We start from the raw sequence: 72,089 nt of genomic DNA on the forward strand, positions 1-72,089 counted from the left end.
GAGTGTACAAAACCCAAACACAAGTTATATGGCTTTGTCATCCAGTTTTTAGCTGATATGTAATATTTTCCACTTGCCCATCTCACTGTCCAGTCAATGCCATTGGACGGTCCAAACTAAGTGTATAAAAAGAAGTGCTATATAGTCTCTCCTATTCACATGCAGCCCACTGAAAAGACTGGGATGTCTCTGAAATGTTAAGCTCCCAGACTACACGAGAACAAAACCTATGAGGAGCATCTGAGGAAACTAGGGTTGTTTAGCATGGAGAAAAGGAGGCTCAGGGGAGACTTTATCAGGCTCTACAGCTGTATGGAAGAAGGCTGTAGTGAGGTGTGTGTCAGTCTCTACTTCCAAGTAACAAGTGATAGGACAAGAGGCAATGGCCTCTTATTGTGCCAGGGGAGGTTTAGATCAGATATTAGGAAAAAAATCCCTTCACTGAAATGCTTGTCAAGCATTGGAACAGGCTGCCCAGGGAAATGGTTGAGTCACCATCCCTGGAGGTATTTAAAAAATGTGTAGATGTGGCACTTAGGGACATGGTTTAGTGGTGGAGTCAGCAGCATTAGGTTTATGGTTGGACTTGATGACCTTAAAGGTCTTTTCAACCTAATGATTCTGTGATTCTGTGTTTCTATGAATGTGCCATCCCAGCAGACTGTCAGGTAGGCTTGGGAAATGGGAGTGAGGCCCTGGTGCAGGCTGAAGAGGGTGACCGCTGTGTTGCCTTGGAAGCTGCACTGCAGCCAAAAGGCAGATGGGCAGTGAAATCCTTCTGCTCGTTCCTCTGTGATCTGGCTATGCAAGAATGAAACTGGCTGAGGAGGACAGTGGTGTTTGTGCTGGCACTGTCTCTATACCACAATGTATACCAAGATACAGCCAAATGTACAAAAACATTGCTAATCAACAAACATGACCCATTTTGTAAGGGAAGCCATGACCTATTTCTGTGAAGAACGGCTGTTCTGTTTCTGGTAGGGAAAGCAGCTTATTCTATATTTAACTGCAATATGTAAGGAAACTAGCTGTAGTGAAGCCCTTTAGGGAGGGAGAGAGAGAGGAAGGACAGTTAGGTGGATGTTTGGGATGGAAAATCATTATATCTGGTAGATCTGTTCAGAGAGCAGGTGGGATTCAAGCTTTCTAACCTACTGTTAAAGACTTGTCTTCATAGATGAGTTCCCTTTGTATTACCCAGTGCAGTTACTGCCTGAATGTATACACATAATAAAACCAGGCTATGCTTCAGATAACATAGTCTCTACTTGGCATAAGGAACAATTGTAAGGTGATAGCTAGGAGTGGTTTGTGGATGATCTGAGAGGAGGATTGGGAAAGGCCCTCAAAAATGGGCAATTGGTTGTGACTGATTAATGACCTGGGAAGGCAGAACATTGGGCATACTTCTGTGTTTGCCTCCAGGTGATGAGGCATCCAAAACTAGGAGTCGTGCCAACATGAAGCCCTGTTGGCTTTCTATGTAGCTTGTCTTTGCCTAAAATAACAATTCGAGAGATGAAACTGGATGGTCTGAATTAAGGATATTTAGACATACAGTCTCTGGATGGTAGAATTTGGTTTCCTTCCTTGTACTGTAGTCTGCAGTCCCTAAATGTGCTGAGGAACTGCTTGAATATTACAAGCAAAGGAGCTGAAGCAATAAATGGGGAGAAGAGGTATACCTGGGCCTACCACTTGCCATCGACAGCTCATGGCTGTGGGGAAGCACCTATAAAATATGGCTACCAAATTGTTCTTTAAGAGATAGGAGAGAAAAAAAAAATATCCTTTTCTACAGAACTGTGGAGGAGATGAGAATAATTTTTAATTATATGTGTATTTGTTGATCTGCTTGCTAATACAGTTTAATTTAACAGGGCTTCTGAGGAAAAACAAGTGATAAATCTAACTATGGTAAGGGATTAAAGACACCTGCTCAGTAAGCAACATAAGGAAAACAAAGGAAAAGTAGTTGCTAATTAAAAATTGTCAGGTCAAAGCTCAAATAAGCCATCAAAGTAAAAGGCAACCCTTGAACAAACTAATGAAGCATGTCACATCTCTCTGGAAGTACAGCATCGCTGCAAGACATTATTCCTGGTTCTCATGGTGCTCCGTGTAAGTGAGCTCTCGTGCCTCTCTGGGGAGTGCCTGACTGGGGAGTTTCACTACAGAGGTAACACAAACCTATTGATGCAGATGCACTTAGAAATATTATAAAAGATATAATGCCACTTTGTCCCATACTCATTATCAAAACCCCCAGAACTTATGGCTTGGTGTCACAGGCAACTGTGACATAAACACCAAAGTTGCACTTGAAGCAAATGCAAGTGAAATGGGAAATTCTGGGTGCAGCTTGCCCTGAGCTGTTCCTTTAGGATAAGGGAACTGCAGTAAAACCAGGCTAGATTTTTTGTGTGATTTTCACACAGACAGGCTTTGTAGCCTTTAACACCAGTTTGTGTGTTACAGCTCAGGCAAATAGCAGGTGCATGATTTTTTATTCAGTACCCATTTACCCTGACATCTGGAGAGTTAAGTGAGTTGTTTAGGTCAGCTAGGACTTTGTATGGAAATGTACATACAAGGCCATTAATACCCTTTCAGTAGCTGCACATCAGTATGCCCTGCTGCATTAATGCTTTCGATTCATTCAAAGGCTCTCAATGGCATATGTTGAAACATAAGAACTCAACAGGCAGTGAAGTAGCGAATCTGAAAAGATGAGATGCAGTGACCATTAGACAGTAAATGTGTCTTGTTTCTAGTTTCCTGGATAATCACAGCTTGGAACAGAGCTGCTGAAATATCTTAAACCTTTCTGTAGACTGAAAGCAGAGTTTGTGAAGCACGGACAATCGTATTTAAAGAGGTTTCTGGGATCTGTCATTTTTTATGGCAAAGCAGCGAAGGTATTTTAACAGACTGAACCCTGTATCCCACCTTAAAAGGAAGAAAGCCATACAATATCCACCCCCCCCCCCCACCCCCCCCCAATAGATTTCTGCATAGGAAGGTGTCTGTAAAATGATAAATTTGCTGTGGCTTTATTACTCTTTGTGAGTCTTGCAAAATAAGCTACCAAACATGGGACTATTTATATTACTCACCCTTGCAAAAAACAAGGACATGTGAGCAGTGCATTGAGACTGTGCACACAACCAGCAGAATTCATTCATCCAATACATTCATTTCAGAAGGCCATGCATTTTTATTGCTGAGTTAATGCAATAGCTTTCCATAATGCAAATTGAACACAGTGTGTCAAGGAGCACAATAATATTTTAACATACAGTTAAAAGATCTGTATTAATAACAGGCTCATATGCCAAGGTAGATTTACTCTAATTTTGTCTGTTGCTAAGAAAAGGTTAAATCTAGATACTTTATTAAGCAGATAAGGTAAGTTAATAAGCTAACTAAATACAGCACTTAGAAGGGCAACATCAGTTCCTGGGAGATTTGTCATACCACATGGACAAACTGCATGTTTATCAAGCAGCTTCTGGAGGAGCCTTATTAGCTAGAAGTGGCCTTTATTTATTTATTTATTTATGTACACATGTATTTATTAGTTATTCATTTAGTTGGTTTTAATAGTAAAGCTGAATAAGAAGACAGTTTTAAATAATTCCATAATCAATCACCTCTCCTCTCCTCTCCTCTCCTCTCCTCTCCTCTCCTCTCCTCTCCTCTCCTCTCCTCTCCTCTCCTCTCCTCTCCTCTCCTCTCCTCTCCTCTCCTCTCCTCTCCTCTCCTCTCCTCTCCTCTCCTCTCCTCTCCTCTCCTCTCCTCTCCTCTCCTCTCCTCTCTTCTTCTTCCACCAAGTATTTTCCTTTTGTATTGTCCAAGGGAGTGCGGAGACAGTATGAGGCAGGAAAAGAGATGAGAAGGGAGAGAGCAAACTCAACAACAGCCCTGTGGTTCAAGGTGTCTGCTGGAGTCAACTCTTCTGTGAAAATGAAGGGACTTGGAGCTGCTTCCTTCACCCCAGCTGCACCCAGAGCTGGGGCCAGGCACATGTGTTTCACACAGGAGAAAGACACAGCTGAATGCCTGGGCTGCAGGTAACTTCACTTACAAAGATCTTATGCCTGATTTGCAGCAGTGAAGTTGAACCAAAATTAGGTCTTTTCTGTGCTATCGCATTGAATTAATATGTCCAGATTGCTAAACCAAACTTTGTGGCAGAAAGCAGGGAGTTGCCACCAGGCCCCAAGTCCTGAAAGTTGGAAGCAGAGGCAAGATCTTCCTCACTGTATGTGCTGTGACTACCTGCCTGGGTAATGAGCTCTGCAATGCACAGGTCTGGGTACAGTCTTCTCAAGTGCACAGCACAGTATAGTAGGTAGTTGGAGCAATTTTTGGGAAGAAAGGTTTAATGCCCTTTCAATGTATTTGCTCCCCAGATAACAGCAGTTAGTTTGTTGAGCTTGATCTTTCCCATGGCAAAATTCACTTCTATCTGTTTTCTGGAGCTGAGCTGCTCTACAAGCTCTTAGAGGTCAAATTTGCTGCCTACAAGCAGGGCTATTTTGTCTGAGCACACAAAGTATTTCCCACCTTCACACTGACACTCAGGCACAGAGAATCTTAGAGAGGCAGCTTTAGTCCATCCTGTTCTCTTCTTATCTCTTTCAAGCTTATTAATTATTCCTTGGCAGACAGATGGGAGCTATCCTTATATTTCTATGTGTTTCCACAAAGCTGAAAGATGAATGTTACCAGTGGCTTCATAAAATTCACGTCAGATTGTTGTTATGTTTTATTTGTCAGAGTTGCTTAGCTTGTGACATCCACAGGGCTCAGAATATATTGCAGTCTTCCCTGGGAGTGCAAGAGAGGCATTTGCCAAAATAGAGAGCCTATTGTCTTCCCTGCCTGCACAGCCAACTTCTTTTTGATACTGAGGATGATGAAGACACATATCAAAGGGGTGAGCAGATGCCCTGCAAATTTACAAGGCCTGGGGTCAAAGATAAAAAAGCATCAGAGGGCACCAAGTTTTAAATAAACAAACACTATTGGCCTTGACTTTCAGCATACACTGGACTGTGTACTTTAGCTTGTGAGGAAGAGTAAGAAAAAACCAGACAGATTTGCACTGAAGCTACTACAACTGTTTCATAAAACATATACTGGGGTCTAAGCATATAAAGTGTGCATTGATAAACACAGCAAAACCACCTACCACTAAAACCAGGCAATTTTGAAACATATTCCACCTTTTGTGACTCCTTATAAGAGTAGTTTTTATTTTTTAACAACAAAACCACATGGTTTTGATGGTAATAACAATTCAATACTTATGCTACTGAGAGTGAAGGCCTGAAAATGAGAGCTGCAGTTGGGAGTTGTCAGGGATGAGTTCCCTAAAAACTAAGGTGACTTGTCCAGCCTTGTGGCTGATAATAAGAGGTGCTGATCTAGTGACTTTACATGCCTCTATATTTACATGGCTAGTTAGATCTTTAAAAGGATTTTTACTGGGACAGTACCCTGCACTTCTGCATATGTATGTTGTGTACTGAGAAACGTCTTCTAAAATGCCTTGCCACTTTGAAATGCACATCATTTGGCCTTCGTGCAAAAGGCATAGTTCCTTCTTGTCATGGTGTATTACAAAGTTATGACTTCATTATATTTTGTATCTCTCTTTCCATAAGCCAATTTAATCAGAATGCAAACCACAGAAGTCCTTTTGCTTCTGACTCATTTTATTACTCTGCTGTTAGCGGATAGTTTACAGTAGTGTTACTGGTCCTTATTTCTGCTCCATGTAACCTACATTATTCATGTGCTGTGTCTTATTCATTAATGTAAGGACCTTTGAAGTTTGGTTTAGCTTCTCTGTGGACTTATAATAATCCAAAAAGGAAAAAATGTTATGCAGCCTTTATGTGGACCTCTCCTCCTGAAAAATGAGGGGGATCATGGGATACACAGAAGGCCCACCAAACTCTGGTTGCTATAAAACTGAAAATTTCATTTCTACAGTCCCCAGGGACAAACTGCATGGAGTAAATCCCATGACAGTAGCCACTTAATGGTGTGTATTTCAAAAGCTGTAAGACTGAAGTGAGAGAGAGAGAGGTACTCAGTGTGTGTGAGAGGTGAATGTGGAAAAATGGGAAGGACTTGGTAGCGTTAAATTAAATGACAGAAAAGTGCAATATTAACTGCTCTGCAGTAGAGCTATTCAGAAGTTGTATTTCAAAGTCCTAAACCCAGAAATGAATGGCTTATAGGAAAAATAAGATTAGATAGCAACTTACTGCAAATATGTCAACCCTGCATAGACTAACTTTATGCAACATTTGTTTATTTTGTGTGTAGAACGATGTTTTACAGGGACAGGCAGAAGTCTGCGTAGAGATGGGCCCATAAAATGGATCTTGTAAACTTTTTAGGTGAGCAGCCTTCCATCATACACTGTCTACTCAGGGGACACTTCAGGTTTACAGACATAAGCACAACCAATTTCTGTTGACCTGAGACTGAGGAGCTGTGGATGGGTAAGAGCTGTGGGTGGAGAGCCCTGTGGTGGGCAGGGCAGTCCTTCTCCCCAGTGGCTACTGGAGCCAGCCTTGGTGGCAGGCTTTGGGGCAGCAAGAGCAGCTTCTGGCACGGGCAACGCTGTCAGCCCTGCCTGTGCCCCACACCAGCTCCCCACCCCTCAGGAGAAGCACCAGACATTTTAGCTTTCTAAGACTATGACAAGCTAAAGAAACAGGCCAGGTCCTCCTATTTTGCTGCCCTTGCAGTAGAGCACTGCAGAGAACCATCATCTTTGCTACATCCTGAGGGTTAGTTAAGCAGTTATTAAGGTAGAACGAAACAATTTGTAGGTAAGCAAAAAGAAGCAATGGGAGTATGGCTTCTTTTCTTTTCCTCTCTGCATTTGAAGAACTAGCTTGGCCGGGAGAGCCAGTCATTTTTAACATTGAAGGAATAACACTGAAAGGATTTAGAAATGGAGATGGGGGTGGGGCAGGGAGGGGGCGAGGAAAGAAATACATTACTCTAGAGATGTTAAACTATTTGCAAGAGAGATAATTTTGCAGTTATTCTAGTCAGAGAGTGTCTTTCTGCCAAATCCAGCACAAGAAATTCTGGTAATTAATCCACAGAGACACTTACGCATCTAATCAGATTTGAGATACCTGTGTTCTTGGCACAGGTAATGTGTCCTTGTTATTTAAGACTGGTATAAATTGGCATTTAGCTGAAGTTAGCACCTGCATAGACCACATGAACTTTTGCTTTTTTTTGATAAGAGAAGCAGAGAAGCAGATGTAAGAAAGCACCGGGAGATGCTGAAACCTTCAATCCCGCTAGTAAAAGCAGTTGGCATTACAGACTGTATTTTACTGTCTCTTTACCCAGAAGCTGCATCCCAAAACAATTGCCAAGCCTGAGCTTTAATCACATAGTTCTCATGCCACCTCACTGCCCAATGGAAAGAAAAGCTGATTTGAACTACAATTACTATGATCATCATCACCCTGCAGTCAGAGGTGGGCCGGCAGCACTGTGGCTATATTCATGGGAGCAGGACATTGTCCCCTGGTCACGCATTTTGCGGTGGGGAACACACTCCTGAGGGCACAAGGCAGTCTGCAGCAAACAGAGGAAGGTAATCTGTGCTCTCCAGCAGTTTCTTTAAACGTAGTTCATCCTTTTTCATCATTTTGAGGAAAGATGCAAGGACAACTGCTGGGATTCATCACACCTCGCTTAAGCAACTTACATGCCTTAAGTTAGGGATTTAGCTGTTATAGGCATCTTGTATAGTCAAGGAAAAACAGAAATTCTGTCCACCTGTCACCACTGGAGACGCATTATTTATTTTTGTTGACTAAAGGGAAGCTTAAGGCATTTATGCATCCAATCTAGGGAACTTTGTCAGGTTCCTGAGGTTAGGGCAGGTAAAAATGTGTCTACCAGAGCTGTGAAAGGTGCTATGATTGGTATGTCCTTCCTAAATCTCAAGTTAAGTTTTAGGCTATTGGTTTCATCTGTAGTGACTGTATGGGTAAGTACTGGAAGTTCAATAATCTTTAAGCAAAGGTTTCAGTGTTCAGCAGCTGGTAGGAATTAGGAGAAGGCAACCATTGGTGGCTGGCAGGACTTTGGATGTGGACCACTACATCCAGTGGCCTCTTTTTTTTAACTGTGCCAAATGATATCTACATAGTGGTCCTGATAGCCATGGAAGATTTCTTTAGGGAGTAAATGAGACTCCTGAGCATTGATTTTGTCCAGTGACCTCAAATAAATATTGAAACTAAGAATTTTTAAGGAAGTATTTCAGTGTGATGCTTTAAATAATATCTTCATATGATTCACTATCAGTAATGCATTCTGGCACAGTGGAATTGTGACATTAAAAGCACACTGGACTCAGCCAAATAATTTCAACTTATAAGAGTCTGAAAATTATTTGTACTTTGTAAGACACTAAAAATAAACCAGAAAAAAACCTGGTATCTCCCTATAAACTTAACACAGTTGAAAATAGACTATTGTTGCAAGGCATATTTAATACTGTCACTAATTCACTCTCAGAAATGGTACAAAAGGCAAAGATAATTCCCTCAAGAGCTAAAAGCTGGTCAATAGTTAAAAAAAAAAAAAAAAAAAAAGAGGAAAAAAAAATTTGATAGTCCTGTGAATAAATTCCACTTAGGTCATATTTGTTTCAATGGAATGAGGATCCTTTTATCAGCTATCCAGGATCATCTAATAAACACGTTTTTTTAAAGAAAAATATCATCACAAGTATTAGTTCAGTATTCACACCTAAATGTGTGACATTTTAACAGAACGATTTATTATTTTTGCATGCAAAAGAACTATCTCTAGTGATTAGGGGAAGCCGTAAAAAGATTCATCATAGAAGATTTATCATAAAACTTATGTTATCCAGGCTGAGTACCAAAAGATACCATGTCACCTTGAAGCCTGACTGCACGGTGTGAATTATGTGCTAAAAATCATCAGTGTGTCCCGAAACAACAACTTAGTCTCAACGAATCATAAAAGAATGTGCATTACTGATTGATTGTCAATTCTTGTCTTCACAGGAAAACATTCATCAAGCAGGAGGGCCAGATGAGGGGTTCAGCTTAGGCACTGTGTGAAAATCACTGCTTTCATGAATTAGAGAAAGTGAATCTCTGGATTTCTGTGATAGGTTTTTAAAAAAGAGGTGCCACAGTCTTATAAAGCTTCCTGTAGTCACAAAAAGAGTGCTTTTCTTTCTTGAATGCAGACAGATTTTCAAGCAGAAGCTGCAGTATTACAAAGTGATTTACATATAAATTAATACATATTAGACCATATGAATAATTCACTCCTTCAGAGGAATGATCACCATCCAGTTGGTCTGATCACCTAAGTGAATATGTAATGTTAATTGTGGCACACACTCCCTACATATTCATCATAATAATCAGTTTTAAATCATTAGGTAGACATTCCTGTTAATGGGTCTTGTGTTGCAGTTCTGCTGGAGATGGACCTAAGTAATGAAGTCCAGTGTTGCAGTTCCACTTTCCAGTTATTTGGCAAGACCAAGAGTGATACTTAAATCTGTGATGTTGCTTCTGACCATGCAAACGGTCTGATGCACAGGAACACAGGGGAGAGTCTGGACCTTGCTGGCCTCCGTTACAGACTCTGGCTCAAGGTAGGAACACTCTATGTCCTCCTTACACAACATCAGCCAACCTTCACTCCTCCAGTTTCTTCTTTAGCAATGACTACCTCTAATTTCTGCTAAAGAAACTGCTCAGTTATTGCCTTGGCACCAGGAATTTAATTTTTCTGGCATACATTTCTTTCCCTGAAGTAGACCTGCTTAGGTTAAGGAGTGAAGATATTTTGAGAAACCAGAAATTACTGGGTACTGGAGCTATAAGCCTGACAATTCCCAAACTCACCCAGCTCTGTCTGGGAGCTACATGTTGGTTTCAGTCACAGAAGACAGTATTTCAGAATTAAAACCCAAACCAACGAACTAAACCAGCCCCAATCAATCTTGACTAATTTGCTGCAGCAGACATTGTGTGAAAAATGCATAGAATTAAGGAAGGAGCTTTTCTTTCTTTTTTTCTCTGTCTCTGGAGTCAACTTAAAACAGAATACTGTCATTAATAGGTAACCTAGCCAGTAAAAGGCAGGAGGAGAAGGCTATATTCTTCTGTGAATTGTTTTATGAAGTATCTCATGGCTGACAATCAGTGAACTAAATCCTTTGACAAGGAGAGATTTACAAGGACTTGTCTACAGAGGCAAAGTGTTTCTACAGACTTCAGGCAGCCCTGGGACCAGGGATTAGCAGAACTGCACATAAATACAGTTTACAGCTACAGAATGCCACAACTGGGAGCCTTCAATAGGAAACTATGTGTAAACATGCCTATGGAAACAGGCTTCACATACTGATCATGAAACGTACAGGGGTTTAATAGCTTTAAATACTTTTGTAAAAGGTACTTCCCTACATTAACTCGCACTATGTTATTTATGCCCCTAGAATTTTTCTGTCAGACATTTTTTTGTTCATGGCTATTTCAGTCTTCCACTTGGAAAAATGCCAGCTCGTGACACTATGTTTGGACCAAGGCTGAGTGTTATTCTCCACTTAGCACTGTCTTCATAAGGGGCTGCATTTTTGGTGTTGTTTTTGTTTTTTTTTTTTCTTTAAATGAGTGATGAGCATTAGAAGATGGATCAGATAGAATTTAAATATCACAAGCTGTTAAATACTAAACACTTGAGGAATACTTAATTAAGCAGCAGTACGCAGCAGGTGGTCAGGTTCTGAGAGGCTATCGCATTCCTGGGTTGGTATCACGCTGGAAAAGCCTGTCTGATTACCTTTATTAACCACCTCAGAGGGGTAGTAATTAACTACTGCAGAAATTTACTGTCTGAAAAGCACATTGTTATCAATGAAATGAATGTGAATTTTCAAAACACTGCACTTAATGGGCATTACTGCCACACAGAAAGCAGCACTGGCAAATAATTTCGCAGCCCATTTGTGTTCAGGTAATATTAAAGCTGCTACATAATACTGTTTTTAAGCAGGAATCAGCTGGATAAGTAAGTGGAGTAGAGATTGCTGCTACCTGTCTGGTGCTGTTAATCTGTGACTAGCATTCTGTGATAAGTGAAACTGGTGAATCTTAAATCTGGTCTTCAGGGACTGTGGCTACATTCACCCTGTGAAAACATATTCTTAATGCATGACTGTACCTCCAAACCTGCAGCCGCTGTGGGTTTGATGTGGCTATGCATATCATTACAGCAAGAAATTCATTCAAGAGTCACCATGTCAGGGCAGCATAGTGATTGGGGTCTGGGGTATTGCTCAAAGTACTGAACCTCGTTTCTGAATAAGTAAAATCTTGATCGCAAGAGTTAATGGCCACTTTAGTCATCACATCCTCCATCACATGCTGGAGCTCCTAACTCTATGTGTTGAACACAAACATAGAGTGTTACTTTCCACATAACTAAATCCTTAGGAGAAGCAAGGAAAGATGCACGCCAGTGTATCACAGCTGCTGATTATACACATGCCTGCATCAAAGTCTTAAATTGCCTCTTTCTTCTTTCAGTTGAATGTAGGATCCTTCTCACTTCTTGCCCTAAGCTGCTGGTCATCATCTCTATCTGTGCACTGTAAAACACTTACTGCATGTACTTCACGGATGATTGCTGGGCAAAGTAGTCTCTCCACTTAGTTCTGCCTTTCCAGAATACATTAGTATGCCAAGGAATGAAATATTCCAGCCACCTGAGCATCTTCAAGGACCCACTGTCTCTTTTAAAATTTCTTTGACAGAAAATATGTCTTTCCTCTTCCCTCAGAGGGAAACTCTTTACCCAAGCCATCCAGACAGAGCCCAGGGCCAGAGATGGGTTTCCTAACCATAAATATGAAAATACTTTGAAGTCCATTGCTTCACTGCCTTGGTGGGCCAGAAAGCAGAATTTTTATCCTTTTTGAAAGGGGAGAATTGCAACTTGCCTGCACTTACTTCTGAACTCTGGAATGGGCAGAAACAACAAATGTAATGTGATGACACTGGTACAGTTAAAAAAGGAATTTGAGAAAGGATGTTATGACACATGCTCAGCCTTGTGCTGTTTGAGTTTAAATTATTGAAACATTGTTTTTACTCAATGGGTTTTCTCATATAATTACTGAGAATTATCTAAAGTGTCCCTGAAATAGTCTTTTGCTAACAGTTGTAGTGAAACGACAATGGAAGGAAATGGTGCACATTTGTATTACAACCATTTCAAAGCAGTGTCTATCACTTCTTCATCAATGCATAATTCTTATATATCAAGTTAGAAAAATAGTCTAGTATCTTTCAGGATTATAAGCATTACATCAGGGCAAGATATTATTTAGTAATATATTTAATACATTAGTTATCAAATAAATCAGTGTTACTATTGATACTATCTATTTCATACACGCTATGTTTCCTAAAGGTTTAACATTGACTCATTTATGCAGGTGAAAAAGGCAAAAAGGAAAGACAGTAACTTGGGAGACATTTTTTAAATGTGTCTTTAAATTATACTGCTATTTTTTAACATCTGCCTTTGGCAGCCTTTCCTCCCTTAGCACAATTACTAGTCAAGGCATTATTATTATTGAGTATGTGATAAGGATGTAGGATACTCTTTAAAAGGCTTTATTTAAAAGAAGTAAAACCTGTAAGCGCTCTCATTCCCAACAGCACAGTAGAAACATTTAACAGAAACAAAGCAACAAAAATCTAGAGACCAGACTATGAAAAAACAGGAGTCCAAATTCATACTCATTCTCATTAAACAGTTTCATCTTTGCTCTCTGTACTGTTTATTTCTCTTATTATGAAGTTTGAGGCCCTGAAGGGGGACAGCGTACATGTTCTAGCACTCAAAAGTGATTATAAAGAGACTGATAGTACAAGAAGTAGTGGATAACTTGACTGACACCCAGTTACTGCTGTAGGTACTGCAGTAGTAGCTTGCCTGATGCACAGAAAGATTTTTTCTTCATTCCCAGATTCCTGAAATTATGTTGTTGTCTTAAGCAAAAAAAATTTCAAATAATGATAGCAATTGCAATGAAAACATACGTTATGGGATGCATGCAGTGTGCTCCAGGCATAAGTACACACAGTCCTGCTTTCTTTTGATACTTTGGAAATATAATTACACTTTAAGATAGTATCTAAAGTCTCCATATATTCTTTTCCTTTTGGGCTTGAAAGAAGAGCTTTACATTGACAGAGTGAAGTTTTTGAAGTAGGTAAGGGTGAGGCTTAATGTCATTTCCAAAAATAAACTCTCAGTATTTAAGCCTCACTGCACACCTGTTAGGTGCTACCTCACCTCACCTAACTGAATGTAAGCATCCTCACACTTTGCAGTCAGACCGGTAACCAAGGCCTGGGTGTCCAAAGTGAGCTAAGGTGGCACCAATGTGCCTGAAGTCCAAGGCTGTGGTCTTTAGACTAGCTCCCTGCCCCTTGTAGAAATGAAGTTTGCAGGAACATGAGCTTTTGGCAGTAGCATTTCCTGGGGGAGCTGTCTCTGCTTCAGGGGTGATCTGCATCTTTTCCCTTCTCAACTAGAGAAAGACCAATCCTGTAAGTAGTGCATGCTTTCACTGCTTTGCCAGAGCCCTTCCCGGCTCCTTCAGACATCCTTACATGAGTGCAGCACTGGAGAGTGAAGTAAGTTGCAAAAGCCACTATCTGAACTCAAACAAACTTGTCGGAAATAAAAGGCATGACTTAAGTTAAATGATTCAGCATTTGCAGGCTCATTGATGAGGGATGGGGTGTGAGTACTGAAACACAAACGTCTCAGAGAAGTGGCAAAATCTTTGTAGTCTTGAGGTATAACATCACTAAGAGACAGAAACCCTTTAATAGAACAGAATAATGAAGATTGTTCTAATTCTATTGTATTGCTTATATGCACTGGTGTTAGTGACATGTAAAAAGTGAGAACTTCTCTGTGTATGCTATTAAAAGGATGCTAGAAAAATTGAAGGCTGATAGTTCTTGAAACAGATCTTTCATACTGGACACAAATCATCAAAGAAACTTAGAGGAAGTTACAGATTTTAGATTCTCTTTAAAATCAGCAGTTTAATAGGAAAATCCCCCTTCATGCTGCAGTAAATTTGTTTATTCGCAGCAGGTATTTGAATTTCTAACATTTGTACTACAAACATGCACTTTTATCTGCAAAGTACCCAAAACAGCTTTTTTTTTAAATTTTTCTTTTTCCTTTTTATGAAATGAGATTTTGATTTAGCTAAGACTGTGGATAAATGCCCTTGGACTCACTGTCAAGGCCACTCGGTGGCTGCAGCTCCCACTGAAGTCAGTGGGAGTTTTTTCACAGGCTCCAAGAAAGGATTAGATCTGCCCTGTCTGACTCAATTAATGGTAGTGAAAGTACTGCTATAAAAGCAGAATGTCATGACACCAATTCTGATTGCTCATAGTCAGTTTTGCTGGTCATTCTCGGGAGGGGGGAAGTCACAAACGAATTTAGGTGGTTAAACACAAAGGAAGCATTGGCTCCCTTGAAACGCATTTAAAAGGAAGGTTACAAGAAGAGACCTACTTTTTAGGAGGAAATGGAAATAAATACAATGTTTTAAAAACGCAGTAAGGGAATATCTGCCACCTAGTTTGTAAGGCAGTTTACAGGTATTTGAGCTGACTGAGGCAGGAATAGGGGAGCAGGGAGGGAGGTATGGCTAAAATAGCTGGAAGTGGGGAGGTGGCCAAAGATGTGTGAGCAGCTGAGGCTTCAGAGAGCACTGACACAGATGGTGGATGCTCATTTACAGGAACTCTCGTGGCTTGGCGCCAAGCTTTGAGCTCAGTTGACTCCCCCCTGCAAAAGCCACCACATGTTGAAGGTGTTCCCTCAGCTTGGGTCTAGAGGGCTAGGAGAACATTGCTTGTACAAGTATTTAGAGAACTTTAAGTACAAGGCACCTGTGTCAGCCTGGATCAGGTCATCACCTTCCCATTCTCTGCAGGAGCCACAGGATACTCTGTAGCCAGAAAAAGATTTTTTAATCTAGGTCTCCTTGGTGAAATAGCATTTAAACTAAGGAGGAGGTAGGGGACATTGACATGCTTAAGCTGGTTTTGTGATACCCTGAACTGAAGATATCACCCAGAAAGGTTTGTAAACCCATAACGATTGCCTATTCCTAATTATTTATTATCTTTGCTGTTACAGACTTTTCCTGTATTACATTTAGGACATTGCTCCTTTTGCAGCCATCTTGTGATAACATTAATAATCCCCTTCTTTCATTTGTATTATCTCTCTGGAAATATTTATAGACTATGTTCATATTCCCCTGAGTCCTCCTTTCTGCTGAGAGAATTAATTTTGTTTCCTCAATCACTCCGTCTCTTATGTGTTAGCCTATAATCCTTCCATAGTGTCATTTTCCTGCCCTTCTTTGCATTGTCTCCACTTCTACAATATCATTTTTAATCACGGACAAAAGAACTACATATAAATTCTTAAATTTAATTGAATACATCTCACTTGCTCTTTTAGCTCCTTGACTGAACAAAGTGGAGGGTCAGCATCTTACTTTCAACTTCCTTGCTGTGCAAGAACTCCCATTTAGAGACAAAGAATTGCACAACCCCACAAAATTATTCAATAGACATATGGGAAAATGCAAGAGAAAGATGTGGTTGTCTCTTTACAGTCCTACAGAAGGCCCACAATTCAAAATGACCAAATGTAATTAATATCCATTAGCAATCTTGGACAGGCAGGATAATAGATATGGTCCAATTTTCTTACCAACACGAAAAGCACCAATTAAAGTAACAATATACTAACTTGTGTGCATTCTTGATACATTTCTGTGACTGTACTCAGCTCTGAACTGAAGCAGACAGATTAAAGTGATAAAAAGTTTTCGTATTTCTTCAGCTTTATATAAAAAAGAAAAAGATGCCATCCCAAAAAATTCAAGAGCTCTTGTGCTGGCTCCAAGAGGATCTCTCTCACTGCTTCTGTGCCAGCTACATATGGCCATGCAGCACCAGCAGCTACACCAGCCTACATTCAGCTCTGCACAGCGAGCAGCAGGGCTTGGACCCTCCTGTATAGCACCGTTCAGAAGGTGGGGTGGTGGGGTAAGTGTCTGTGAGGAGGTCAATGCTGGCCTTTGACAGTAGAAGAACTGGGTGTCCCTCATTTGAAAGGATGAACCCTACCTGAGTAAGGCAAGGTGGGATGATTTTTTGGGGGGTATGCTGAGTGCAATGACATTTCATTTAAAATGCTGAACTGCTCTCAGGTTAGTTTACTCTCAAAATACTATGGAAAAGAGAGTGTCAATCACTCAGCATCAGCATTTCCAACAGGTGAACAAAAAGGGGCAGAAGGAATGCATTTTAATTCTTTTTTTTATAATTTCACTTGTAAAAATGAAGCCAGAATGAGCTATCATCAACACTTTTACTGAGCATTTTTCAAGGTGTAGTGGAACAACCCCTGAGGAGGATTTTGCTTGTTAATTGCCCTTTAATACTTGGTGGGTGTCCAGCTATTGTCCTATAATTTAACACCTAAGCCAGCACTTTAAGTTTCATTCAGATAGATGTTCTATACAGGAGTACTGGTTCAGTTTAGATTAGAAAAATTATTAAGACTGCAATCTTTTCTTGTGATTCATATATCTGTTCATTTGTTCCTGTAATAGTACCACATCCACCAGCCTCATTAACCATAATAGACCTTTAAGCTCCTGGTGGGTTATAGGTTTCTAAAGTGTTACAAAGTAATTCTTGTCACTATAATTTAAACATGATGTTGTTGTTATTACTGAATCTATTTTATGAACTTTTTTCCCCCTAACTAGATATATGCAGAGATGCTTGGTTGTATATTGCATTTGGCTGCAATGGTAACAAAAATCTGGGTAATTACGGATGATGAATGGTGGATACTGAACTCTTGAACATATAAAACAACCTTCTGCCCTAGCACACCTCATAGTGAAAGTGCTCCAGTAAAATACTGATGAAGAATATTACATACCTGGCTCTGAAAATGAGCCCAAATTGTGCTCATTATGCATGAAGATACTCATATTCACTGTCAGGAACTTTGCCAATGAACCTTTTTGATATGATCAAATGACAGAGCATCCTAAGGCATTATTGAATCCCACACTGAGATCTTGGAAGATTTTTGGCCATAGAAAAGAAGATTGCTGTAGTCATTAGTCAACAGTAGTCACAAGAGAGTGCATCCTCTATTCAGTGCAAGGTGATTCCAGTCAATCCCTAGATCAAGATCAAGACAATGCTTGTATTCTGCATTATAATCTACCCCTGAAGAGTAGCAAGCAAAACAATGTGTTTTGGTTTTATAATATTAATAGAATTTCTTCATCTCATATGATCATACTTTGTAATTATTCAGCATCTTTCACTCAGGGATATTAAAGGCTTTCTCAGCATCAACTAGTACAAATGAACAACCTCAGGGTTTCTTAACTATGCTTACTGTTGCTATTATATACATTAAGTGCATTCATTTTGCAGCGACCTACCATTTCAATCAACTATAGTGGTGAGATAATTGTTGAAGAGCTGGTCTCTAATATTTAGGATCAAGCCAGTCTCAGATCTTTTAGATACTCTACTTACATAGGGCAAACTCCAGTCAGCATCAGACTTGCCTTTAAAGAGCACAAAGTATGCCAAATTGCCCACTACAGGTGACTGTTTCTGTTGACTTCATGCTCTGGACTTCTCTATCCCATTAAACTACCCCTACCTGGGGAATAGTACATTTTTTTGTTGCATGAGGGCCAGAAAAATGCTTAGGAGTGCAATAAATCAGCAGAGATTGACTGGCATTCCAAGGCGGACCAGGTGAAAGTGGACAGGAGATGTAGCTAAACTGAAAGTCAAGAATTTATCATCTTCACTACTCACTAATGGATTCACATTACCTTAGATGTAACAATGCACTCTATTTGGGAAAAACCTGGGTAAAGAGCATGAGCAACAAGTTTAAATTATTCTGGAATAGTTAGAAAAACTTCTGCCTATGCGCCTGCAAATAGATGGCCAAAACCAATGGACAAATATCCTTTGTACTCAACAGGAATGGGAATACTAGGTTATTAAATGCTGGAATTAGAGATCCTTTTGACTAAAGGACACTGAAGAATGCACAACACATGGATTAGCTAAAGGACATGCTCGGAGGGAAAACAGAATTCAGGAGAACTAACTCAGTCTGCTCCTGCCCAGTAATTTTGGTCTACATTGGAGGGTATCCTACAGGGTTTTGGGTTTTCCCAGCCTGTGTTATCAGTAGTTCTGGTTAATAAGCCTATGAAGTTCTTCTTTGCCTCAGAGTTTTTTCCAATAAAATTCACTACTTTTGTTTCTGGAAGTAATTTCTCGTTTGTTCTTCTCTGACGATGGTACATAGCAGATGGATAGAAGAATATATACAATCCAATACTACTGGTGCCAACAAAAACCTTTGCCTGACAAACTTTACTTCTCCATATTGTTTTAATATTTATTTATGATATCTCACCTCTGTGGGCCTGTCAGGAATGTCATAGAGTGGCAGGTATTTACTTCTTTTTTCTTTTCTGAAGTAAAAAGAAAAAAAACAGTCAGAAAACATAATTAGTTTTCCTAGTGTATTAGCTTTTCCCTGTGCTTTTTCTCTTGTGTTTAAACATGGGAGATGGAGAAGGAAATATTTGCCAAAACTGCGCTATTGCAAATATATCAAAATGTTCAAGAGAACAAGCAGATTATTAATCATCTGAAAAGACTCAGCTGACAATCCATAAGGGGAAAAAGTTGGGTTTTTTTTTCTGTGAAAACTATCTATCGTCTCAAATTAGTTCCTCTTGGCAGACTGACAACTTTGGGTCAATAATTACTCCAGCTGTTGAAGCTGATTTTGAAACCTTAAATCAAATTCAAGCAAGACCTGCTGTATAATAACTGTGAGCTTTCCTACTGTTCCGTAATGCTAAATAGATCACACATAACAGAAAACTACACGTGAAACAGAAGTCAGTGGAAGTGTCTTGGCTAAGATACAAGTAATAGACCATAAGACTTCTTAACTGGAAGCATCTTGGCTAAGGTACAAGTGGTAGACATAAGGCAACTTAACTGGAATCTCCTCATACTTCCTATACTTTTACTGTTTCTAATAAAATTTCAGGTATTTTGGAAAATGATCAGATAGAATGTAACACTGAATAAAGCTCAGAAGATGAAGGCAGCCAGAACCATATTTTACCCTGGGGACAAAACTACAAAACTACCTTCAAGCCAACACTGGTAGAATTCATCGTTCAATGAAGATTCTCATTCATTTAGAAGTTTTATGTTGTATCAGAAAAAAACTGCAGAAGGATAAGTGACTCTTGACCAACAGTGACCTACATCTGCAATTAATGAAGCCATTTTTTAAATCCATAAAGAGCAGAAAATTTTGATTACTTTTTTGTGAAATTGTGGAGGCTCCTTTCTGCACAGATTACTTCTTTTAAAAATGCAGAGGAAGATTATAGCCTACAGGGAAGGACCAAATGTGCCAGAAGGAAAGTAAAAGCCGTACTATCCTCTGTCACTGGAAAACTATACTGCAAGTGTATGTGTTTTTCTGTGTGTATATTTTCCCACAGAGGGCTAAAAAAAGTGACAAAAATGAAAAAAAAAATCATCAGAGAGTTTCAGTGAGGTAAAATTTTAAACAACTTTCCTTCTCTGTCTTCTGAGCCCACCTGAATCAATAGGGAGAGCAATACTGCTGGGAAGGTGGTCTTGCTGCAGGGCAAAGTAGCCTGTCCCAGTTGGCATGGTTATTAAACTTTGAGATTATTGCCAGGCAATCCTCTGAGCAGGGCTGGATTGTGGCTGAACACTTAGGTGTGATGTCCCCACCACTGCCCACTTAAAGTGTACATGAAAGCAATCCTGGCACCCCTATGTCTGGCAAAACATAGCTGTTCTGTTCTAACCTGAAACAGTAAATGTTGTCTTGCAACTTAAGATGCCCAAGAGACCAGAAATGCTCCTTTATCATCAGCACTACTAAGGAGTTGAAGTGTCTACCAAACTAGCCTTCCTATTGAGTTGAATACCTTCAGTACACGCTGCATTAATGCTGATTCTTGTGTTGAGCAATCAAATTAGATGTTTTGGGGTTGTTTTGGGGGAGTGGAGAGAGGCAGTGAAGAGGAAAGTTTTTTATGTGCAAACTCGCTTAATTTTCTAGAAGTCATTAAGTTACAACACCAGATGTGAGTTGGGCTCTGAGAATTTTGAAGTGGGTTGATTTCTCCACAGGGGACAAATGAACGCTGCATAGGTTTGGGCAATTCTTTTAAGGATGTTCTATTCACAAAACCCACAGATATCTAAGAATATGTTCACCTTGTAAAGAGATTGCAAAAGCAATAAGCAGCCTACATATAATCAATCCATCATCAAAACTTCAGCTGAAAATGCACCTGTGTCCCAGCCTGTGCTGATCAGCAGCTGTTGCCTGTCTTTGTCACCTCTTTAACAGCACTGTGATCACCTTTAGGAAATGTTTTGCACTGGTTATTTTTGGGTATAAGGATATTTTTGATTTTGGATGTTGGATTAACGTGTTTGTGCAGACCACCAGTATAGATGGAATTTAACCCATGATACTGTGTTTGCTACTGCCGGATGTGTGTGTTACTATTATCACCTCTAGTACAGATCAGCTGTAAACATACAGATTTCTGTCAAGACCCAAGCTCAAGCATACTATTCAAAGCCAGTGCTCTGATTCATGTTGGTAGCAAGTATAGAAAGAGAGAGACTGACGTGTCATAAAATACACTTACCCTCCTACATAAAAAAAAAAAAAAACAAAACAAAACACAAACGCAAACCAAGACAACAACACACATTTGAATGGGTAGAATGTCTTTGTACTGGTTTATGACTTTGTGTATGGTGGCAGTGACTTTTATCCTGGACTAAAGCCTGATTAAGTGCCTGGGGAGCCACAGCCTGAGGTTGTTAGTCATCATGATGTCAGATCTGTCCTACCTACATGTAATAGCTATCAGCTGCTCACTTTCCATCGAACTTTCACTGGCATTGTGGTATTTAAGGGGTGGCCAGCTTATGACCTGCTCTGTATTCTAGTATCCTGTCTGGCAGGCTTAGTTCTATGGGACGAAAGTGGAGGTAGCAGCTGGTGGGCTGCTGCCCCAAGCTCCCCAGTCTCCTTACCCCATGTTGAGGTAAGCTATTCAGAAGGCTCCTTTCTCTCACTCCACAGTGAGAGAAACTGCTTGAAACAGACTGAACTCTCCTTCAGTTTTGGCAATGATGCATTTACTGAAGAGCCAGGGTTCTCACCCTTCATTTCTGGGAAAGATACTACTGGAAGGCAAATGATGGTATGTAGCCAAGTACTGTGGGCTCTGTCTCTCAGACTTGAATAAGTGCATCAGAATGACTGAGATAATTGATGGAAGACAGTCTTTGATGCTAGATATTTCCAATTAAAAAAGAAGATGAAATTACATCCCTTTACTTCCAACTGCTAGTAAAACATATATACAATTTTGGTGGTATTTTCTCTTAAGGCTGAAGGGAATTCTTACCAAGGATGAGTCAGGTGGGGAAGAACTAGTGAGTGCTTTTGTCACTAGAAATAATTATAGACATTCATATTGGTTTAAAGGCCTGTCTTCAGACAGAGCTGCATGTTGTCTTGAAGGCAGTGAGTCAGTAAAGCCGAGGAATTCAATAGTGCTCGGCATCTCCAGGTAAGGCAGTTTATAACTATGAGGTAGACTAGAGCCAATTTTGTATCTATATTTTGTCCTTCAAGAGATAAAGTTTAAGGGTACAATAGACCTCAAAGGCCTTAAAGATAGTACAGCCATAAAATACCATTTAGACACAAGTAGTAAGTCAGTATTGAATTATCATCTGACATGAGCTAAGTTGGGTTATAAAAATCAGCTGCTTCTTATAGAGACACACCTTTGCTTATTATAGGTGAAGTTTCAGCACAGATTCCTTCTATTTTAATTTTTTTATTCTTTTTAGAAAATGTTTTAGGTAGATTTTCAAACAATATTCAGAATTCTTCTGAAAAAGAAAAAAACCCCACATGTGACATACTCCATAGCAAGTCTGTTATATTTGAATCATAATTAATACTCTGGCCATTTTTGTGTGCATTTGGTGCTCTAGTCCTTCTCTGTTAGTATTGCAAAAGATTATGTTCCTTGGCTTTTAACTTTTTTATCCAAAGTGTGATATTAAGCTATCCCTCTTACTATAGGAATGAATAAATCTAATACTTGATGAACAATCCTCTTCCATTTCAAAAGATAAGGTTTTCCACTCTTGTAACACCAGTAATTTTTCATAATTGCAGTCCACAGAGTTCACAAACAGTGAAACTGACCGTCTCTTTTTAGCTACATTGTTTAGTAGATTCACTGAATTTACCAGAATTACTATTTGTGACTCAGAAAGCTCTTTCACAGATTTGATTCCTGATGTGTAGTTAAACTTATTCATTACTTAGTTTCTCCATACTTATGACAGGTAAACATAGAATCCTAGAATGGTTTGGGTTGGAAGGGAGCTTAAAGACCATCTAGTTCCACCCTCTGCTGCCATGGGCAGGGACGCTTTCCAGCAGACCAGGTTGCTCAGAGCCCCATCCAGCCCGGCCTTGAACACCGCCAGGAATGGGGCATCCACAACATCTTTGGGCAACCCGTTCCAGTGTCTCACTTATGTTATTACTGCTCTTGTGATATGTTCTTACCTCTCAGGTAAGCTATGTTTTACAACCGTGTTGGTATATTCAAATACTTAGTTATAGTCCGTATCATAAAAGTCTAAGGCTGCATAATTACATCTGAAAGTCTCAAAAGTATGGCTGGTTCTCTTTCACTGTAGCATAGAAAATACTCAATTGTGCACCAGCTAGCCTAGGAAAATGAAACTCTCAGAAACACTGTTATGTGTTTGTTGAAATTTAATATGAAGGAATAAACTAAACTACATGAATTTCATTTGCAGAAAAAATAATGTTTTATTAACAAACAGATAAATATGTTTAGTAAAAACATTATATCCTCTTCCAGAAAGTAAATGAAAGAAGTGTCATTGAAAAATAGACTGTCAGATTGGTGCTGGTCTAATGCTGTTCCTTCTGCATGGAACATTACGCATTAGTGAGCTGAGAGCAACAAGCTGGAATTATTCTGAGATAATACATATTATTTTTTTAGAATAATACAATCAACTAGTCTATCTCAGGCAAATCGGTCCCTTAAGCTATAAATGTATCCTGATTATTTATCTTATAAGCAGCCAAGTGGAACAGAAAAAACAGGAGTTGTACTTTCCTACTGAATTTCTTCTACGTGGTAAACATGCTTGCAGAAACAATTAAGCACCCTGAAAAGAACATCTCTCATTTCCTGTGATGCATAGCTGAATTTGGGAACCAGCATCTGTGAATACAAGAAAATTGCTGCAATACCTGCTTAGTCTCTACATATTTACGAAGAAATTGTCATTTACAGTGACCTTCATTGCCATATGAAATAGGGTCATGTATATTAGGCAATATCAGCAATATATCAGTGAATGATATAAATAGATGAAATATATTGCACAATATATATTGAGAACATCTGTTTTTTATTGTCGTATGTCTAGTTAGACTGGGCCTAAGCCTACTTGTTTGTTTCTGTCTATTTTTTAGTACAAATCTATTAAAATGTTCCCATTCTTGATAGAAATGTAATTCCTCATTTCAAGGGATTCTCCAATTAAAGCATAGCTCCATCATCCCAGCTGCTGTCTTCAGCTCCACAATCTGAGGGTGGCTGGGGAGAGACGCATACTCAGCACAGAGGAGCAGAGCCACCATCCTGGTGCAGTGGTGAGGGATGCTGGGGAGTGCAGTGTATGGCACAGCCTTTGAAACACAGCAACGAAAGGCTAGAGTTGAAAAGCATGCACTAAATCCCTGGAACCTCTTTGTCCATAGTACATTGCAGAAGACATTCAAAAAAGTTCATCTGAATGAAAAACAATCCTCTGTGGGCTTGGTGAAGTATTGTAAATATGATCTTGAAGCATGCCTGGAGACAGACTAATTAGTGAATTATTACTTAGATAATAATAATGCTTGTCCTCACCTCCATGAAGCTCTCCTGGCTAAGGGATGTCTTGGGATCTAGTGGAACTTGGACTTGCCTTCTTTGCCATTTTTATAGTATTACCTAAATGCAGCTTGGAGGAGGTCTGGAAGCTGTGGCAATGCTGCATTATGCTAGCAGGGCTTGCTGGCTGGTGCTGCAGAGGACTCCCTGCCCATAGCCACCACTGTGTTCACCTCCTGCCTTGTGCGTCCTCTCCCTAGGGAAAATGGTCTTGGGTTGGTCAGAGCCTGGAGGTCCTGCTCTCAGCTCTCCAGCCGGGCCTTGCAGGCACTGCTGCCACACAAGCAATGCCAGAGTGTAAGTGTCCAGGACAGAATAGGGGGTTCAATCTAAGTCTGGGCTGCATTTACAGTGTTCAACCACTCCAGGCCCAAGTCCCAAGGCTTTCACTCAAAACCACCAGCTTGGCTTGGGCTTGTCTATTTAAACAGCTTGAATGGGCTCATATAGGGTTGGGTTTTTTTCAAAAGTTTTCTTTCTTGGGTCATTAATATTGTGAATTTCCTGAGCTCCTCCAGCTACATCTGAGCACCATTTAGCTCTCTGTTGCACAGGCTAATGTGACAGTTTGCAAGAAAGAAATTAAATGCTAAAATTTCAGCAGGCAGCTGAAAAGCGACATCGTTAAAACTACCTGTATTTACACAGAATGAAGGAGAAAGAATAATTCTATGGAGTGCTAAAAATGATTGCTGTAAAGTTTATTTGCTGTCTGTTCTCACCTTCTCACCTTGCTCCATAGTCTCACTGACTGCACTGACTCCTGTGGACTCAATCAGAAGATCTGAGGCACAATGATGCATAGAAGAACAGCTGAAAAATGCTGTTTTCACTGTAAGAGGACATCATATGTCTGTTTACTGGTAAACAATTAGCAGCAGCTATCTAACAGTCCTGAAATTTGTTTGAAAGCAGGCAAAATGACCTGAGATATACATTCCGGACACAAAATGCTGGCATCACCTAAGGCAGTGTGTTGGCTTTCTTGTGTCTGACCCAGCAACCAGGCAAGATGAGCAGGTAAATGGGTAGGGCAGGGAAAGGCTATGCTTTTACACAGAAGTGGTAAAAAAAAAAACATACCCAGATTTTTTTTTTTTTTCACTGAAGCATTTCTAAGTAGCAACAAAAGGGACAGATGCTGAAGCTGTGGCCTGTCATCTTGGTTGCCTTAGGCTGATGCTGTCACTGAGTCATTTGACTGGGCTCCTCTCCCCCTTATCTGCAGTTGAACCATAACACTCTTTCCCTCACTTCTAAAGGGTGCTGTAAAGCTTAATTAGTACAAAGCCCTCTGAGCAAAAATTAAAGGAGAGCAGTGGGGGATGTTTGCCCTCTTCCTACTTGGGGGCTAAGGCTGACACAGAGCATTGCCCTTTGTCAGTGGGTGCTGCCTGGGTGCCAGGTAAGGGCACGGGCTGCCCTCCGAGCCTCAGAGAAATCCCCTGTGATGGACAGTTTCAAAGGCATCCAGTTCTGGCCCAGCGCAGAATTAGAGCACCTGCTGAATCCTCCTGGACAGTAAGAAAAATCCTTGGATCTAAGAGATTTCCGGAGGGACATGCTTAGAAAAAAACCCTTCTTCTGTGTTAGGAAATCGCTGGATGTGTTTTCATAAAGAACCAAATAAATAAATCAATGCTTTATCTTCACAGAGTTAAAATCTGTGAACACCTTGCACACCCTGAAATTCCACCTTCAAATAATTCAACAAAACAGCAGTCATAGGACCAAGTTTCTTTTATACAGTGTTGTATAATAAAGTCAGTGGAAAATGGATGTGAAAATTGGGGCTGACAATTCCCGCTAGTGAGTGAGTGATGTAGGAAATACTTTAAGAGGTCCTAAAAGAAAGCAAGCAGAATAATGGAGAAGATGATGTGGCATCTGCATAAATGTCACAGGTGGGAGGCTGAGAAAAATTCTCGTCTTATTACTTTAATGTAAGTCAGGAATAATTCCCATAGATCGTTACTGCTACATAGGTAAATACCAGTGAGAAATCAGAATCAGGCCCAGGATATGGATAAGAAGTGAGAGGAAGCAGATAAACATTCAAGGGTGCATGTTTTTAGCTGGCTGTGCTAATGTGTTCTAATTAACAACAGTAATAGGATTCGCACAGCTAAATCCCTGCACATCACACTGAAAATTTACTCCTGATGCCTGCCTGCAAGAAGGTGGGTGGGGGGAGGAGGAAGAGAGGGAAAGAAAGTAGAAAAATAATAAAAATTACATTTCACCCTGCTATTTTGGAGGAATCATAATTACTGAGCAGGATTGGCGACTCCCTTTTATGTTAGATTTTCTGGAGAGGGCTCTCTCTCTCTTTCTTTTTTCTGTGTGTGGGGTAGCAAGGAGGGAGGGAGGGTGAAGTGAAAAATTAGTGGTCTGGGTAAACAACGAAACCTGAATCTGGATGGTTTGAAACTCAGGATAATCCTAGCAAGTTGGGAGCTGTGTAGTGGGATAATTTGAAATGTAAATGTGACATTCTCCTTGGTAAATTAACAAGACATGACTGCAGGCTCTCCTTGTTACTGCAGTCACATTCAAAGAGTCACTCGTTCTCTCTCTTCTTGTCTAATGCTATGACAATAGACAATCACCAGGAGCCTTCTTCAAATAAATATCAAATCAAGCCTTTACCACATCCAGAAGTGACATATGTACTGTATTATCTTTTATTCATTTTATGCAGAATCTTGTTGCTATAAACACCATCTTATAGGATGCAGCTGGGATGCCATTCTCTCTCCCCTCTCCCCCATCCCCCCTTAACACCAATTTCTTGCACGCTTCCATAGAATAATGGGCAGAAGGTATCTAATTCATGATTATGAAACAAAGATTTAAATTTTGTTCTGTAATTCCCTAATATAAAATGGAGAGGCCTGATCTTGTTTTGTTCCTGAACATCTTGAGGGCTTTTTAAAAATTATTATTCTATCACTTAAAAAACTATTGAAAAAATGCCCTCGCTTAACATAAAAATGCCCTGTCCATAGCGATCATAATCAGTCATGTGAGATGATATGATATCTATACAACAACTGCAAATTCAATCTGTCCAGAACATGGAGGCATATTTTCCTGTTCAAATAGGAATGAATGGTAACGTTTAAGCTATTAATGTAACTTCTTTGTTGCTTCCCATTTTCTCACAGAGCTGGGAAAGGGAATACTATGGATGTGGCTCTTGTCCTGTGTTTTGTCTCAGTCTTATGGCAGTTTAGTACAAACTTGTCTATGGTCCCTCGAGGAGGGTCATTGGGGAATAGCCGGCGTGCACTTATCACCACGTATCTCTACTTTTTATACCTTTTTGACTTCAACATGCCTTTTGGCTTCTCTTCAGTCTCCACTGTTAAACTACCTCTGGAGAGGTGCCAGAGCAGGAACCCCTAGCATCTACAGCCAGCAATTCTTAATGGTAAGGGTTTATTCTTCAGAATGTTTCCAGAGTACCTCTTTCATTACTAAGTGTATAGACAGTGGTTGAAGGATTTTCTTTGTGGGCTTGATCAATAGCTCCACAATAATGATATTTCAGCATTTCGGAGACAAAATATGCTCTAATACAATATTTTTAGCATATCTTTTTCTCTTAACCTGAGAGCTGCCTCACTGTGTTGTTCATAAGCTGCAGGCTGTCCAGAGAAATCTTCTAGCTAAGTTTCCTGCATTATTTTAGACAGCCATGCAGACATTGCTTCGGTTAACTCTCCTTTAAACTTGTATATTGTGGTGCACTACATGCTTAAGCTTGGATATGCTTACCAGAAAGAAATGCTGATCTTTGCAAAACTCTAACAAGTATTATTCTGGTTGTACATATCTGCAGTAAGGAGATGGCTATTTTCTGCCTATGGCATTGGCATTACTTTTCACATGTAATATTTCGCATGGCAGAGATCAAGGTGTCTGAAAATAAATTCGCAGAAAGGAACCATTACCAATGCTTTAGCACACTCATTAATCTCTCGAAGCTGGATTGTTCCACAGTAGAAGCTGGCCAGTTATCAACAGCAACCCTTTCCCAGAGGGTTTCATGTAACTTAAGCCTTGCCCATATGTTAAAATAGCTTCAATTAGATACTAGTTTCCATGTGCTAGCACAAACTGTCATGCTTCTAAACAGAGATATTTTTTTCCATTGGTGATTTTATGGATTTCCATCATAGTCATTACTCCATTTCAAAAGTGAAATATGCTTTCTGTATTGTGAGCGAGGGATCTAAACAGTACAAACTGTCAAATGCTTGCTAAAATTCAAGCTTTCTAAGTCTTGCTAAACTGATGGGCAAACTTGGACATTCACAGCAACAGCAGCAGTGCTACAATAAGGCAAAGTCCTTCAGTATTGAAGGATCATAAACATTCCTAAGAAATTCTAGCAAGACCTGCCTCTTCTGTGGTGATCCGGGTAGGACTTCCCATCCCAAAAAGGATTTTCAAAGATCCCTTAGTGCAGAACTTTTGCCATCAGGAGGAATCTTGGTGTTTTCTTGCAACCAAGGGTATTGTAACTCTGTAAAGCATGACTTCTGCATTTCTGTATACTTTGTTTCCCATTGTTTTTGCATGAAAGAGATGTCATGTGCAGAAAGGACATTTGAGAAATCCAGGTTCAACAGACCCCTGGTAATACTGGCATTCCTAGTCCCACAAAAGGGACTGGGATGTAGACATCTCTAGGCAGAAGCAAGACAATATTGACTGCGCGCTAACAGAAACCAGCTGTATCCCCAGTACAGCAGCTCATCACAACACATACTATTCGATGCCAACTGGAGGATGAAGGGTTTAGAAATAAAGGTCATCTCATTTCCTGGCCTAGTTGGGTGTGGTAGCAAAACTGTATCTAGTTAATAAATTAATCATAAACCCTGTATTGCCAGGAGAGTTACAGTCATAGAGTTTCAGTGCTGCATTTGAGACAGTAAACTAAAGACAGTGCTTTCTGACTTCATTATCTGATCAAGTGCCATTTCAAATTCCCTTGATCTTTTCTCAAAGGGAAGGCTTGAGTTTCTGTGTTTATGTTCCTTGTTAAAATAACGTGGGTGCTAGAGATCTGGAGCAGTTCTACTGTTTAAACAGGGCATCACGGTTCATGACTTCAAGAGTCTGTTCCGAGTCCCATAGTGGCTTATTTGGCAAGTCACTCAGAACCAGGTCTACACACACCCAGGTGCCCCGCTCGACCATGGGTGAAATGGTTGTAAGTGAGAGCTGGAATTCTCAGTGCATCTGCAGCGTATTCAGCAGCTGAGTAACTGCTCTCTAAGTAAGGCTACTTGGTGCAGCATTTTCCTGAGTGAATGAGCTCATGTGATGAACCTGTCTTTTTGTCACATTCATGTGGTGCTTGGCTGTGGCCAATAACCCTTCCGGTTCTTACAGCACACCCTCTGTGCCATGCTTTACCTGGCTTTAGCAGTACTGACAATGCCACAGAGGCCATATGCTCTGAGACTGAACTAACGCACATTTGTAAAAATAACCCTTTGGGATCTGAAGAGAGAAAGAGCTTTTAGAAATGCAGTGGAACAGCCTGGCAGTGGCCACTATTGTTAATAATTCCGTGACTGATTTCAGACACAGCAGTTTCATTTCATGATTGAAATTTGCCCTTGTGTTTGACAGAAAATGGGCAACATCAAAGAAGGCATTGAAGTGACTGTGTGCACTTACTACTAGAACATGCATGTTGACAAGCTGCTTTAGAATTTAAAAGGAATTTTTAATGTGACGTCCTACCACAGCAGTCAATTCATATATAGAGGCTTGTGATCTGCAAGTTAAAAATGCTGATTAGCTATGATGCGAGAATGCTTTAAAGTAGAACCCTTTGATTTCTATATTTTCTAACAGATATAAACTGGTTATTGAATAACATTTGCATGATTTGTCTGTCTTATATCCTTAATAAAATTAAAAGATTTAAAGGAAAATGTATTATTTATAATGTTTTTATGTAACAGGGTTTCGTCTTAGCCAATTGAGTTTTTATGTTAAGTACAGATATTTTGACAGAACTTACGACAGTCTAAAACCTGAAAAAAAGGGGGAAATACAGTCAGAAATGCTTAATAGCATCTCCTTGACACTGTCAGAATATGAAAACAGCAGCAGGAAGAGTCTGCTGAGGATCTGCATTTGACAGATATTTCATTCTCTGCAATCTTTTTCCTCACATGTGCTGCTTGGTTACAGGTGAAAGTTTTTTGCTTCCTCCACACCAAACAGAAATGACAACTGACTGACTGGTGGTCTAAGTAGTTTTCACTTGAGATATTGGACATGGTGATCAAAATATGATGTTAGAACCAAACCAGCATATTGTCAATGGGATAACAAATATCATAAATATCAGAATCAAATGAAAAGGAGTTCTCTAGCAGATGACTTTTCAAAGAAATATACTAGTCCTCAAACACTGTGTACATGGTGATACTGCAAGAGCAGGAACAAATCTTTTTTGTAATAAGAAAGGTGGTATTAATTGTAAAATTAGAAATTAATTAGCTTTGGTCCACAAGACCATTGAGTAGCCTCACTTATTCACATTGCAAATCATCTCCCCTTGCATGCTTGGATGAAGTTTTGTGCATTTTTCTTATTTTATTTTTTTCATAAATTATTATCTTACATTCCTTATTATACTATATATCACACAGTAGATAAAATGATTTACAAATCCCATAAAATCAAATTACTCTTTTCATTGACTTGTACAGAACTTTAATATTGATATGGCTTCCTTCAATTTGGCTTTGTTTGATCTTTTAACCTCTCCTGTCTCTCTCAATGCCTAAAGACTATATGACAGATATAGTGAACATTGGGCAAAACGATTGATTTGATTTGACATCCATGTTCCAATAAATATAACACTGTCATTGTTTTTTCCTTTGGACAGCTGAAACGAAAGATGTTTAATCTTATGACAAAGTGTTGCTTCAGCGACTTTGGGATCAGGAGGACATGTGAAGCAGTTAGGACTGTATCAAGAGCAAGGACAAATGAGAACATAAGCACGTTCAAAATACAAAGGAGGTCACCTACACTGCAGCACTATACACAAGCCACATTCTGTGGGGCTCAGCCACAAGACCAGCCTATGCTCTTAACTGCTGTCACAGAAGTTACTTTGTACATGAGTTTCCTTGTGGAATGATGGTCTCCTAAGAAACCAGATGTCATGGTGGAAGTTGTACTGGCAGTTACCAGATTTGTAACAGAGCCCAGATCAATGCATGTCCCTGCTTTTTCCTTACATACTACTAGATGTAACACCAACAAAAGCACCATGAACCTGCCATTTAAAATGTAACCTACCACTCTGAGAATGACTTAAGCACCTGGAAAGCCATGGTTTTGGTACACTGTTCTAGCTCTGGAGGACAGTCTCACCAATGCTATATACTGTAATCCCACATTCCAGACATCAATGGGATTTTTATGTTCATTTCAACAAGAGCAGGATTAAGAACTGCACTATCAGTGTTTGGATATACCAATATTTGTTCCCAGGAAAATCCATGGCAAATGCATGATGACATGAGGAAGACAGATCCAGTTGGAAAGTAAAACTATAATCATCCATTGCTGGGCCTGCTGCACGGCAGAGAAGACAACAAATCTGAGTCCAACCTTTTTATGAGATCACCTCCTATCATAATCACGACAGTACTGGTAGACAGTGATTCCTCAGATTGAGGGCTATGACACCTCAGGTGGATTTCCTATTTCTATCACTCTGCGATCCTGTGGAAAAACTGGGGAGATGAACTAGTCAGAAACCACAGCACACAGAAGCAGCAACAGACACCACTAAAACAAAGCTCTTTGGATAATCTAAGACCTTTCTGTAATTTTGACTGGATTTCTACCCCATGATATACAGGTACATACTCCAGTGACCTGCCTTTTCGTTGCATTTATTCCATACTTCTTCTTCTCAGCCTTTCTCCTTGTTTTCTTTTCCTTCCATATCCATGAAACTAAAAGCAAACAAATCTTTTCCCTTTAATTACATATTAAATGAAACAAAATTAACATTTGCATTGTTGAATAGTCACTGTGTGTATCATATGCCTCTTTCACACCTTTTTGTGCAGGGCAAGTCTATTTTTCAGCAGTGTTGGTATTGGAGAACAGCAGTCCTGAGAACCCGAGGTTGATTGGAACAGGAGGAGAAACAGCTTCTGCACGTGAGACTTAACAGCGCCCATGCACAGGTTACCACAGGGCACATGATCAGATGGCCAGGGCTCACGCCTCCTCCCCGCCAGGCGCAACCTCTCCCACCCCATAGTTAAGAAAGAGAGAAACCTCTTACCTTGACACCCAGCCCCAAGCATCATTTCTTTGCAGATATTTGAGGACAGTGGAATAACTGTTCTGAAACAAAATCACTTTTATTTGGAACAATTTGTCTGCCCTGGGGAAAACAGTCTGCATTGCAAGAATGGTAAAGTCATTCTGCTGCAGGGATGACAGCCTATTTTCCCATGCAGCAATCCCTAACTAGTTCTTAATAGGTGGCTGATCGCACAAACACAACTACAAATGATTTACATGAAGACAGTTCTGTGAAACTGACTCGGAGTGCTTCCAATTAAACAGATTTATGAAGAACTTGCATTAAGACAATGTAGTGAAGGCAAAACTGAACAGAACTGAACAAACAGTTTCAGGTCCAACAGGATGAGCAGTGGTGTAAGACTCAGAAGACTGCAGGATACATTTGGCTTTGATCGTGCGTGACTTGTGATTTTGGTTAAGTCACTTCCCTCTTCTTGGTCTCATTTCCTAATTTGTTAAACAAACTTATTTTCCTTATAAAGCGCTTTCAGTTTCCTGTCTGCAGGTTTTCATTAAAAGCTGGTTGGTTATTCTTCAAGTATATGTACTTTGAAATTTCCATATCAAAACTAGATCAATTAGTATATGTGAGTTTGCTGTCTCTCAATAGTGGTCAATGATTCATTTATCAGTGTTTTATAATGCACATAATTGCATTATAGATAAAAATAATTCCCATGAAAGAACATTTCTTCCTGACTCAAGCTGGTGATCAGCTTAAGCCTTGAAGCGTGTGGGCTGATACCCCTTGTAATTTTATCCTACCTACTGTAACTGCAAAAGCTTTTTTTACAGTATTCATATGTGTCTAATCCTTTTTTAGAATCTTGCTAAGCTAGTTGGCTCAATAATTCAGTTTACATTTGCTCAGGTTCTGATATAGGTGAAGATTTATAATATTCAGGACTGGTTCCAAAGCTCAGCTTCTTGATTCTTCAAAATTCACAAAGAGCCTTGCCTCAAGGTTATTAGTCATGGCTTCTTGGAAAATGTTGTGATTATACAGAATGAAATGAGGACATTAAACAGCATCCCAAGTTTAGCGGTGTGCCTACTGTATAATGCAGTGCCTTGTTTACAAGGTAATACAAATGAACACGCATCTATTAACAAAATTAATGATGAACAATTGCTGTAATTTCTCCTTGCTTGGAAAAAACCTCTTGCAAATAAATCGGGTTAACAGTGGCTTGCTCATTAGCTTTATCTCTCAGACTAGACAATGAACAATGTTAACGAATTCACTTCAGTAACATTAAGATTGTGGTATAAGAAACAATACTTATTTCTGGGCTATTATAAGGAGTGAGTGTAAGGAAACAAAAGACAGAGGAGCTATTTGTGCTGGACATCCTGCCTTCATTTTTGAGGTTTGTAGTCACAGCGGAATAATAGAAATGGCTTAGTGAGACACAAGCTATTCATCTACTCTACTGAGAAATCAGTAAAGCACTTATTGCATTGGTGAATGGAAGCCAAATACAGGAATGAACATATTTACTACTGATATGAAAAGACCAGTGTCTTCACTGGCAGAAATATGTCATATAGAATCTACATGGAAAAGTGTCCAGGAGAAAGGACTGTTACACATTCCCTGTGTTTACACATGCATTTACAGACTGCTGTTTTATGATTAGGTCTTAGAGAGAGGTGTATTGTATTTTGAAATAAAGAGAGTAGACAGACAGAAATAAATGAAAGAAATTAATAAAAAGAATGGAAACATGGGCTTTCTTACTTTTCAGCATTAAGGAATTCCAGGGCTGACCCTTGGCTGAATGTTCTCCTCTGCCTAATACATAGAAGATTGACTTTGACTTCCGGGGCAATAAGCACACTGATTTGAAAAATGTTTTGAAATACCAGTATGAATATTTCCTTCATGAATGGATTAAGTAAGATAAATCTTATTCAAATAGATCCCAGAAAGGCCAGTACAGCCACTGCTTTCAGTCCAACACTTCAGGAAATTCAAGCCTGGCTGTAGAGCCTGGTCTAGTCTATATCAGGAAATTCTATGACACAAAGCAATACTGAGGGAAAGTGTGCTAAAAACTTTGATAAATAACTCCTTTCTGATTTGGGTTCTTTTATGGTAGTATTTAACTTCCTCAGCCTTCTCTGTTATGTACACACACAAATGGGAAGTCACAGAACTAACCTGCTGTGTACAAATAAAGTCTATGAAGAAATATCTGGACCTTTTTTCAATCAAATTCTTTCCTAGTGTTCTTTCCTAGTATGCAGTTACAAAACAGGACTCTAAAAAAATCTGTACAAAACAAGGAAGCAATTATCCCTTTGCTGAAGACATAGAAAGGAAGGATCAGAGACACAGATTGAAGGCTGTCGGAAGCTACAGGTAGTCTGGGGCATCTGAGCATCATGTGCACTCATACATCATTTGCATGAGAAATCACATTTGTGATTGGCTGTGTTAATTTGCATCCCTTATTGCTTTTTTCATTGTGAGTTTATACATTTGGGAGAAGCTATTGTGCAGCAATCCTGGAGAACTGAATTGTCCAGATACATCTCAAAGAAATGTGGCATGAATACTTGAATAGTCTGAAATTTTCCCATTTAATGGGCCATGAGTTCACCCTGCTGACTGCACTTCAGAAAATTCTAAGCCTATCTCCAGTGTGTTCTGTCTTCTGCCCGAGCCAGAAATGTTGCCAGATAATACCCATTTTTTTTCTTTCTCTTGGGATTATTTTTATGATTTGGGTATTTTCCTTTGTGAGATAGGCTAAGACCACAAAATGCATTTCATAGTGGCCACCACACAGGTGGCAGGAAATCATTCTGGGCAACTATTTACTGATAGGCTGCATATTAATGAAATGCTTAGAAATATTTGCTTCATGATTGCTTTAGTAAAACAACTTCAGACTATTTTTCTAAAGAACATACAGAAATATAGTTTGCAAGGGAGTGCCATGGTGTCCGAAAAATTGGTCTCATAGGCAATGGTGTAAACAAAAATAATTCTTAAGCTCAGAATTGATAATTATAAGGCAGCTCAGATTTTTAAAGTAGCCTGAGAACCAAAATAATGTATACCACATACTGTGACTAAATGTAAGGAGCTAAAGGAAAACAAAATGCTAAACAAGAGACAACGAAGTACTAATCAGGAAAAGTTGGGAGAAGAGTTGTAAAAAACTGTATCCTTATAGTTGGACATTTCATATTATGAGGATTAATTGATTAAACTTTTTTCCCCTTTTGAAGAACTATTAGATCTAGCCCTCCAAAGCTATGTGTGTTCTCTGGAATTCCTCCTCAACAGACCAAGTGCTAAAAAACATTTCAGTATCATTTCCAAACTGATTTCCTGGAGTGTTGAGGAGTTCTAGCTACCTTAGACTGTATTGTCTACCATACTAAAATTAGATGCCTGCTTCTGGTCAGAGATTTACAGAAATAGCCTGTGGCTCCTATAACTGCAAATGAATAAATTTTGAAAGGAAAATTACTCACTTGGAATTGAAAATCAGCTTAACTTAGACATTAAGTGATGAAAATGTTGACATGGGCACATAATTGCTTTCTGACAAATGGTGAAATAAAACCTCTTGCCCAAAATATATGTTTATGTTGCCATTCTAGTGTCACTTTCTGCTTCTCTTGTGGGAGCTAATCCTGCATCCCAAAAACAGATGTGAGAAAACTTTCCCAAGACGGCTGGCAAGACACCGAAGAAACTCTGAAATGGCCAGTCTGTCTGAAAGAGGCAAATCAGGCAGCACCTCAAAAGCACCCTACAAAAAGCCTGGTAAGCTACAAGAAATCTGTCATCTAGCTATCTGAAATCCACTGAGAGAGCAAATGCCAGGTCAAACTCTGAGACAGTTGGATTAATGTGTGATTCCTTGTTCCTAGGACTAAATACCAAGAATCCGTTCCTGGGAGTCTGACAGCATCAGGAAGGTGAAGAGCTTGCTTTACATTAGCCATGACAATCTGTAAATACTAAACACAAATCCTCTTTAAATCAAATCAGCACTTTACCCTATGTAATTTTCTGTGTCACTGAAATTCATACAGGTTATAGAGAAAATGGAAAAGGCTGTTCATTGTTCATTAATGAAGCACAATTACAGGTATAAAAGGAAACAATTTTCTTAATGTCTGTTATACTGCTGGAATGTGATTGATGGTTGCTGTTACTAAAACACAGAAAAATCACTTAATGACAAAATAATCTTTTTGTTAGGCTGCAAAGATGTCACAGGGATTATTTTCCTCTAAAGCATTCATTCTTGCTATTACACCGCCAGAAGATTTCAGGGTTTTATTACCAGTCTGTTCTTTCTATATAAAGGAACCCAACTCAGGGAGGAAGCAGAGGCATGTTAGGGATTCTAGGTTAAAAAAAGGAAAAAGGAAAAAAAAACAAAAAGGGGGAAAAAAAAAAAGATTCCTTGTATTGAAAAGACTAAAACCAAAAGAGGTTAATATGCAATTATCTATGTAATCTCTCCATCCATCTCTGCTTCTAATTGGCTTCATTAAACGAAACCACTTTTAAAAAAGGGTTTAGTGAATGGGATTGAATACTGTGATCACCTGTGAGAGTAGGAGAATGGACTTCACATCCTGTTTGGTGCTGTGTTTCTATGACTACTGCTGTGACTAGGAATCGGACAGAACAAGGCTGGCTTCCCTGGTGTGCCTATCGTCATAGTATCTAGGTACCACCAAATATAATTCCCTTCTGTTAAAAGGCATGGACTTTGTGTCATGTAAGGAGTAAATAATATTTATTTTAATAAAGGTTATTGGGAGAAAAGCAGCAAGCTTTGATCATTATGAGAACATTTTCCTGATCTATTTGTGCCAACATTTATTGCTATATTTTTTTTTGCATTACAAGTCTGGTTTAAGCTTATTGGGGGGGGGGGGGGGAAGTAGTTTCTTAAAATAAGATATTGTACTTATAAAATCTCATTATTAATATCTTCACAATAGTCATTGCTTTATAGTACAAATGTCTCAACTTGTCAGCCTTGTATGCTGTATTACAGCATGATTTTGGCATATATCTAGGCATGATGGCTATCTCTTCATTTTTGTTGGCAGTAAAATATAAATATGAAAAGCCAATTGTTATCATCACTACACATTGAACACACCTCAAAGGAAAATTAAGAACTCCTGATACACTGATTTTAGCTGGTTCTATTCATGTAAGCACTCATCATTGTGTATAGTCCTTGACCATTCCCTGGCTCCCCAGGACTCCAACTAAGCCACCTACACTTCACTTACTTGAAGAAGGAATCTTTATTTCATACTTTTGTCCACAATGAAAGATTAGGATCTACTTGTGCAACTCAGCAACAGGAAAGCAAAGGGAAGGAGCTTTGACACTGTTTCCTCTAACTGATGGCTCAAGCACCTGAGTCTGTTGGGTAGGTGATCTTTGCAAAAGTCTGAAAGCAAACTACAGTGACACACAAACAGGGTGCAGGGCAAGGGGCTGTGAGAATTTGTGTTACAATTCAAGCTCTCTCTTGCATAAACTCTAAGAGAATGTACTCAATGTGTTATTGTCATCTGACATCTCATAAATGAAACTCCTTATTTTACAGACAACTTTACTAGTATTTTTCTATTCTTTTATCTTCCACAAATCTGGAAAAGCAAAAGCATGCAACTGAGTAAGCAGAAAAGACTACCGTCTCTAAAAACATCTCACATAATTTTACCCCCTGTTGCTAGTTTGCTTTGTACCTCTCATTAAGACTTTTGTGACAATAATAGCATTTACTGAGAGTTCCCCAAAAGGGAAGGTACTGTCATAACAGATGCTCAGAGCTTACAGATATATTGATGAAAAAGAGAACATATGATCAACTGGGGTGACATTAAAACTGTTGAGAGGCACTATGTCTTCTGTTAATGATTTGCAGGTGCACATTGCAATAAATCAAGCCAACAAGGCAATATCTTGATGAAGTTTCGCTACTTTGAATAGAATATGCAGATGGGAAGATGACAGATGATTTTAGAAAAGTACAATTAAATCAATACTGAAAATAAAGAAAGTTGATCAAAGAACAAAGAAATAATTGCATTAAAATTAGTCATCCCAAAGTCATAAAATCGGTTGTAAACCCTTAGCAGTGAAAGATTAAATAAGGAGGAAATTAGTGTTTTAAAAGAATTTGAATTTTCCAGTAGAGTACCTGATAGTTTCAACAGGCTTTGTTGGGTGTTTAGTTTCAGGCAAGCCTAGTCACACTACAGGCAGCTGGAAGAATCATAAAATAAAACCAACTGATGTCAGCCTAATTATGCAAAAGCTCAGGGTCCTTGAAAAAAACCTTCAAAGACAAACAAATAAAGTCATAACCCTAAAACCTGATACATATTTAACCAAGAAAAATATCTGTTTTTTCAAAGAGGATCCTGTTTTATAGCTATTGAAGCCACTGGTCTGGATCATGCATGATAGCTCTGGTATATTCATTGGCAGATCTCTGGTATTTAAAATCATGATGTACCAGAAGCAGTATTACGTATGCATTCAATATCAATATGGAGTTCTGATATTGCAATGTTCCGCTGCAAATCACTTACATTTTTGTCACAACTGGTTATGCTAAAAAGCTCAGGAAGCAATAGATTTTAAAGATGCAGTTTTCATTTTTGTAAGGAAGCCTGATCTATCATTTAGCAACTCTGTATTTCTCAGGAAAGATGCAGCAGAACTTTGTCAGCACACATGCTTTGGCAAGGGTTTTCTGTATAATGTTCGGTGCCAGCCGCTGCTGAAGTAAGGATAACAAATTAAATGGCTCATTGATCTGTTCCAGCACAGAAAATCCTAGGTTTCTCTGTATTTATTGTAGCTGGTGCTCCTTAATACCCAAAGGTTTAATTTAACACCCTCAACAACTTCATATGAGAATCTGTGAGAAGCCTTTGAAATTAGGACATTCCCATAAAATAGACACTTCTGCTACAGCCACACATCCTACTTGATTTCTGTGAAGAATATTGCAAAATTCATGCTTAGAAAACTTCTTGCTCATGTTAGGCTTAACAGTCAAGGCTTCAAAATTAGGTCTAGGCCTTGTTTCAGCACTGATGATGCTGGCAAAAATAATAGGCTTTACTTGTGCATTTGCATCAGTACTGTGGCATGACATTTGTTTGGTAAGATTCACTGTGCATGAAATTCAGCTCTGTGGAGGGGGTTGCTAAAGGAGGGTCATGCAGACCACTTAAATTCCATTTCTGTCCTCCAGTTATAAAGACTTGTGCCTAGGTCTCATGTTAGCCCTCTGTATGAGGTAAATGTCATTCAATGCATTTGTTGTTGTTATTGTTCAGTCCTAGGCTGTCTGCGTAAAAGCTCCTACTTGATTAGCATTTGCTTCCCAGCAGATACAAAACACTCATTAAAACAGATACTTTATCTAGAAAAATAAAAACTCACGGTATAACACCAATTTTTAAGCAGAAGTCCCAATTGAATATATACTGGCAATTATTTTCAAAAACCAAACTAAGTGCCACTATTACATGGTAAAAAAATTAACTAATTACAGACTCTTGTCCATATCCTCTGCTATGGCCATGTTGGACTGAGTAAAGCAGCAGCAGTGGACATAAAAAGGGGATCTGATATTTCATTTATTGCAAAATTACGTTTGATATAGATTTATTGACTAAAAAAAGTATCTTAAACCTTGTAAATTGGGTTAAAAAACCCCAACGACCAGCTAATTAAACATTAACAATACACTAGGAGGTGACTCTGTAGTTTTGTGGAATACAGAATTGCAGTGCTTTCTAATATTTATAGTTATTAATAGTTAATACAATCTCAATTTTAGGATATGCATACCCATTTGAAAATTAACATTGCTATATCCAAATTAGTATATACATTTAAAAGGAAAATATAATACACAGTGTCCCATCTTTCTGTATCAAGCAGAGGACATACACTTCCCACACACAACAGCCTAAACTATGAAAAATCTCAACTTCTAAGAGAATCAAAGACATGTAATAGAAAATCTCCACAGATTATGGGAGAGGTGGCAGTGGTACTCCTTCTTCAGCTGGTACCTACAGGGTATAGTTGGCCATTGGTCAACACATTGTTTCAGCTGTGGTTGTTCAACCTTTATGGTCTAAGGCATGGCTGTCACATGTCACTTTCATTAGACTGTTCCTTTACATTGCCAGTGACATCTCCACCAACACCCAGGTTTTACAATATTTTGCTGAACAGCAGTCAGAATGTTTAACCTGAATGAGATGTTTTCAGTGGGACAGATTTACCTCTGGTGTAACTATGCAAAAGTTGAAAGAGTAAAACTATGAAAAAAGCTTGGTCTGTTGAGTTTATTGATTAAATCTGATGCATATGAATCACAAGCCATATTCTGTCTTTGGACACATAAATTCAACTTGCATTGTGCCTAGTGAAAGTCATAAATGTATAACTGTTGGTAGAATATGGCTTAAACAATTGCAACTCATTAGCTTAGTGAAAACATAATTGTCCCTGACGTGCAAACTACAGGAATGCCCTCAACTCTAACCTTGGGAAGAGCCGCTGACCCCTTGCATGACTTCAGCAACTCACTTGGCCTCCTGTACTTCAGTAAAATCCTGTTAAAATATGTGAGCATGGAATCCACAGGAAAAAAAAAAAAAACAAATCACTGGCATTGAATTAAGGTTTTTCTTTGTAAATAACTTTATTTGTATAAATATATCATGTTATATCTGAAGCAAGGCTGCAGAAAGACCTGAATAGATGCTAAAAATACACAACTCTGCTGATGCATTAAAAAAGTTTGAGGTTTTTATTCATGTTGGTTTGCTTTTAGTGTGATACTATGAAACAGAACTTTGCAATTTAGGAGGTTTTAGCATCTGGTCTTTTCTTGCATCCTACTTAGGCTATTCAGATTAATTCCAGAGACCATTCCTGACAAAGAAAGCTTGTCTGCAAGGAAACTGGGCATCCTCCATAGCTCAGAGAGATGAAAGTCTTGTATTCTCTTCTTGCAGAGATATGAAGTGTTGAAAAAGGTGAATGGCAAAGAAACATAGGCAGCTGAGCTGCTCGCTATCCATGTGCAAAGTTGATCAACGTGTTGGAAGCATTCTGAAAAGGACTATTCCTAATACTTCTAGTATATAGAAAACAGGTAGAAAATAGGAGAAAAAAGTGTCCACCACTTAATTAATTGCCTTGGTGTGCTTAAAAAGGAACTAATGTACATTAATGTATAGTTTATCATTTCCCCCTTGGCATTAGCATCTCCTCACAAGGAAGAGGTCTTTGGTAGTGCTTGAAAAACATTTTGAGCCTCTCACCCTATTCCTGTAATTCTGTTACACAGATGAGAACAAGGGATCCATACTGCACCAAGAAAGCAAGAAAAACAAGAACTGTGGTATTTGAAAAGGTAAGCATGGAAGGAAACTGCAGCTCTGAGTGCTGCTCTGGGAGCCCTGGAGAGGTTTTAAGGCTGTGACAGGATGGTCAAACTCTCTGTCTCTGGATATGTTGATTCATTTTTTTGTCACAGTAGTTGCAGTAACAAAAGCTGGCACTTCAGAAGTTGTGGCAGCTGACCAAACCAGAGAAATGCAATTGGTGAGAGCCCAGAGCCTGGTATGTGCCAGAACAAACAGAGTTTCTTTACCTTGGGTCTGGCAGCACCCCCTTCCCCAGGGCACAGTGAACTGGAGACAAGTGAAACATGTGCTGGACTTTTCTTGGGAACAAAGTGACACAAAGTGAGTGAGCCTTGAGAAAAATGTGTTAAAGTAACTAACTCCCATTGCTCTGAGTCAGCAGAGCATAATGCTGTATTCCTGTATCTGCTTCTGTGATTACTGAAGAAACTCAGTAGGAACCAACCCTTGATATCAAGCTAAGGAAACAACACTATAGGTATGACATTGTCATCCTAAGTGTTAAATCTGCTTTTCTCAAAACGTTTGAAATACTAAATCTTCAAGTCTCAGTGAAAGGCCAGATACCTGGCAATCACTGTAACAATCAACCATTTAAGTTAGTGTTGTGGTTTTTTTTTTTTTTTACAACAAGAAAAAGAGCCACAGCAGGTATTTATGTAACCCTGGGCTTCAGGAGATCTAACTCTGGCCTTTTGAAGGACCTGCTTGGAGGAATCCCATGGGTTAGGGCTCTAGTAGGTAGGGTGGTCCAAGAGGGCTGGCTAATACTCCAGCATCACTTCCTCCAAGCTCAAGATAGGTGCATCTTCATGAGTAAGAAATCAAGCAAAGAGGGCAGGAGGCCTGCATGGGTGAGCAAGGAGCTTCTGGCAAACCTGAAACAGAAGAAGGAAGTATAAAGGATGTGGAAAAAGGGACAGGCCACCTGGGAGGAATATAGGGATGTGGTCAGAACGTGCAGGTAGGCGATGAGTAAGGCTAAAGTCTGTTTGGAATTAAATCTGCTGAGGGAGGTTAAGGCAATGAGCAGGGCTTCTTCAAGTACATCAGCAGGAAAAGGATGACTAGGTCATCATGGCAAAAAAAATGTCATGACCTGAATGAGGTCTCCTATTTGTGCCAATGGGAGTTCTTTCCTGATTGGAGTGCAAAGGGCAGTGTGCAGCCTAGGTTATAATATCAAGTGATACACTAGCTGAGTACTAGCAATGGAAATAACACAGTTATGATCTGGCTTTTATGAGTCTGAAGATCACATTCTCTGTCTAAACACTGCTGATGTTTTATAGAGCCAAAGTCATGCCTAGACAAATACAGGAGTCCTACCTAACCTAGGTATTTACTTTTACAAATGCTGCAACATTTATCATGACTGCCCACAGCTGCGACTAAATTAGACGGATTGAAAGGTGCTTTGTCTTGCTTCACTAAAACACTACATTGCAGCATGTTTGCATTGATAGTCCTGGATAATTTGAATCTATCTTTTCCTGGTTAATATTTTTCTATTCCACCATACTCCTTAACAGAGAAAAGAAGAGAAGGGTTTAAAACAAAGAAAAAGGAATATTACATTATTTTTAAGAAATAAACCTGAAGAATTACTGCTGATTCCTGCCTTCAGGAACCTGATAATGAGAATCTGAGTAAGCATTTTTTATTCATTTTAGCGAAGTGATGAATGTGGAAAACGAACACAGAAGTCCTTAGTGGATGTTACAGAAATAAGTAGGAAAGAAAATATCAACCCCAAACCAAAACAAAAATAACTCTGGAGAGGAAAATAAATTAATTTCAAGAGTAACATAATGTGATTGCAGGCCTGCTCTTACAGAAAACCGTCAAGTTAATTTAATTCCACAAACCCCATTGCTCCAACAAAATGTTGTTTAAATCAATTCATTCTTTCATTATGCTGCTTAAGAGCACCATGAAGTGATGAGAAATTACTGAGATGACTTTCATGTATCAGAATCCCTTCATTTTCAGTTCATTTTCTATCCTGACATGGGATTAATGTGCTGCATTTGCATGCTAAAATAGTATATTTAATTGTAAAAAGTGGTGTTGTTAAATTACCTCACAATGAGTTTATTTTAAATGGTTCATTAAAGTTTTTAAAATAGCTTGCTGCACGATTGCATCTCTGCTCTTCTTTGATGTATGTCTTCAACCAATAGCTGCAACGTGGGAAACCTTTTACTTACTATTCTGTTTGGCTTTTGAACAACAGATTTTCCGTTAAAACCGTTCAGGCCCACAGGATCAGATTCAGATAGTTACAACCCTTGAGCCCACCCCTCTCCAGAACTGCACAAAAATAGCATGCAACTATTGTGTATGTATACATGCATGCTGTCATCTGGAGTAAAAATTACCTAGATTGTGTCCTCTTATGTGATTCCTCATCCTGTGGCAGGGGTTGACTCACATGCTGTAGTACACAATCAAGTCACAACATAATATAGTACATGATCTGATTACTGTCACTCATACACAGCTCTTCCCTTCCCTTCCTTCCTCTCTCTGGAAGGATAAAGTACGAGTAGGTATTTTCTCTGGAAAAACAAGGTTCTGCAAGTCTTCAGATTGGCAAAGGCTGAGTTCAGGAGTGTGTTTTGTTCTTTGAATATCACATAGTGAGGACTATGGGAGGCCACAAGATTTAGATCCTGAAATTATCTGAGCTTTTTGTGAAAGGGAATATTCCAGTGGCATCAATTCAGTACCAGTAACATGCAAATTTACACCTCTCTTCTTTAGCGATATGTACATATAGATGTATAGTATTATATTTTCAGAATCACAGAATCATTTAGGTTGGAAAGGACCTCTCGAGACCACCTAGTCAAACCCTCCTGCTCAAGCAGGGTCAGCTATAGCAAGTTACTCAGGGCAGCATCCACTTGGGTTTTGAATGTGTCCAAGGATGGAGGTGCCACAGATTCTCAGGGCAACTTGACCCAGTGTTTGACCACTCTCACAGTAAAAAAGTGTTTTATTGTTTTCAGACGTATTTCCTTCTTTTTAATCTGTTCCGTTGCCTCTTGTCCTGTCACTGGGCAATATCATCTGGCTCCCTTGCCTTTCTTCCCCCCTTTCACATATTTAGACACATTGAAAAGATCCCCCAGAACCTTGTCTTCTGCAGACTGAATAGTCTCAGCACACATCCTTTTCTTATATGAAAGGTGTTCTAGTTCCTTACTCATCTCTGTGGCTGCATTGAAGTCACTTCAGTAAGTCCATATCTGTCTTGTACTTTGGAGCCCAGAACTGGACCCAGGACTCCAGGTGTGACAGGAACCCTGAGGAGCGGAGCAAAGCATAGCAGACCACCATCACGAGTCACAAAGGTGAGCTACGGCAGCAAAGCTACCCAAGAACCAGCTTCCTCAGTGTCCTGGCTTTGGACGGGATAGAGTTAATATTCTTTTCAGTAGCTGGTGTAGTGCTGTGTTTCGGATTTAGTATGTGAATAATATTGATAGCACACTTATTTTTCAGTTGTTGCTGAGTAACGTTTATACTAAGTCAGGAACTTTTCAGTTTCTCAGGTTGTGCCAGCGAGAGGGCTGGAGGGGCACAAGAAACTGGGAGGGGACACAGCCAGGACAGCTGAACCAAGCCAACCAAAGGCGTATGCCATACCACAGGACATCATGTTGAGTATGTAAACTGCAGGGAGTTGGCTGATTGCTGCTCGGCGACTGGCTGGGCATCAGTCAGCAGATGGTGAGCAGTTGTGTTGCGCATCACTTGTGGCTTGTGTTTTTTTTTTTTTTTTTTCTTTTGGATTTTATTCCTCTCTCCCTCTCTCTCCTTTTCATTATAGTTGTTGTTGTTGTTATAATATTTCATTTTATTTCCATTATTGAATTGTTCTTATCTCAATCCATGAATTTTGCTTTTTCCCTGATTCTCCTCCCCATCTCACCAGGGGAGGGGGAGTGTGGGCAAGCGGCTGCATGCTTCTTAGTTGCTGGCTGGAGCCAAACCATGACACCCAATCAACTCTATCCACACTCTGGTAAAAGCACACTTACCTATGTCTACATGGTGGAAAAAGTCTTTCCTCTACATTTAAGAAAGCAGAATTCAGGTTTTACTTTCCATTTCATCTCTGTATGTCTTGTTTTAGAAACCATAACCTGAAGGCTGTTGCAAAAATTTTTAGACCTGTCTCTATTCATCTCTTTGTTGACAATGCACTTGGAAACACAACGGAAACATCACTCTTGATCTCAGTGGGAATTAAGCACTGAAATAGCTTTGAAGAGTCAAGTATTAGTCCTTAGCTTGTAGAACAACAGTCGGATTTTGACTCCTTCATGTGGCTTTTCAGTGAGTCTTTTGCAAATATGCACAAACAGTTGCCTATATTTATGCCAGCTATATGCTTGTGCACTGAAGTGTTGGTTTTCTTTCATGGTGATACAGAGGAATATCATCCCTTAGGGAAGAATACTGTATCATTAAACTAATCTATGCTATTAAATTTCTATTATCACTTCTGTGTACATGCATTTTAAAACTAAAAATGGTACAGAGAAATAATACACCTTTAGAAAACCAGTAGTATCAGGGCTAATACCTACTCATATTGGTATTGATTAACTGTATGCTTCTTCCCTGCCATTACCTAGCATATGTTGGTTAACAGGAGGGAGGGGAGAAGAAAAGGGAGAGTTTCCCTGGTATACCAAAAGCAAAGACCATTGGTAATGGATGTTGGTTATCTTGCAAGTCTTGGAGTTACCCTTGAAGTGTTCAGGATGGATTTGAGAGTCTGGCAGGTGCAGTTACTGTCTCAGGTCCTATGCATGTGAATGGCACACATTCAAGCTGCATTCTTCTGATGCTATTGTTTCACTTGAGCTCTGTATTTCACACGTTGCCTACATGTATGCTTAATGTTAGACAGCAAAAGGTACTTTTTAGTTTTTGTAAAAGATCACCCCAGTTCTAAATCATACGTAAGCTCTACATAGTAATGTGTTTGAATGAGAAAGCTGCATTACGCAATTACTGCTATGAACAGGTGTTTATCAGCAAAAGGATATTTTCTGTTTTCACACAACAAAAGTATAAGAGGCCTTCCTGAGTACAAATGGTTGTGCCACAGGCTGGACTGCCTGCAGCTATGTTATCAGACATTGTTTTGCTGTTATTTATTGGTTTACTATTATAGACAGGTTACATGCTTTTGACACTAGCTTCAGTGAAAGAGGTATGGTTTTACTTCCTAGATCCAGAATATGTTTTTGAAGTAAAAAGAGCAGATCTAATCTGTTGGTTTTAGGGGACTGTTTTCTCAGTCTGCTGGCACAGTCTACCTAGCATATAGCTGTGGTCTACGTGCAGACAGTAAAAGTTTTTAATGGTGTATCTGCAGAAGAGTTTCTAGGTAATTTAACACACATTGTAGAATTATTTCTGGTGATTTTTGCTTTGTATTGTTATGGCAGGAAGAGTTTTAGTCCAAGTCCTTTTAAATAGGCTAATGCAAATACTCAATGGCTCCCTGATGTGTCCAGTAAAACAATTTAATAAATAGAAATATATTTTCCTCAATCTTCCCCCTCTCCCTTTGACACAAGATATGCTTTGCGAATCTCAAAACTGTATCTCAGTAAGTGCTCTCATTTCCTTTCCTCTTTTAAACAAAGGCAGGCACGAGTCTCCACTTTCTTATTTGTTTACAGCGGTTTAGCTGCAGACTATTCTAGCAGTCAAAGAAAGCAGAAAAGTCTGAAGTTATTAGTGTAATACCAAGGTCAAAGTTTGATAATTTTAATTGAATAATGTAGTCGTCTCAAATCTTGAGACTTTCCAAGTCCTGCTGAGGCTACCAGAAACAGCTTGTGATGTTGTATAGTTTGGTTGGTTTGTTTTCGAGTACTGGCTTAGGTGCTCCATCCTGGGCTGGTTGACAAATGAAGTCTTACAAATTGGCATATGTAAATCATGGATCTGATTTCTAGGTATGCCTGCAGACTCAGGCACTCAAGGATCATTGTTTGATATGTACATTGCACACCCATTTTGAGAAATAGTAACTGTGGACTGGTAAAGATAAGCAGAGAATATATTTCCCTATTTTTTTCCTAATGTTTCCCTGCCCTTCTGAAGGTTATAAGTCAAAGTACTTTTCCTCCAGCTAAAAGTAATACCAGATCATTCAATTCTGCAGTTTAAATTATTTGATGGGATTGCTATCAGACTGCAAAGCCACGGTTTTCATTCTCTACTCCTGGTTGCTACAGCACCCTTTGCTCAACCTTCTGTCTGGAGGAAAGTCACCAAGACAGTGAATTAATGCTAGTTCTTCCTCCTGGTGGGACACAAACCCGGCCTATGCCATTCTTTAGCTCCTAGCCATAATAGACAATTGTTATTCACATTTTTATTTCCTAGTCAAAATAAGCAGTTCTTTCTTTATAAAATAGGGATGGATTTTAAATTGTGAAACCCTGCAGGCAGAGCCAATCTGGGTAGGAGTGTGTCATAGCATTATGCTGATAAGCCAGCTTCAGATACCTGCTATTTCTAGACTACAACAGACTCAAATTGCTGGTGGAATATAGAGCAAGATTTATGGGAAGGACTGAAGCTATTCTTTCCAGTAGAGAAGCACCAGTTATGTTACGCTAATGATATTTATTAGCAGGCTTCAGGGCACTAAAGTTAGTGCATCAAATTTCCAACATCTTTCTCTACCAGCCCCTACCTAGACTCCAGTGCATGACTAGTCAGCATTACAAGTCTCTCTCTCCCCCCTCCCCTCTCCCTCCCCCAGTGGAGAGGCAGGGATGAAGCAGCTATTTTGATCTTGCATTAGATCTTGAGACCAGGACCAGGAACACTGACAGTCGCAGCTTTCTACCCTTGTCAGCTCATCCTTGCCTTTACTGGGCAAGTCAGAATATTAGAAACATAACTTCAGGAATAAAAAAGAGAAACAGAAAGAAGAGTAAAAAAAAAAGAAAGTAAAAAGAAAAAAGAGATAGTACATTTATAAAAGTCTTTTTAAATGAGGAAAACCCAGAACGGGTAGTACAGCAAAGATGGAGGACTGAATTGACTCCAGGAGAAAAAATAAGAGTAAGATGAGATTAGTCATATGTTAGAGGGGATATCTGATTAGTTTGAGAGAAGACAAAAGATATATTTACAAGGAGTTAAGAATAGAAAACAGACCTTGTAAGTAGCTCTTTCTCAATTAGGCTGAGAGCTCAGCGGTGCATATACCCTCCTCTCACTGCCTGCCCAGAAGAAAAGCAAATGCAGAGCTAACAAGAATTACCCCCCTCCCAGAACACAAATCAGATAGCCTACTGAAAAAAAACTCTCCCACATTTGCTGGCAACCTCCTTAGCCAGAACTAGCTAGTTTCTGCTCTCATTTTTACGGGTAACACCTCACAGGTTTCTCCTGTAGGCTTTCAGCTCTAGAAGTCTGAAAAATTGGATCATCCTGTCCCCAGAAGGCTGAATCCACACGGCTCTGCCCTTCAAGCCTCTCCGCAGTCCTAACTGTTTTCTGTTTCTTACGGATTTCTGATTCACAAGGCTTACTCCCACCAGTGCTGCCCTTCCTCACCTTCACATCACCCAACAGTCATCCCAGCACTTTGCAGACTAAATTTCTGCCCTGTCATTTCCACCTGGGGAGGTAAGCTAATGGTTGGACCCTATGGTCTTAAAGGTGTTTTTCAACCTAAATGATTCTATGGTTCTAATTGAGCACCCCTTCACCAACCAGACCTATTTTGCAGCAGATAAAGAATGTGTTTCATAATAATACAGCCAAAGCTCTCCACGAAGACCATTTTTTGCCTCCACCCATAAATACCCCTCATCTTCCAGCTTCCATTTCCCTGCTTCCCAGATCTCATTTTGGGGCTGCTTGCTATTTACCAGGGTGATATGGTCTGGGACTCTGGTGTTTGCCAGTTCAACCGTGGACTCAAAATGATGTATTCCAAGAAAAATCCAGCCTGTCTTTTCAGCTGAGCTTTTCACTTCAGCTGTTCCTGTTCCCTTTCCCTCCTGCTACCCCCACCTTGCTGGAATACTCCAAGTCACAAAAGTGCACTTTGAAGGAGCAGTAACTATTATGTAATTCTAAGGCTCATTTTTCGGTTTCAGTATCAAAACCTGACAGATGGCTGTCAGCGAGACCATCAGTAACTGTGAGCAATGTAGCACAGAGCTGTTCTTTCTATTAATTCACTGATTTGACAACAGCACTTCAAATCATAACAGAAATGTCACTGTAAGTACACAACATCAGAAATAAAGAGGCCACAGCACCACCTATATGTATTTGTGGTTCTCTGAAGAATCACCTCTCAGCAAATGGTTTACTTGGACAGCTTTACAAGGCACCAGAAACATCATCTTCTGAAGTTCATGTTAGGATTTGTGACAGCATCTATGAATAGCTTAGTCAGGTTCAGTTTGTCTCAGTAAAGTTTCTATATTCATGTGTTCATAAAATGTGAATCAAAACCCATTCCACAGACTTCAGGCTGTGATACCATCTCCATTTCCAAGATCTCTTTGGAAGCAAACTTCAGCCCTCCCTTAGGGAGGATGGAAGATGAAATTGATCTGCCAAGATTTGGAGTGAAAATTAAGATACTCCTGAAGCAACATTATATCTTAAAAAGTACAGAGGTGTTTCACAGCCCCAGTCTCAGCTGGCTCCAATGATTATTGTTTAGTAGGGCCTTTTGGCAGAGAAATTCCTAGACAATGAGGTTTATCTGGTTTTTTTTTTACACTGAAGTTATTATTTCAAAGCTTTTGCAGGAATCTAAAATATTATTTTGTGGTTTTCCAAGTATGTGGACATGGAATACAATGGAATAATTTTCTCCTATTAAAGTAATTGTAACTGCATTAAAACAAAGCAATTCTGCTTGTGTTGTATGTGGATAGTTACTTATAGCAAAATGTCTTTGCACCTGTTTCAGATCAAGATTTGTGTAAGAAAGATGGATCATCTGGAACCTAAGCTCCACCACACGTGCAGGTTTCAGCATGTATGCCCAAACAGTTGCATATACTTGTAATAGGATATACTGTCAGGTCCTGGCCTTAAAAAAATTCTGGCTTTTTCTACCTCCTTTCTCCCTGGTATCCCCCACAGCACAAGAAATGGACATGTTAAATCATGCTTGTACAAAAAGGGACAACTTATTTCTTTGCATAGAATGAAAGGAAAGAAAGGGCAGCAAAACACGAATGAACAGCATGGCTTATGTATGAGGAAGGCTCTGAGAATGACAGCTGCTAAAATGCATTCTCAGGACAGTTACTATTTTTTTTGCTGCAAAGCAGCAGCTCTGCAGCTAACAATGGATGTGAATAGAAAGCGCGTGGATTTCCTGCCCTCCCCACCCCCCCCACCCCAGCCCCGACAGCGGCAGCATTCTCTCTAGGTCATGTGCAGGGATACAAATCGAATGATGAGATGCCCTCCCAGGATGAAAGATATCTATCATCTAGGATTTAGCTGATAGGCTGTAAAGTGCTTTTAAATCCTTTAAATCCGTATACATGAAGGTGGGTATCAGGAAAGTTGAAAACCATCAAGAGCACAGATAACTCAAAGCTGATGAATTTCGCAGGAACCTTTCATACCAGAGTCTATGAATTAAAGAGAGCTGAAAGAAAGATAGACAACAACAAAAGAAAGTTAAGGCAAGCGGAACAGGTGGGGATAGGGAGCTTCTATTTTTCACTTAGCACTTGAAATGTTGGATGTTCAGATAGATGCATTTCATTTGGTTTGTACCTCCAGTTCCTACCAAAGGGAAAGATGTGAAGCTTTATCTGATGCAAATGTAACTGTACAGCTTTATGAAAGCAGCAGGCACACAAAATGTCAACTTTTTGACTTGCTTGCTTCTGTTGAACTAAAAGTTATATGTATCAGATTAACAATCCAATTTGTCCTTTAGTAATACAAAAGAGGTAATTTTTTTCCCCTGGGTTATCGTTTTGGTTCTTATTCCTCTTCTGTGACTACATAGCTAGATAAATAACTGTGAATATGATCATTTTATTTACATAAAGATGTATTTGTAACTAGAGGTAGAAGGCTTTTCAAGCTATACCATGGGAGCACCAGGGTAAACTTCACTTCCTGCTTTGACGCAAATGTGTCTGTGCCTTGACTCTGTCTCTAAATTGGATGGAAAGGAAGAGCTATCCCTGAATGAATCCTAAGAATAAGACAGGCAGACACGAATCCATGTAGCAGAAACAAAAATCTAAATAAACAGATAGACAAGGTCCATCCAGTTCTTGGCTTTGCTCCTGTAAGGAGTATCAGATACTGCTACTGCAGTGATGTACATGTATCTATCAGACTAGATCACCAAGATCACCTTCCAGCCTCCTGAGCTGGATTAACATTCTTTCCTGACTTATTTAGGCCTGATCAGGAACAGAATCCCTGTGATGAAAAGTTCAGACTCCACTATTATATCCCTGCACAAACCTTTTCAGAGCAAATGATAGTCCTCCAGTACAGATGCTAGCTAGACTCGAGGCAAGAGACCACAAGCTACATTTGATAAAGGACAGCTCAAAGAGTTAAGGTTTACTAAAACCAGATGGGAACATTTGCTGTGATTTGGTGGTGGCTGTTTTTCTAAGGAGGATTCTATTTATTTGGGTTAGCCCCACAAGGTTTCATTAGCAGCAGAACAACTCATACAAAGTCATTTATTACACTAGACAATATCACAGTAAAAAACAATATGCATTTTTGAGAGTCAGGCATCCGTCTCTGTTCATTATGTCACTTCTAAGCACAGCCCTTCTTGTGAATAACCGTTTTCAGCATTATCCCAAGTAAATCCATGGTCTGCTCCCAGCTTTCTTTTCTCATACAGGCACTCTACATGGTGGTTAGCTGCCACTTCTGAGGTGCTGTGTTGGGTCATACCACCCTCAAGAAGCTGTAAGAGCCTGAAAAGTCAACATAAGGAAGAAAAGGTGAGAAAGGGAGAGTGAAAGTATAACAGCTGCACAGGGCACATGTCCCCATACTGGATGACGCTAAGGATGTTCCATTATTTCACTGCACAGTCAGCTCACACATTTTGATCAGTCACTGCATTACTTTTCTAAAAGCTAATCTGCATCCCAAGCTGCCTTAGGAAATTTCTGACTGCAGTACTCTGGCGTATGATACTGCCTGAAAGAAAAACTCTGTTGTGAATCAGACAGAACTCAAACCCTCAACTTGTACATCCAGGAATTTGGGTGTCTGGTATCTTTGTGCACTGCTCAGCACTGCACCCTGCATGTTTGTTCTGGGTGGTGGGAAAGAGCCCAAGTCAGCCTAAGCACTGACGACAGTTTGTCAACAGCAAGGGTTTCTCTGCATGCTAATTGATTCAGCTCCCCCGCAGTCAGATCTAGAACCGGTATTCCTAGAACTCGTTGTGAGATATCAGGCTTTTTGTGCAGTATTACAGGTACTGTCAGCTGGGGCGGGAGGGTGGGGGGGAGTACCAAGTGCCAGGCTATCTGCTCCTCACAGCTGCAGCAAGTTCCCTTCTTCCGAGAGGCACCCAGAGGTGCTGCAGAACAGTGGCAGGAGTGCAGCTTTCAGTTTTGCTTATTCTGATCAGCATCAGCCCAACAGTTACATGATTTACGAGACTCAATCTTGCTGTGTATCAGTGCAACTTCCACAGGAATATTGTAAAGTGATGATCAGAGAACATTCATGGAAATGTAGGTTGGTTTTTATTTGTTATTCATCCAAGATTCCGAGCCGGCCTGCCATTTTTAATATTACATATCCTATTTTCTCTGAAGATGGCAAAGACCGAGACATGTGACACTCATCCCAAGATAAGGATTCTGAAACTGAGGTATTCATATGGATTTTTACCATTAATCTGGAGATATTGCACAGGTCTCTACGGCTTAGTCAAAACCTGGTCTTTTCTGCCAATTGTGTCAATCTCTGTGAAGTAAAAGCTTGCCTATCAGAAATCCTAGGAGAAGAGGGAAGCAGGGAAATAAAAGCCATCTCCAAGTTCTCAATGTTTATTAGATGAAAGCAGTTTACTGCCACTGCTGACTTCAATTAGAGTGGCTTTCTGAAGGACCTAGCATTAAAAGCCTATGTTATTCATTAAAAATTTTGTAAGTCATGTACCCATAAGAGGAGCAATGGATTTGTTTCCTATGATAGAAAAGGTCTTAAGTAATTAGTATACTTAGAGGAGAAATATGATTTATTGATTTATTTATATATTTAGACGTCTTGCTTGAGCTATGCATTTCAATTTTATTTAAATTTCATATGGCAATATAATGAAGCGTCCATTGTGGTTTTCTGCTTTAGAAATGTCTCTGAGACAAGTCTGAGTCTTAAAAAGTACAAGGAAACAAATCCAGCCTAGCTTGGCATAACAGCACAAGCCTTAGTACAGCAAATCGCCATGTGTCCTTTCTTTACAAAATATGCTAAAACCTAAGGAATTTGTATGTTAAATTAGAATAACAGGCCAAAATAAAATAATTCCTCTTTGCTGACAGAAACACATTAGCCACTAGCACACATAACCATTCTTCAGTACAGAAATGTGTTCTTTAAAGTATGGGTAATTGCAAAATAGCTAACCAGAAAGGAAAATAAGTTCCAAAAAATATCACATCTGATTGATGTACTTGACAAGTGGGTAATAAAATTAGGTTCTGCTCAGAACATTTTGGAATAATTGATTTAGTTTATTACTTTGACCAAAATATGCAAAAATGCAATATTCTTTCACAGTTGCACTATAATTCTTCATACTACTAAGAGAGTGGGGGGGGGGGGGGGGGAGGGAAATGCCTATTAGGCAGAGTTTTGTTATGAAAATGGGCCTATTAGAGAATCTGAATAGGATATTTGAAATATGACACCCTTTACAGTGCCCATGGATGCTGTGTGCTGCATGTCAAATACACATAATACCCGTGACTCTCATGCATCTAATTGTGTACAGTTTTGCTGAAGCCTCTGATTTTATATCCACCATCCATCGTGGGGTACAAATGACATCACTGAAATGCTTGATTTCCTCCTCTATGTTTCTTCAAGGCTGCTGAGACCCAAGGATGCTGAGACTTGATTTCACAATTCTTAGGCTCTGTGCCTGGGGGCAGATTATAATCTGTAAAAGGTCTTTAACTCCATGGTTCACTTCTTTTCTAAGCAGAAGACAGTGAAGTTAGTTGACTGGCAAGACCAGACAGGGCTGACCCCTGTGTGGCTATGAACACCTGTGGATCTGATGCTTTTTTCTGGGTGTGAATGCGGTCTGCCTCTGCGCCATGTGCTGCTGCGGAACATGTCACTTCAAACCCTCCCAGGGGGCACAGGATGGGACAGGAAGCATTCCAGGAAATGGCTACACACTTCTCTTCACATATGAAAAGATGCAGAAGTTGGTAGGCACCGAACTGGCCTAACGAGGAACATATTTAACCTCTTCACAGCTAGGCCTGGTGACAGCAAGCAGCAGGGTACGCAGGCTTTGTTGGACCCAAGAGAACACTTTGTTTCTTGCAGCAAATAGGCAGCACAAAAGATGAGAAACAACAATGTGAATATCTTAGTTCAGTCAACTAATTAAAAATGTGATTTTGGGGCCAGGAGCAGCTCATTAGCTGCACCCTAAAGCTTTCGCAGTAAATCTTAGGAAGAATTGAATGATTTCATATTATAAAAAGCTTGTTATTATAAATGGACATCTTAAGTGCCAGAAAAATTTAAAGAACTGTACCTTGCAGCAAAATCTTGTAAGGAGATGCATGCACTTCCAATTACATGCTGCCTTGACCACTTCTGCATGCATTCAGTTGCTTAGCACCATTGTGTACGATCACATTCTCAGCAGGAGAGTTTATAATTCTCAGCAGAAGCATTTCCCTGATTAGGAAAAATAAGGGTTAGAAAAGTGCCGAGAAACGTTTTCAGGATATGTTAAAGGTGATGAAATGCTAGGGAATGACACAATCCCCTTAAATCTTAAGAGTGGGATTTATTCTGCAAGACAAACCATAGCTTTTTGAAGTTCTCTCCTTTTTCAAATGACAAAATGCACAAAAAGAATGAACTGAGCTATTTTCTGTGGAAGCTGGAAAGTTGGGTCTATTAACAGGGTTTATAATTTACTTCATTATATACATTTGGATAGAACTAAATCTTATGAAATAATGCACTGTAACAGGAGAGTACGTTCTTTTGTTTCATTTAATCGAATATCAATAAATGGCTATTTTTGATGCATCAGCTTTCACCAGGTGCTTGCCAGGTGTTCATTAACAGCTTTATTTATTTATTTTCCTTGACAGGTTAAAAAATTTGTTCCTGTGAAGAAACCTTAAATCAGGGATTATAAGCATATGTGGCACAAGGCAATTATTTCTATGCTTTTAGAAAACTCAGCAATCTGCATACAGTGTTGAAGAATGCTGGGAAGGAAGAGCTGAAAGAAAGATCTGGATATACACTCACACAGACTGCTTACTCAGGCATAACTGCTAACAACTTTGCTGGAAATCTCTAAGTGAAAGTTGGAAAGGATTAAATCATGGTTCAATGGGAAAGCGGAAAGATCTTCAACCAGGTCACAACATTTCCTTTTTCCAAGTTTCATTACATTTGAATCTGAGGCATGTTTCCCTTACCAAGTATAGGTCCTATAAGATTCTTTGCGAGGAAGGGGACACCTCAGATAAGATGCTTTCCTTCATCACTGCCTTGAGCTTAGTCCTGTTTTCAAACAGATCCTCAAAAGGATTTCTGTTATCTCCCCAGTGTGCATCTCTAATCTCCTAAATCCAAAATAAAGACATTTTAAATGCTGGGTCAGCGTCTTTCTGGAGCGTGAGAGAAAGGAATATGGGACTTGTCTCAGCACATGGTCTCAACTGTGCTGGGTCCAGGAGAAAACAGCTGAGGAAGAAGAAGAGGGAGCAGCAGCTCTGTGCCTGGATTTTTCTTGACAGTACTGTCTGCTACCATAGGGCAGGCAAATCTTAAGGCATTGCCCCTTTCTGCTGGCTGCTTTAGATGCCTCCATGCTCAGATCTGGGATCCTGTTCTCAGCTGGCCAGCTTTCCCCAGGAGCTAAATAAGCATATTGCTTGCCTCAGTGGACTCCTTGGAGGCAGTAGGAGAGCTAAAACTCAGGCAGTCCTTCTGGTAATTTTTCTCATTGGAAGCCAGAGGATTTCAAACTCTATCACCCACACAATTTAAAAATTTTTATCCTTCATAAGCAGAATTAGCAAACAGGAAGGAACTCTTCTTCAGTATGTACTCTAAGTTTGGCCTTACACTTGCTCTCGGGGCGGGGAGGGAAATACCTGGGTGTTCAAAGGACTAAGTCAAATAAACGCATAGTCACGGAGTACAGGCTTTTCTGTATGTTGTTCTTAAGGCTCTGATCTGGAAATACAGGCATTTAATTTACATGTGTACATGTCATTTCCGTTGACAGCCACAAAACAAATTGTCTCTAAATGTGCTGATGTGCTTTTCTGGCTTGCAGTGTAAATCCCTGATTGAACAGCTGTGGAAGACTATTTTATCAGATGAAGGAAAAGAAAAATTCTTGCAGAACATAGTTGTATGCAGAACCAACTGACATTCAGAGTGAAAAAACTTGCCACAAATAATTCACTTCATAGAATCATGGAGTCATAAAATCATTTAGATTGGAAAAGACACTTCAGACCATTGAGCCCAACCACAAACCTAACACTGCCAGCTTCACCACTAAACCATATTACTAAGTGCCACATCTACATGTCTTTTAAATATCTCCAGGGATGGTGACTCAACCACTTCCCTGGGCAGCCTGTTCCAATGCTTGATAATCCTTTCAGTGAATATTTTTTCCCTAATGTCAAATCCAAACCTCCCCTGGTGCAAATTGAAGCCATTTCCTCTCATCCCATTGCTTGTTACTTAGGAAAAGAGACCAACACCCACCTCACTGCAGCCTCCTTTCAGGTGATTGTAGGGAGCAATAACGTCCCTCCTGAGCCTCCTTTTCTCCAGACTAAATAACCCCAGTTCCCTCAGCTGCTCCTCATAAGACTTGTGCTCCAGACCCTTCACCAGCTTCAGTGCTCTTCAGACATGGTCCAGCACCTCAGTGTCTTTCTTGCAGTGAGTAGCCCAAATCTGAACACAGTATTTGGGATACTGGACACTCACACCTATCCACACTGAGAATATTATTGATTTTACTAGCTCTCTCTGCTCTGTCTAAAAGGCAGAAAAACCTCACCTTATACCGCAACCCATGTTAATCTTTCACCCTAACTAAACCATCAGAACAGTAAATGTTCATTCTAAGATTTTCTTAAACAGAATTCTTGAAAGTGAACTTGCAGTATGTTTTTTCTGGAATTTACAATATTGTACCTGTTTATTTTTTGTGGTTATATGAGGAGATTGAGGTACGGACTCCTGAATTTGACCAGAAGACCCTTTATTAGTCTTAAACCCATGCTTATATAACCTCCTTTGTTAATCACATGCAATGTACTAAAATATCATTGGTTAATCAATACTGTTCACACACTTCTCGGCTACATATAATTAGTTAATTACTAAGTTACAAACACACAGAACTTGTTGCATTTTTTTTTCTCTCTTCTTTCTTATCTCTGTGATTTTCATGTTCTCAGCCAGCTGCCGATGTGGCATCGCACATCCGCTCCAGCCTCGCTTCATATCCCGTTTTTCTTCCAGGCATTCAGCCAACCTTATCTTATTTTTTCTTCTTTAGCCTTCAAGGTCCTTCACAGGCATCGCGGCCTCCAGCACCTGCCACAAAGCTCTCTACATCCTATTGCAGTTTCTACTTGTTTGCCGTGAGTGAGAGATGTGTCAAACCCTGTACACAATGTCTTTTCATCTTGTACGAAAAGGAATCAACCTCCTTTTACTGAAGATAATAGCAAAACTTCCACTGATTTAAACTAGACCTGGACTGGTTCAAGAATTACTTGAGAATTGTGGAAGCTTGTTTTCGTTTTGCAGTTCTTAGTTACATTAAATAGTACCAAGAAACCACCAGATTTGGACTGGGTGCGTGGAAATGTAGCCTTCAGCAAATGGTTAATGGTTGGATTTGTTCAACTAAAATGGATGCAATTTTGGTGCATAATGTCAATTTGATTAAAGTCTGTATACAGTTATGCAGGAGTAAGTGGATAACGCTATATTTTCCATGAAAACTGAGTATAAGAAACAGCAGGAGCACAGCATGAAGATTAGAAAAAGAACTGAAGTGGACTGTTTAACAGCTAATTAGAGTCATCAACTAGGCATTTTTAGTTTGTGTAACTGGAGGCATTATGCCATCAAACAGGGATGTGTATGGAAAGTTTCATTCATTTCTGGGAATTTCAGTACGGAAAGTTACTGAGAAATATTTCAAGAGGGACAACAAAAATTACCAGAGGTCAGGGATCAATTTAACAGGATATCTAGACACTTGTATGAAAAATTCATATGAACAAGTTGACTAAACTTAGCTAAAATAGAAATATGTTAATAATCTAGCAGTTAGGAATGAAGAAGCTGTTACCCAATTTTGAATCTAATGGTAAAATAAAAATTTCCATTTAATTAATATAAGTTCTCCCTCTTTTCAATTTCACCTCCATCCTTTCACCTTTTAAGCAGTTTTTTTACCCTTAGCAAAATCAGCAGAGTCTCCTTTAATTGCAGAGCCACAAGAGCTGGACAAATCAGAGTAATGACTTCTCTAATTAAATCCTATTTGAAGTAGAGCAATGTTTTAAAGGTGAAACAACTAGATTTGATTTGAAAATTTTCTACAGATGTAGAATTCACAATTTATAGAACACTCCTTCAATGGTTAATTATTACCATTGTGAAAAGAAACAGAACACAAAAATAAACTAAATATTTCCAGAATGAACCAATGGGCTTCATTAAGCTCTTCATTATATTTCCCACATAGATACATATTGACTGTGAAGTCATTGCTGAAGTCCTGTCTTTAATAAGGTAAGCAGAGAGCGCGTCCTGAGACTTGCATTATAAGGAATATTTTCCAATCTTTTAATTTTTCCTGCAACTTTTAAGTGTTGTTCTTTTTGGACTGTGGATGCAGTTCTGTAGCAAGTCTATCACTGACAGCATAACAAACCCACCTTCTAACCTGGTTATTAGTCCAAGAATTAGAGTAGGCCTTTCAGTCGCACCATCACAGGGAAGTTTGTCTTCCAGCTGGTTAAAACCCAGGGGCCTGTCTTGCTCCTTCCACTGTCATTGCTTCCCAGGCCAGGCTACACTACTCCCCAGACATAGACTGATTATTAGTTTCACCTCTGAACACATACATTTATGTTTGACCATGTTGAGGAATAAATCTCCCAGTTTCCAGCTTACCAAGCCATCCACATCTTTCTGTGGTTTTGAAACGTCATCTAGAGTATCATTCCCCACATTCCTGTACCATTTATACACTTCTATCAGTCATTGTTTACTCCTTTGAGGTCATTTCCTACAGTGCTGAACAGCACATGGGCAAGAAACTGCCCTGAGGACCCTGCTAGAAACTCTCCCTTATCTGCAGCTACATGTGGGGACCATGGCTAAGGAAAGTTTTTGTAAACACAGGATAAGCTGCAATGATTTTTGTGCCATCTGTGTTTCCTGTTGTGATGCCCAGGCAGACCTCTTTTGGGAATCTACCTCACTGGCAGTTATCTAACAGGGCTTACTCTTAAATGCACATATAGCATGACCTCACTTTAAGTCTTTTCTGGGAAGAAAACAAAATGTAAAGCACACAATGTAACAACAGAAAGCCACTATTCACTTGCACAACATGGGCATTTAGATTGAATATTATTTGATGAACACTAAGCAGGGTTCTCAAAATCCCTTTCCCAATCCATTGTTCACCAGAGCCTCCTTTGGTGAGGCTGTGAATAATAGACTTCAGTTTAGACAAGTTGAGTGCTCTGTTGCCTGCATTTTCAATTATTTATCTGGGTCTTAGAAGTACAGAGGGGCAAACTGGGTAAGACTGGACTTGTAATGTCTGGTGCTGCCAGTCTAACACTTTCCACCAGCAAAAAATTAACTCATGGAAAAAGAATAACCAATGGTTGTGTCACTTTAAATACAAAAAGTTATAACATGCTACTCTTTGGTATTAAATTCTAACAGTGCAGCAGATTACAATAATAAAATGACAAAGAAAAAGACACTTTCTACTTTTCAGACACAAAGAAAGCATTGATCAAACTTAATACGCACAGCAGAACAGTAAGTAGGGTTCTTTTTAAAAACAAAGATTAGCTGAAAACATTTAAAAGGTTTTACACACAAAAAGACCCCACAGGATAGGCTCTCTGAATAATGATTCAAAACATTATCATTAAAGAATACCATTCATTATTATGGCTTTTATCAAGATGACGTCTCACACAGCTCTTCAAGTGAATTCAACCTTGGGAGTTAATCCTCCTGCTGACAAGTGAGTTTGTCCTCTTTGGGTCTCCAGATCTCGAGTCTGAATAATAAAGTCTGGTTCCAGACAATGCTGGTCAATCCAAGCTCTTCTTTTACCCCTGAACAACTCCGTCAATGTCACTACGTGGGGTGCAAGCCAAATACACATAAATAATTTCCCCAAAGTATTTTTGCAAGCTTCTTTCAGAATTTTCCTGAGGGATTACATGTTGCGGTAGGCCTGAACCCAGAAATTTGGCTAAACATTGAACTCAATAAGAGCTAAGATTTCTGAATAATTTAGTTACTTATGTTCATTATATACTTTTTATTATTATGCAGTTATTAAATGTATCTGCCTATGAAATACTGAATCATATCAGGAATTACTCCTGAAGGCTGCCAAAGCAAATTAATAACTGATTAACCTCAAAAAAACCAGTTCTCCAGTTAGGAACAGCAGGCAAAGCCTTAAAAATGCTTCGCTGGGAGTCCAGCATCACCTCAATATTGAAGGAATCTTGTTCCACTAAGCTAACCTTATCTCAGGTAAAGCAACCACACAACAGAATAGCATCAGGGCTACAGAAAGTGCCTGGATTAGCAGTGGATAGTTCATTTCATGCTCACTAGAGATGTAGGCTGTATTTCCATGAGAAAAGCAAACTCCAGCTGAGCACCATCAGGTAAGGGTTTCATGTGCAGATAGGATTCAAGGGCATAGCAATGCCCAAGTCATGATCAGATATTCTCTGCAGTGCAAACAAGCCTCCCTCTGGCCTGATCCTCTCTACCCATGCCACCAAGATGAAAATCTTATAACAGAAGTATCTTAACAGATTCTACAGACATACTTTTTGTTTACCCTGCTGTCCTTTCTCCTAATTTTAATGTTGCAGTTTCCAGCTAGATCTAAAAAGTGAAGGTTGGGAGAACACATTAAAAAGTGGGTAGAAATATCCCAGTGACTTTCCTCTTATTTCAGCCCGGTGCTGGGTCACGTGTGTCTGTGGCAAATCATTTAGACACACAGCTTTCCTCCATATACCTAATAAGTTGTTTCACTGTTCTGTGTACATGTTACCTCATTCAAAGGATTTTCACATTAGTAAAACATTTTTTTTCTATATTATTTGTAAAAATATTGCCATCAAATGCTGATAGAAATAGGAAGAACACACCTAATTTACAACCTTGTAGTCCAACCTTTGGTCGTAGCCCAACTCTAATGCATAAGGAAGGAAACCTGTATCAGTGAGTGTCCTGTTTCTTACTTCTGGAACTAAGTTTTATGGTATTAAGGCAAAAGACTGTTATTTCCGCTCGATATAAAATCCCCAGTCTCTGCAGCTGTTTCCAGCCTTCTGATCTGTTATGCTCTTGTGTTTTTCAATGTCCCTTTCTTTCCAAACTGCATGTCTTTTGTGGGCCTCCAGGGACTGCAGAGTGTAGCAGGGACACTGGTCCTATCCAAGATTTCTTTAATCCTGTTGGCTAGAGTTAGCAATGTGAAGAAACAAGCCTTCTGAATCAAGTCTATAAGCATGAAATAAGCAGTACCTTTCTGTACACCTTAGGTTACAGGTGCAGGTGAGCTGTTGCAACTGCTACACAGCAAGTCTGTTGTGGAGAAATCATTAATTAAATGCTATGTAGAAGCACAAAGGGAGATTTTTATGGTGGTGTTTTTTTGTGTTTTTTTTTTTTTTTTTTTTTTTTTTTTCTAGTATCCTATGTAATTCCAGGCTTTGAGTGACTGATGAATTTAGTAAAAGGGAAAGCATTTCCTTGCACAATGCTGCTGAAATTTCTCCAGCCAAGGAATGATGTCATGTGTGCAGCATAATTGCAACGATTCACAGAAGCCAATTGCAAACTAATTTTCAAGCCATTCTAACATGAAACAGAGACAGTGTATGTGAAATAGAACCAGAATAAGCACATGGGAAGTATAACACTCTTTCAGGAGAGTGCACAACAAAAAAATACCTAGGCAGATAGAGAGGTATAAATGCTGAAAATACATCACATGTTTGATGCTGTATGTCCTGGTTTTAGCTGGGGTAGAGTTAATTTTCTTCTTAATAGCTGATACAGTGCTGTGATTTGGATTTAGTATGAGAACAATGTTGATAACACACCGATGTTTTAGTTTTTGCTAAGTAGTACTTACTCTAAATCAAGGACTTTTCAAGCTTCCTATGCTCTGCCAGTGAGCAGATGCGCAAGAAGCTGTGAGGGAGCAGAGCCAGGACAGCTGACCTGAACTAGCCAGAGGGATATTCCACATCATAGGATGCCATGCTTAGCATATAAACTGGGAGGAGTTGGCTGCGGGCTGCTGATTGCTGCTCAGGGACTGGCTGGGCATCAGTCAATGGGTGGTGACCAATTGTATTGTGCATCACTTGGAGTTTTTTTCCTTTTGGGTTTTATTCCTCTCTTTCTTTCTTCTTTTCAATACACTTGTTGTTGTTATATTTTATTTTAACAATTAAACTGTTCTTATTTCAACCCATGATTTTTACCTTTTTCTGATTCTCCTTCCTATCCTGCAGGGTGTCGTGTGTGTATGGAGTGAGAGAATAGCTGCATGGTACTTAATGGCTGGCTGTATTGCACAAAGCCCTCCATTTTTCCCATCAGTCAGCACAGGATTCCCCATCTCACACCACCTCCCTGCAAGTTACTCCTCTTCTTGCCAGTGCAACTCAGTTGTGGGAGGTGGGAGCAGGCACAGGGGGGGAGATCGAGCTCTGTGCCCACATGAAACCATCGCCTGTCTCCTGAGGCGGTCAAAGCGCCAGCTCCGACAGTAGCCTAGGAACCAAACTTTGGTGACTGCAGGGGGAGTCCACATCATTCGTACATCAGACAGGCAGTAATGCAGATGTCAAAATACTACTCTCAGAACAGAACAGGGCTAGGTTTGAAATGGTGAAGGTCACTGATTCTCTTGATAAATTGTTACTGTTTGTGCTCTGGGAATGCAAGTGGTTCACATTGTTGCTACTAGTTATTTACATCCTTGCACCCAGCAAAGGCTAGAGTAATAGTAATTCAGGTTACAATCTCATCAGCAAGTAAACAAATCCACTGTTTGTAAAAGGCAATTCATAACAGAAAAAAAAATCTGTTTTAAAAAGGCTTAGCCACATCATCATGCTGCTTCTCTTTTCAGGTCAGAATTAACATTTCTGATCTGTCAATGCAACAGGCTCATTCCTTCTGCTGATTTCCGACCAAGTTGTGCCCTTCCCTTGTCGTTATTGGCCACCGGGGACAGTGTACGGAATTAGAGCTTGAGCTGTCAGCGGGGTTATGATGCATGAGGTACAGGGGAACCCAGCTTGCTCTTCTGCAACAATATTGATTCTCAAGCACTGATGGTAGTAAAGCTTGGTTTTGTCAGCACATTACCGCATACATGATTTGGAAGACACACAGGAAGCAGAGAGCGCAGTAGCAAGACGCCATAAATACATTCTGCCAGGATTTACGGCTTTTTCATGTGTCTACCTGCAATTTTGACCAAGGGCACTACTGAGATCCTGGTAAATCTCTTTTGAACTTCCTCCAGTCCTCATGTTGCCTGTGAGGAAATGAGGCAAACTGCCTGCTTGGAACAGGGTGCAGCGAGACTACCTTTGCTTCCCTTCAGCTGATACAGGAGTAATTCCAAGCTGAGACATTCTCTTTATCTTTTAAAGTCTTTTGTAACTTTCTGCCCCTGTAGCTTTAGTACAGGCTGAACATACCTAGAAAATGTAGAAACTTTAAGAATACAGATTTCAGTAATCTTTTCTTTTAAGCAAAAGACATTATTTAATTTGTGACTGATTTTTCTTTTTGAATTATTCTAGCAGAATTATGTATATACAGAATTGACTACTGAAGGAAGCAATGAAGGAAATACCGAAGAAACACTAATCTGGACCTGAAGAACTGAATGCTATTATTTTTCTTCTTGCATGGACTTTCAGAGTTGTTTAAACTACATTACACAATACTCGCAAACTAGTAAGCCAAGTGTTCTAACCCTGGAATTAGAAGCAACACAGCTGCATCAGCATGGCACTGTGCCCAAGCCAACAAGCATTATTAGAGAGCTAACAGAGCAATGCTACTTTGGGGTCCCAAGCTAGTTTACCACCACATCAACACACAAACTTTCTTGGAATCCACTTCACTGTTTCCCATATAATGCTGAATTTTAACAAGGAGCCTTTAAGGCTAACTCCATGAAGACACTTGACTGTCTAAGCTCCCACTGATTATCAGGACCTAGGCATCCATCTTTCTGCCTTGTTGCCAAAGAGGCTATGGCTTCATCTTTCACTGAAGCTATGACTCTTCAAAGCAGGGCTCATTTCTTACTATGCAGCACATCCTTGCACAATGTCCACTTAATTTTGATGGAGGCCTCTGATACCTAGTGAATTTTAAATAACATTAACGATTTGGCTGAGTTTATAAACCACCAATGCACAGGAATGGCAGGAAAGAACAGACAGACTACAGGAAAAGAAGCCATTCATACTTCTATGCGTCATTGGAAAGCTGTTTTGAGGGCAAAAAATTAAGCAATGTTTTATTCCAATTATTCACCCACTCTTTAAAGCAAGCTAATGAGATCTTATGTGTGTCATCCATCAGCGCCAATTCAAGAACTGTGAAAGGGCACTCGGCCTACGGTTTTCATGTTCTACCTAGCCTGAATCCAGCTTTACTGATGTTGAAGGGGTCACGGGGACTCCTGCTTCAGCAAAGACAAAATTTAGGGATTTGACAGCTGCTTTCTACTCTTTTGTGCTTACGAATAGTTATTGCATTTAAATAGGTATGTTCTGAAATGCTTAGAAACCATCCTCCAGCATTTATTGCAATTGATTAGAAAATTATTAAATCAATTTTCAGAACTCACAAGCTTTAAGTGCAAACATGACTACTTACGATTTTTATCAATAAACCACAATAATCAGATTTCTAAAGTTCTAGTCCAGCTTCTATTGGTTTTCATTTTGATAAATGGAAAATAGTGGAAAATGTAATTACAACTGGCAAAATTAGAGCTTGACCACAGATGCTCACTTAGAAGACAAGGAGGTCACAACTTCTTCCTGTGCCGTTAATGTGATCATAGCTCAATTTTTCACATATTTCTTGCTCTAGCTAGAAAAGACTTCAAGCAGCTTGAAAATGTTGGTCTACACTTCACTGCTGGGAAGATCATCCCAGGACATTTTCAGCATCACAGCTGCGTCTCCCCTACTGGTATAAGCTCCATCTCCATCAGAGTGAGGGGCAGGCAGCAGCTCAGCAGGCTTTATATCTTCCAGTGAGTGTCTCCATTTAGAAGAAATTTCCAGCAGATTAATTTATGTGACCTGAAATTATTAGTGTCCCTTGGGAGAAGAGTGGGCCAGTGAACTTGGTCTGGTAGGTTCAGCTACCTGTGCAACAACAGAAAGGAAAGAACTTGCATACTGCCAACTAATCCTAATAGGAGTGCTCAATGATATAAATTATCATTGAAAAGCCTTCACTACATATCCCATTGGCATGGTTTGTATTTCTTGTCTTATTTTTGTGCAACTGGAAAAGTATAGTAATGCCTACAATAAGAAATTAATATTACTGTGCTTTCTGATGTCGTTGCTCTTGGGTTTGCTGTCATGGCTTTTGCTATGAAATATCCTATGGGAATGATCTTGTTCAGTTATGATTGTGGAGAATCACAACCTTTGCAATCCTTTTTAGAAACAGACATTTTCTGTCGGTAAGGACACCAGAACCCTCCCCCAAGGAAAGTTGCAATATATTAAGAGCTAAAGCCCAAAGCCCTGTGAAACCTGTGTAACAGGATTTTTTTTGTATTCCTCTGAGTTCAGCTTTGGCCTTTTGCCAGAGTGACTATCTAATGTTTGGTTTATGTTGAAGTTTTTTTTAAATAAAGGATTAAGATCTGGCTAGCAAAGCTTGTAGCCTGAATGCGTCTTAGAAGATCGATTTTTTAATGTTATGTATCCTGCATTTGGCTAGCAAAGCTTGTAGCCTCAATGCATCTTAGAAGAGACAATTTTTAATGTTATGTATCCTGCATTCTATATCTTCTTCCATTCTGTCACTATTAAAACAATCTGTTTAACTCATTACCAGGGTTATTGTCTCCTATTCAGCAGCAATAACAAATGCAAAAATACAACCAGAGAAACATATGCCAGAGAAGTGTTTAGTCTGTTAAATGCATGCTACTAATACACGTTTAATTTCATTTTTTTTCGTTTTACTCATCTAATTACCCAGTTCCCTAAGCAAGTGGAAGAGACATGGAGAACTGAAACTGAGGTGGAGACAAAGCCTCCAGTGAACCTGTGAGAAGTATTTTGGCTATAAGCATATCCTAGCTATGCGTCATTAGTGAAAAACTATACCAACACACAAGAATTGACACAATGACCTTCAGAAGTATAAGTATGAACTTAGAAATGAACTACTGTAGCACCCACACAACAGCCACTAACTAATGGCTTTATCAATTCATAACCTTCATGGATGGGGTGACATACACTCTTCAGGAGCTGACATTAGTGCTGTTCCTCTAGTTAAAAATAGTACCTGATACTGTCATGCAGTTAAGTTTCAATTTAACCTGCAAGTTTTTAGAAGTCACCCTGCAAGAATGGGGGTAGACATGTAATTAACAGAAGTAGTCAAAAATAAATAGCAAATGTGTTTTGCAGAACAATATATTAAATGTTGCTGTGCTTTTGAAATGGCTAACGTGAAAAAATGTTTCTCACACTGTTACCTGCTTACCATCAGTCACTTCGAATAAATTACCTGTAATTATTTTGGAAATCATTGTATAACTGTAACCCTTCAAAACCTGTCAAGCAGCTACCACATAATGCATGAGATGACACTGAACTCAGGGAAGGGATAAATTTCATGTGTCTACTCTGATGTTATTTGTATAGTTTTACCTTAGATACTGGTAAAGTGGCTTAAAAAAAAAAAAAAAAGTTAGGAAACACATTATGGCAGTAACTGTAAAATCACTACTTTGCCATTCAAGGGTTCTTCTTTCAGGACACTGACTTACAAGTAACATATTTTACTGATTATGGCCTAATTCCCCAAGGTGTCTTAAAGTGAGACACGCTCAGCCCTTGTACGATTCACTGGCTTCTATGGAGATTGAGGATGCTCATTATTCTGCAGGATGAGGCTTCTCTATCTTAAATACATGAGAAATTGTTATAATTAACTGATAGTTCGTTTGTATGAACGCTTTGTTGAGTGGAGCCTAAGGTAACTTCACATTTCACACCTGTCAGCAAACCAGTATAGACCCAAGCTAGCATTTTTGCACATTATCAGCAGGACTATTTATTATATCTCTGGAAGGCCATTACAGGTAACTCTCAAGGGAAAAGGAACTCACAATTGACTTTTGGATTCTATGTTAAACCCACTGTCAGTGTTTTAATGTGCAACAAGGGAGAAACATTGCAAAATAAACAATGCCAGCACATCAGGAAATTTCTCTGGTGAGCACTAGAGAACTGGATGGAAGGACAGAAGAGTCAGATATGCTTCCTTGCCCTTCATGTTCCTGAAGGCCCTCTTGAACTAAGCATGACCAGCCTCTTATGTACCAGTTTCCAAACACGCAACCAAGCTGACAAATAGCATAGTTGAGAAGAGAGGTCTGAGTAATGGAGATTTCTGAACACATTTTAATCTGACATCTTTATTATTAAGATTTATACTGTTTTCATGCCTAGAAGTCAAATGGACAAGTGTCTAGTGTATAGATACATTGCAAACATATAAAAGACATGTCTGGCCAAAAAGGTCTAATGGGACCCATGCATTTCTAATCCTTTTGAAAAACTTAGATTTTAGTGTTTTTAACAGATGATCATGACAACCATGTCACTGCATCTTATTTTCCCCAAATAACTATGTTAATTATCAAACAGGTAAGTAAATTTGAACATAGTAGGAAATGCTTATTTATTGACTTTACATGAACATAACATTAGGCGTTAGATTTTCTCATCTGGTTTCATAATTAAAAGAAAAATATTTGCAGGTGATGTAAATCCAATTTTTCCAAAATTTAAAGCACAGCTATGTTAAGTAGCAGCACCTACTTATTTCAGGAAGCAATGTTTGCTCTACAACAGGTCATACTGCAACAGCAGAATAGCACTGAAGAAGAACAACTCATTTTTCAATGTAAAAATGTATGATGTGAATCCATGCACTGAAATACAAAAGATTAATCATTTAGCTATCTGGAAAAAAATACCCAGCAAATTAATTGCTAGAATCTGAAAGTCAGGAGACTAATCCAATTAAACATGTAAATGGGGTACCTATGGTGTTCATTTGTGATGTCCTTCAAGCTAATAATTAAATGATGGATTTAAAAACTAATTGTTAAGAAAAGTGTCAGGTGTTAGCCTGAAATTCAGAGTGACTTTAAACTTTTGCTGCCATGCTAATCCTTGAATGACAAAGTCAGCTCAGCTCCAAATCTTCACCTATTCCCAGCTCAAGGTATTGGGCAGTAAATATTCTGTTTTCCAGTGTGGAAATACAGATGGCTAGAATTACTCTGAATGTATATTTTACAATGTGTTCAGAATCCTGAACATTTGCCAACTAATCATATTGAGGGCACTGAATAAGACCACCCTTTAGCTGGCAAAATAGCAGTGACCAGAGGTTTCCCACCTTTCTCAGAAACTACCATAACCAAGAAACAGTTGAATAAATCAATTCCTGCAGCTTGATCTCTAATGGAAATAACCCCAGACAAGAGCAATCATGATCTGCACAGAAAAGGCACATAATTACCACTACTTATGGTTTGCTATTGTATCTTATTACTAACATATCTCACTTGCCTTGTCAGCTTAAATATGTAAAAATCACACCTTCCCTGCAAATTTTTGGCATTAGTCTTAGAATCATGAGTTTTAAGAAGAATCTATGTATCTGGGACAGAGACAAGAACCCCTAAGGTTTGAAAATGCTGGAGAGTTGAAAAAGAACATTTCATGGCCTCACATGACTTAGAAGCTGTCTTTCATAAGAGGAATTATTCTCTGATGCTGATGGCAAAAGAACCCCCCACCCCCCCAAAAAAAAATACCAAAACCCAAACCCTACATCTGTTGCTTTCAAATAATATTTTGGCCTGCAAACTCCTGGAAAATATTTGCAGTGGTTTGATGATAGGAAACAACTGAACAAATTTGACTGTGGTATTTTGGTGCAAAAGTTCTTGCAAGTATTTACAGTTTTAATTATCTACTGCTACTTTCAGGAAAAAAAAATAAAATCCAGCTTTCCTGAATACCTAGTGCTGCATATACCAAACCAGTGTTTTTCATTATTTTCACTAAATTCTAGTTTTTCCCATCTTAAGCTTCTATAATTGCCAGTTAACTATTTCAGCAATAGCTCTGCTTGATAACCTGGGATAAACCTATCAACTTATACTTCTAGGTTTAATGCCTTTAAATCAGCACTATTTCATTGAAGCTACTGAAATGAAACTATATGACATCATCTGCCCATGTGAAGTTGTGTTCCTTCAAAAGCACTTTTATAGCCATTCATATCTGTCATTTAAACAGATTTACAAGGAATAAGAAAAGTCAGTGAGATTCATTCATGCAGACTCAAGACACAAGTGATCAAGCAGCTTTTCTACCAGAGGTGATAAGAATAGGAAGGAAAACAGGAAAACATTCTCTTCTCTTCACAATTTAGCTATGCCAAAGGGGTAACTTTGGAATAAAAGTGTTGCTTAAAATCTTAACTCATGCATTAGAAAGTGTGTAACAGATGTATAATGCAGAATGAGTTCTTTCATCTTCAGACATCATGAATTTCTAGGTGACCTACTGACATTTTATGAGTAATCTTTTAACAGCTCATGTCCCTAAGTTCTGTTGTATCTGTGTTGTAGTTAAAGCCCATTTGCTGGATTTTCTTCCATATACATGGTTTCCTACTTCACATAAACATCTGAAAGCCTGCCTAACCTTTATTTTTTGTTTTCAAAAAAATGCAACTGATACTAAACACAGGAATATTGTTGATGCCTGATATTATGGTTATTTTAGGTGGTTCCAGCTGCATTCAATAGATAGCATCTAGCACAAACAAGTCTGAAAATAGAGAGCAATGATTGCATCTGTGAGAGTGTGGTGAGAACAGTGACACCTACGAAAGAGCGAGTGATCCCAGAAGTCTACACAGTTCATCCACAAAGTGGTGATTTTCCAGATGAGTAGATGGCTTGCCTAGGAAACTGACAATGTGAAACAGCCTTGCAAGTCACTGTCATAGCTGGATATTGTGGTGATAGATAGTTATA

General features: G+C 39.3%; 1 long non-coding RNA gene across 1 annotated transcript; it reads right to left on the bottom strand.

Annotated features, from left to right (window-relative positions):
* Window positions 1–10,693: 10,693 nt before the first annotated feature.
* On the bottom strand, window positions 10,694–57,561 carry LOC308067900. Its single transcript, XR_013929781.1, has 2 exons — window positions 55,962–57,561; window positions 10,694–53,142 (listed from the first exon to the last, which is right to left on the bottom strand). It is a non-coding gene; the product is annotated as an uncharacterized lncRNA (long non-coding RNA).
* Window positions 57,562–72,089: the final 14,528 nt, after the last annotated feature.

This window comes from Falco punctatus (genome assembly GCF_963210335.1).
Source record: "Falco punctatus genome assembly, chromosome: 7".
In the NCBI taxonomy this organism is placed as follows: domain Eukaryota; kingdom Metazoa; phylum Chordata; class Aves; order Falconiformes; family Falconidae; genus Falco; species Falco punctatus.